This window comes from Mesoplodon mirus, assembly GCF_964341445.2.
Source record: "Mesoplodon mirus genome assembly, chromosome: 1".
Taxonomy (NCBI): domain Eukaryota; kingdom Metazoa; phylum Chordata; class Mammalia; order Artiodactyla; family Ziphiidae; genus Mesoplodon; species Mesoplodon mirus.
The window spans coordinates 204769313-204841401 of NC_138976.1; the positions used below are offsets into that span (position 1 = coordinate 204769313).

Consider the following 72089-nt stretch of genomic DNA (forward strand, 5'->3'; position numbering starts at 1 on the left):
AAAAGACTACAAATAACAAATGTTGGCAAGGATGTGGAGAAAAGGGAACCCTAGTACACTGCTGGTAGGAATATGAATTGGTGCAGCCACTATTGAAAACAGTATGAAGGTTTCTCAAAAACTAAAATTAGAACTACCATAAGATCCAGCAATTCCACTCCTGGGTATATATCCAAAGAAAACGAAAATACTAATCCAAAAAGATGAATGCACCCAATGTTCACAGCAGCATTATGTACATTATTTACAATAGCCAAGATATGGAAGAAACCTAAGTGCCTGCTAACAGCCAAATGAATAAATAACATGTGGTATGATACACACACACGCACACACACACACACAGAGAGAAATATTACTCAGCCATGAAAAAGAAAGAAATACTGCCATTTGCAACAACATGGATGGACATGGAGGGTACTATGATTAGTGAAATAAGTCAGACAGAGAAAGACAAATACTGTATGTTATCATTTATATGTGGAATCTAAAAAATAAAATGAATGAATATAACAAAACTGAAATAGACTCACAGTTATAGAGAACAGACTAGTGGTTACCAGTGGGGAAAGAGAAGGAGGAAGGAGCAAGATAGGGGTAGGGGATAAAGAGGTATAAAATGTGTAAAATAAATCAGCTACAAAGATATATTTACAGTTCAGGAAATATGGCCAATATTTTATAATAACTTTAAATAGAGTATAATCTATAAAAATATTGAATCACTATGTTCTACATCTGAATGTAATATAATATTGTAAATCAACTATACTTCAATTAAAAAATGAAATAAACTCTTAAAAGCAAGAATAAAAAGGCAAATAACCCAATAGAAAAGTAGGCCAAAAATTCAATAGACCCTTCAAAAAACAGCAAATCCCAAAAGCCAATAACTATATTTAAAATTGTAAAATATTTATATTTTCACTAGTAATCATGAAAACTAAAATTCACACCATAATGAGGTACCACTACACACAGATTAGATAGGAAATATTAAAATAAATGATAACAACTAATGTCAAGGAATTTAAATATCAGTCACCACCACTGTTGGAAGTGTAAGTTGATTTGACCACTTGTCATTATCTTGCGGTTTAAGGACATATATTCTCTGTGACTCAGCATCTCATGCCTGAAACTTCCCTATAACTCAGTAGTTCACTCCCTAGAGAAATGTGTTCTCCTGTGTACTAGGATACATATATAAACATGTATCTTGTTCAGCATTGTTCATGACAGCCATAAATAGAAAACAACACAAATATCTATCAACAGTATTACAGGAATGTGCACATAAGTAATAAATCTACAAAGAAAAACAATGAATGGGTTAACATAAAAGTTAGGTAAGTGGTTATTGTTTGTGCTATGGGAGGGTTTTGTGATGATGCAAGGCATGGAGGAGATTCTTGGTTGTTGCCAATGTTCCATTTCTTGACCCGTGTGATTGTAACAATTGTTGCTGCTTCATAATTTTCATTAAATGTACATAAAGTCTATAGATTTTCCATCTAAACTCACAAAGAAAAACAGCTATTGTGCTTATTACCTAGGGAGTTAAGTACACAGGACTGATGCTACAGATGAATACTTATGTCTCCACAGCGATGCTTGCTGGCCACAAAAGCTAAAGCACCAGGATAACTGCCTTTCCTTATTTTCAAATTCCAAGTCTCACATAAATGCACTGAGTTTGTGGAATTTCTTTTATATAAAGATCCCAAGCTGAAAGAGGGTTTGGGATTTTTTTTTCTTAACTTCTATCCTCTGCCTTAGGAAGGTATACTAGAAAATGCAGTAGCCCCCTTATCCTCAGGGTATACATTCCAAGACCCCAGTGGTTGCATGAAACAGCAGATAGCACCGAATCCTATATATACTGTGTTTTTTCCTATACTTACATACCTATGATAAAATTTATAAGATAGGCACAGTAAGAGGTTAACAATAACTAATAATAAAATGTAAAAATTATAGCAATATGCTATAATAAAAGTTATGTGAATGTGGTCCCTTCCTCTCTCAAAATATCTTATTGTACAAACTTAATGCCTTTTCCATCTTAACTAAGCACTTATCATGCACTGTGGCCATAACTTTTGCAATTTGAGGTGTGACCGCAAAACTAGCATGAATTTATTTTTCCTTCTTCACAATTTCACATACAGAAGATTCATTCTTACCATAGATCTTAGCAACCTCAGCAAATGATTTTTTCTTTCCTTATTAAACCAAGAACTTTCACCTTTTCACCTAAAGAAAGTACTTTACAGCTTCTCTTTGGCATATCCAAATTGCCAGCATCACTCCTCTTTTGCTTTGGGGCCATTATTAAGTAAGATAAGGGTGACTTGGACACAAGCACTGTGATACTGAGACAGTCAGTTCTATAAGGAAGAGGGCTACTAAGTGACTAAGGGGTGAGATAGGCCAGACAAAGGGATGGTCCATACCCCGGTGGGTGGATGGATGATACAAGATTTCATCACACTACTCAGAAATTTATGAATTGTTTATTTCTGGGAGTTTCTATTTAATACTTTTGGACTTCGATTGACCGTGGGTAACTGAAACAGCAGAAAATGAAACCTCGAATAAAGGGAAATGACTATAGATCAAATAGATGCTGAATGCCAATCCACTTATTTCACTCTAGGAGTAATCTTGGATGAATCGATTATAATACCATCTGAACTCTCCAAATATCTTTAGTTCTTTCAGATTGGTAAGAAGTGGTCTTGTTAATGAGATAAGTAATTCTTTTTCCCCTTGTCAATAAACAACATGGTGCACATATTCACTGAAGTGTGTCAAAACTCACACCTTTTAAATGACATTTTCAAATTAACTTCCTTAAGGTGATCTTGCCCTTACAGAAGTAACTTTTCTTGCTTTTTCAGAGTCCTTAACTCCAAGAATCAAGTTTATTATTTAACTATACCTACACTTCCAAATACTCTCACCAATAGCCACTGTCCCCAGAGTTTAGACTCTAGTGTTGACCTGAAGCATTTTTTCAAAGGAAAAAAAATCTCCCTAGAAAAAAGTATTTATATTCTCTTTAGGTTTAGTCTTCTTATGGGTATCAAATAATATTCACTCCTTCCTTAAATCTAACACAGACAAAAAAATTCCTGAATCTATACCATGCCAACTTCTGAATTCTGAATTTGGGATATAGTAAATTAATGATTAATAGTTTCTTCTTCAACTCCCTTTAGTACAAACACACACACATCCTAATTTTCTTAGTCTTTTAAAATACCATCACAATTGAATAAGATTACTAACTTCGGTACTATGATATCATAATATAGGATTTCCTACTATGGTACCATAAAACATTGATCTCTGATGCTCAATCACACTGAAAAGCTCTACAAACTCTAGGGTTCTACAGCTGTAGTTCTCTTTTTGCACTGCTTATTGAGAAGAAAAATTTGTACTCATACCTTATAACTTCTCTTTAAACTTGCCTTCCATTCTTAGGTTACTTAAGATTTTGTATATTCAAATCTGTCCACAAATTGGAGTCAAATATTACTCCGATATTTGATTAGGTGCTAAAATCAGTGGAAAATATTGTTTAAGGGACTAAAGTCAAAATTACCCTTGAAAATCTCTTAAATCAATCATAATATACACTGTCCACTAAATAATTTATATCAGTTCCTCTAAAGCTTATTTAATCAATTTCCCTTACCCATCCTCTCAATTAATTATTCAATGAAATATTTGAGAATGGCAGAGAATCATGAATTCCTAAAGAATGCATTCTTCTTCTCACGTACTTACTGGCTGTCTTCTCACTAGTTTCAAGCCCTGTTTCAAATGTAGCTGGAGCCAAATACTGTATCAACTGCATTGCCCCCATCAATATTGCCATATCATTCAGGGACTTTTCCTCCGTCTTCATAAACAATCTAATTTCCCTTCTATCATCCATTTTGGATGATGCAGATACACAAATGACCTTCCCCAGACTTCTTCCCTCTCTTCATAGCCTGATAACAGCTTGTGACATTTTCCTATGGGAAACTAATAAACTCACTAGAAAGTATTAACCTAGGCATTCATGTTAAACCATGCATTCTCAAACTTGACACTCGGCCAGTGCTTCCAGGCCAAGATTACTACTTTTCTCAAGTTACTCCCCTGCTGAAAGAGTATTCATTACATCAATATACAAAAGCTGTCAGCACTCCCCTTCCTCAGCAACAATCTGGTAGTTGAGATAAACGGTGGAGTATTTCTTGGCTAATTTCTATGGTAGTCTTAGATGGAGGCACAGCCGTATGTTATGTCACAGTACAGTAATCTCAGACAAGACCACAAGTATATAAATCCTCATTTATGTCGACTTGAATATCTGGAAGAGCATGAAAGTGGGTCTGTTACTAGAAGAAAAGCCTACTTTACAATACAAAACACATAGAGAACAGTGGAGAGCATGGATAGTGTTTTCCTCTTCTCCATTTAAAGTCTATACAGGTTTCAGCTTAAAGCTGCATCTCTGTAGGTTCTCCCTAACTTTTCTCCTCTTCACCATGACCTTGGTTTTTTTTAGCTTTCTTCTTACTCTGAAAGACTTGATTAGCAGTCAATAGGCTCCTTTCATCTTCTCAGCAAGATAGGCTGTGGGAGAGGTCAGGTACCTTGAAGGTCCTACGGAAATATGTTTTAATCTTTCAGTTAAACATCTACAATCAAAATTTCTCTTTCAAATGTTGATAGCCTTTATTTGGTGTTATGATAATAGAAACTTTCTTTTCTCATCTAAGCTAAGGCTCTCTTCTAGGAGGGGGAAATGACCAAAAAAAGGGAGGGGGGACTTGGAGAAAACAAATGTTGTCTTACTGCGTAACACAGAAGACAGAGAACAGAATTATATGGCACTTTTTCTTGAGGAGATGATGACATTGCACTGTGGTATTCATTTTTCTTCTTTAATTAATTAATTTTTATTTATTTTTGGCTGCGTTGGATCTTCATTGCTGCACGTGGGCTTTCTCTAGTTGCGGCGAGTGGGGGATACTCCTCATTGCGGTGTGTGGGTTTCTCACTGCGGTGTCTTCGCTTGCTGCGGAGCATGGGCTCTAGGCACGTGGGCTTCAGTAGTTGTGCCATGCAGTCTCAGTAGTTATGGCACACGGGCTTAGTTGCTCTGGGCATGTGGGATCTTCCTGGACCAGGGCTCGAACCCATGTCCCCTGCCTTGGCATGCGGATTCTTAACCACTCTGCCACAACGGAAGTTCTGCACTGTGGTATTCTAATGAGAGAAGTGGAGTTTTTTAAAATTGTTTTGCATAGAGGGAATTTACCACCATAGTGGTGATATCTGACTTCTCTTGTGTCTTAACTTCTGAGACCTAAAGCCATTCAACAGTGGTTTCTTGGTAGCTCTTGCAATACCAGACTGTAGTAGAAGAAATTACAGACCTTTGTCCAATGTCTAAAGCCAGTTTATTAACCAGAGCCACAATTTAAGGACTCTGTATTTCAAATAAATCAAATCCTTATAGTCTCTAATTTATACATAATCTTTCAGTTCCATTATTTTTCATTTCCAAAGATAATTCTTTTTAAATCCACTAGACTATATTTTCTACCTAAACTATATGTTCCATTAAAATAAAAGTATGGGGGTTGCTAAATGGGCCAAGATCCTCTCATGTTCTATCATGTATGTCATTAAAAATAATTTAGAAAACAATGCCATGTTTATTATCAGATTATGTGTCTGTTATAAAAGATACATTGGAAAACCAGGTTAATCATATGTGGTTTGATTGAGAAATTCAATCTTGATGAAGTAAAAAAATTTAAATGTTTATTTTTTTTTCAGTAACTGCTACAAGGGAAATTTAATGCTTTTGCAGTCTAGAGCAAAAATTACATCCAATTTTAAAGAATTCGTGTAAGTAGCTATATGGACATTTCATGTACCACTATTATTATGTTATTATTTTTATTGGGGGGATATTTGTTCAAAGCAACAACTCCAAATAGCCAAAAAGCTTCCCACATGCTCTTCTCTAAATTCCTGTTTTGTTTAATTATAACCCTGAGTTTAGAATTAAAAAGAAAAAGGGGAAAAGAGGGAGACCCTCCTCTGACTACAAGCACAATTAGCTGCCCATTAGCAGTTATGATCCTGGTCTTCTGCCTCTGATATCAGTGGCCTCTAATAACATGGAATGGGTTCACTCTGTGGCTTCAGCATGGGAAGAGTTTAGGGTTCATCCTCATTCTTGCCTCTTTTACAACGGAAGAACCCCACCAAAGTGGAAGCCATGTCATACTTTTGTCACTTCCAGCAATAACCCCCTCCAACTTATTCTCTGGGCTACTGTTCGACCACACTGAGTTCTCTTTTAAGCTCTCTGAGAGTGACAGTGAACTAACCGGAGGACTGGTATTTTCATCATCTCTTACCCAGAAACACTGTTTCTTCTACCAGGTCTGACTGGTAGAACAAATGAAACAAATTTTCAAACAACAAAGTTTCAAACACACAAAACCTATCAAATGATTTGTTTGTTGCTTTGTTTTAATCTCAATAACTGTAGCTTTCATCTCTAGAAGTTAAATTTGGTTCTTTTATATATCTTCTATATTTCGACATAACTTTTTTTAACATGTGTGGTACAATTATAAAAGCTATTTTGACTTCCTTATCTTCTCATTCTAACATCTGTGCCAGTTTGGGGTCACTTTCAAGTGATTATTCTTATTATAGTTCATCTTTTCCTGTCCCTTTGTATGCCTGGTAATCTTTGGTTGGATGCCATACTTATTAATTTTGCCTTGTAGTAGTGATGAATATTTTTGTATTTCTATAAATATTATTGAGTTTTGCTCTGGAACATAGTCAAGTTACTTGGAAAGGTTTTCACCTTTTTGTGTCTTGCCTTTAAGATTTGTTCTGCTCTCAAAAACTTCATTAGTTAAATGTTTTATATCTATTGTTCAGATGATGAAAATGAAATTCCTAGAGAAAATGTAAAAGCCATGTACCTGGCTGTGGTAGGATCTCAAAAATTATCATTGAATAATTTGAATTCATATCCCTCTGATTCTTAAAACACCATGGTGCCACTCTTCACAACGTTCCTCTGTTTTTAATTAACTCACTTATTAGCTAGATGAAAAGTCCCTCAAAAGTTTCTTAAATATCAAATTTAAATACTGTGCTAAAAAAACAATATAATAATTTTCTTACCACTGGCTGTAACAATTTACTCATCTAATTCAGGCTTTTCACTTAACAGTAATTATATATGGTTATAATATGTGAGAACATGCAACGAGAACTTATGTTGGAAAAATATCTGTTCTTACATTTCATATTATAAAAATGTTTTCACTGTACAGGAAAAGCCAGACATATTCTAAAATATTTATTTGCAGGAATGTCTTGGATATATATTTTCCTTTAATAATTAATAAAACTAAGAACTGACAATAGCATTGATTGAGAAGGAGTATAATTTTGAGATTCCTGCCTCAGAGATGATGTTAATCTTCATGTTCACATTTCATGTAGTTTAGTTCAGAAAAAAGTTTTCATTTTCCTCTTTGTAACTAAAAGGATCCCCATTCTGCATTCAGAACAGTAACAGTAAAAAACCAAGGCCTACTTTATATAAAGTCAGAATTTATAAAGACACACACACCCATATATACATATATGGATGTGTGTGTGTGTGTGTGTGTGTGTGTATAAAACTTCCTTATTCTTGTTTCCAAAATATTATTGTAAAGAAAATTATGACTTCTGTGGTATTTATTCATGAATAAACTCTAATGGAGAGTTCTACTCCTCGTTCTTGTCCAGTGTGTGAACCCATATATAAATTATGGAAATCCCCATCTTATGAGGAAGAATCTGTCTCTCGTTATACAGACTGAAAATGCCACCTACTTAATCTCTGAGTATCCTTTAAAGCCATAGGCTAGCATATGACCTTAGCTCTGACAATCAGTTATGTCCATTCTGGAGACTGGACTAGAAGCTACTGACAAGAAGAAAAGACTGCTTAGAATATATTCTGAAAGTGGAAAGCACACACTGTTTTCAGTATCCAGAACAAATGTATCAGTGATTCATATTACTGTATTTAGCATCCCCTATCATTGATATTTGTAGTTCTAGCTGAAGTGTCTCTGCCCAGTGACTCTTGCACTAGGTTGTTCCCTGGACCAATTCTACAGCATGATTCCTAGACATAAGTTTAAACTTCCAAACACCAATCCTGGTTGTTGAATCTTTTATTTAGAGATTCCATAAACTGTCCAATATCTTTTTAATAGTTTATTTTCTACTTAATTAACCCAGAGTAAGTCACCGATTGCTCTAACATAAAAATTGATACCAGGAGAGATCAGAGACAACAGATCATTGAGGATATAGGGGAAATTGCCATCAGTTATCTAGCTTGGTTGGCACTGGAGACAGTAAATCTCTAGTTGGCAATAAGAAACAAATTGAGAAAAAATTATCCTTAGAGTGTCCTGCAACTTAAAACCTACTAGTGACCTGACTAGGGAAAATCAAGTAGTAACTCACATGTAAAAGTATGAAGGTCCTGGGACTTCCCTGGTGGTGCAGTGGTTAGGAATCCACCTGACAGTGTAAGGGACATGGGTTCGAGCCCTGGTCCGGGAAGCAACTAAGCCCACAAGCCACAACTACTGAGCCCGTGTGCCACAACTACTGAAGCCTATGAGCCTAGAGCCTGTGCTCCACAACAAGAGAAGCCACGGCAATGAGAAGCCCACACACTGCAATGAAGAGTAGCCCTCACTCGCCACAACTAGAGAAAGCCCGTGCACAGCAATGAAGACCCAATGGAGCCAAAAATAAATAAATAAATTTATCTTTTAGAAAAGTATGAAGGCCCTGGGTATTCCAAATCTGTAGGGTGTCATGGTTACTTCTAAGGGCACTGGGAGAGCCTCCTTTCCCAATTGTATTCTTAGCTCCCTTGTCAATGATCAGTTGGCTGTATATGCATATATTTATTTCTAGTCTCTTTATTCTGTTCCATTAGTCTGTCTTTTTGCCAGTACCATGCTGTTTTGAGTACTGTAGGTTTGTAATATATTTTTTGAAATCAGAAATTCTTATGCCTCCAACTTTGCTCTTTCTCAGAACTGACAAATGGTGTTGGTGAAATTGGATATCCACATGCAAAAGAATGAAACTGGACTCTTGTATCATACACAAAAATCAACTCTAAATGGATTAAAGACTTAAACATAAGATCTGAAACTGTAAAACTCCTAGAAGAAAACATAGGGGAAAAGATCCTTGACACTAATTTTGGCAATGATGTCCTATCTATATGACACCAAAAGCACAGGCAACAAAGCAAAAATGGGCAAGTAGAACTACATCAAACTAAAAACCCTCTGAACAGCAAAGGAAACAATCAACAAAATGAAAAGGCAGCCTATGGAATAGAAGAAAATATTTGCAAACCCTGTATCAGATAAGGGGTTCATATTCAAAATTTATAAGAAACTCCTATGACTTAATAGCAAAAAAACCCCCAAATAACCCAATTTAAAAATGGTCAATGGGCTTGAACAGACACTTTTCCAAAGAAGAAATATAAATGGTCAACAGATATATGAAAAGGTGCTCGACATCACTAATCATCAGGAAAATGTAAATCAAAACCACAATGAGGGAATTCCCTGGTGGTCCAGTGGTTAAGACTCTGTGCTTTCACTGCTGAGGATGCAGGTTCAATCCCTGGTCAGGGAACTAAGATCCCACATGCCACACAGTGCAGACCAAAAAATCCCCCAAAAAACAAACAAACAAAAACCACTCAATGAGATATCATCCCGAACCTGTTAGGATGGATATTATAAAATTAGAAAAATAAAGTATTGGTAAGGATGTGGAGAAATTGGAACTACAGTGTACTGTTGGTAAGAATGTAAAATGGTACAGTTGCTATGGAAAAGAGTATGGAGAGTCTTCAAAACCTTAAAAATAGAATTATCACATGACCCAGCAATGCCACTTCTGTGTATATAGTCTAAAGATTTGAAACCAAGATCTAGAAGATATTTCTGCACTACCATGCTCACTGCAGCATTATTCATGATAGCCAAGATATGGACAAAACCTAAATTTCCATTGATGGATGAATACATTTTTAAAATGTAATATATACATACAATAGAATATTGTCCAGCCTTAAAAAAGAAGGAAAATCTGCCATGTGCAGTAACATAGATATACCTGAAGACGTTATGCTAAGTGAAATATGCCAGTCACAGAAGAACAAGTACTGCATGATTCCACTTACATGAGATATCTAAAATAGTCAAACTCGTAGAAACAAAGAGTAGAATGATAGTTGCCAGAGGCTGTATTATACACTTAAAAATTTGAGAGTAGATCACATATTGTTTTCTTACAACAATAAAATTTCTTTTCATAAACTAATAAAATAAATTAAAAATAAAGACAACAGGATACACCAATGTAATAAGAATGTAATATTCCAGTCTTAAATTCCCAGCTCAAGGTAATGCCAAATATCATTAACTTTCTGTGAATGTGATAAAAGTCTTACTTCTTGCATCCACAGGTTGAGATAGAATAACTCTAAACATTTAATTCTGATGACTCTTTATTATGAGAGTTTAATTGGCATTTTGGAATGGGGCATTGACTGAAAAAGAACTGGACTTCTTTGTAGTGGGATGAGGATATAATGGTAGATTCCAATAAAGAAAGGACTCTCCAACCCTCACTTGCCATCTTTCTAAGGAGAAGTCAAGTTTACAATATATAGTAACATTTTTTTTGCCATGATTGGAGACATGTAATGACTTAGCCAAGAAGAGTTACCTAGAAAATGGAAGTCAATTTTTCCCATCCCAACCTCTTTAGCCTTCCCTGTATTGATTCTTGGTACTTGCAATACCACTATTCTCCACTAGTCAGGGTGGAGACATGAATATGAAATACTAAATGGCAGTTTGACTTAAGTCTGCCTCCCAGTAGGACTAGTAGGATGCCCCAAATGTCCATAAATATTTCATTAGTTTCTTAGTATATCATTAAAGTAGTACACTCAGCCACAAGCAGAATCACCATCTTGGCTGCATGTCTCAGGGAATAATATTTTTTTAGGAAGAGCCCACTAAAAGCCCCAAGAGCTTCCTCTATTTATTATAATAATATGTCAAAAGCATGATTAAATCCCTAAGAGAATCACAGTGATTAGTTTCACTACTAAAGATTTTACAAATTCAGGGTTGGTGATTTCTATCATATTCCCTTTTAAAATTTCAATTTGTCTAGTGTAGAAGTCAGAGTATTCAGGAGTAAAACAGAAGACTGTTATAAATTTGATCAGCTAGAGACAGCAAATTGAGACCGTTGTTCTATATGTGGTCTCTTCACTAGAACAAATCAACAAGGTTCTAAGGAACCTGCTTTGCTTTCTAAGTAATCGATAGCTATTGATTAGGCACATGCTTTTATTCCTTTACTCTGAAAAGCTGAGAACATCAGAACAATTTGCTTGCAAATCACAAGGCAGCAGTATTAATTTCACTGTATTGTCTCAACTTTTTCATTCTATATCACAGCTTAGCTCATAGGGACCTTGACCTTCTGGCATCACACTTATCCTCTATTTTAATGACATCATGCTCAGAGAACCTACAGATCAGTAAATAGACTATCCAAAGTGTCTTGGCAAGACCCATGTCTGCATGAAAGTCATAGATAAATTGCATGAACCTTGTCCATTCCCTATGTTTTAGGAATCTCCCTCTTTATGAGGCGAATCCACCTTTCACCATAGAAGCTAAACATCTCAAGTGCTTGTTTTCTCAGCCTCCTCTGAAACTAGGGCATTAGCACAAAAACGGAATTCTATCAGTTGGATGCATATGCCCCAGATTTGCAATTAAAAGCTGCCAGTGAGTGAATGGAAAACAGCAATTGTAGAATCTATTCTGGTCACACAAAAGAACCCTAGTGGAAGCAATATCCTCTTTCCAGCAGCGTCTGACGTTCTGTGTTTGTGAGCTCAGCATTATAATCTGCAGAGTAATCAAGTAATCCAGCAGTAGTGGCAATCTCATCTTCACCCCATCAGACCATGAAATAAGTTTAGACATTTCTCCTGGCTGATAGTTTAGACCCACGGTTCTCTGACTCTCTAAACCATTCTGTGAGCTACTCTATATCATTGTAATAAATTTCTTTTCTTAAAGTTATCTAAGTTATATCATGTTGCTTAAAACCAAGAGTTCTGCCAATACACCCAATTAGCATTTAGTAAGCATCTTCAATTGGCCTTATCAGACCCTAAAGGAAACTAGATAAATAGGATACAAACTCTGTTAGTGCATATGCTTGTGGGGGAAACTGTGATGGTGTTAGAGTACACACATATAAAATAAACCATGGGAGTATACCTAAAATTTTGCTTTTCTTATGCTAATTGTGATTTCTACTTTGTGGATTATTTTTTTTTAAACCCACATTTGTTTATTTATTTATTTTTGGCTCTGTTGGTTCTTCACTTCTGTGCGAGGGCTTTCTCTAGTTGTGGCAAGCGGGGGGTCACTCTTCATCGCGGTGCACGGGCCTCTCACTATTGAGGCCTCTTTTGTTGCTGGAGCACAGGCTCCAGATGCGCAGGCTCAGTAGCCGTGGCTCACGGGCCCAGTTGCTCCGCGGCATGTGGGATCCTCCCAGACCAGGACTCGAACCCGTGTCCCCTGCATTAGCAGGCAGATTCTCAAGCACTGCGCCACCAGGGAAGCCCCTTTGTGGATTATTTAAGTAAAATGTTTAATTCCTGAACATTTGGATCTATTTTTAAATAATTTTGGTTACTGATTTCTAATTCAACATCTCAATGGTCAGAAAGCATATTTTATTGTATTTCAGTCTTTGAAATATGTTGAGACTTGCTTTATGTACAACCATATAATTAATTTTGTAATATAGTCTATATATACTTGTTAAAAGTGTGATTTCCATCATTGTTGCATAGAGCGTTTTATATATTTCAAATTGATTGAGTTTGGTATTTGTATTAAAAATCTTCCATGGACTTTTGGCTGGTTGTTCTACCTACTACTGAGAGAGTTGTGTTAAAATCTCCCACAAAGGGCTTCCCTGGTGGCGCAGTGGTTGAGAGTCCGCCTGCCGATGCAGGGGACGCGGGTTCGTGCCCTGGTCCGGGTAGATCCCAGATGCCACGGAGCGGCTGGGCCCGTGAGCCATGGCCGCTGAGCCTGCGCGTCCAGAACCTATGCTCCACAATGGGAGAGGCCACAACAGTGAGAGGCACGCATACCGCAAAAAAAAAAAAAAAAAAAAAAAAAAATCTCCCACGATGATTGTGGATTTACATATTTATTCTTCTTTTCCTGTCAAGTTTTGCTGTATGACTTTTTAAAAACATTATTGTTTGGATGAAATCTTAGATTTATTACATTGTTTTAGAGAATTGATCTTTTAATCATTATGGTATTTGAAACAAATTCTACAGGTAAGCCATTTGAATAAGATAATTTAACAAGGTTGCTGAATCCAAGGTCAGTATTTTTAAAAATCAATTGTATTTGTACAGACCAACAACAAATAGGATATTCAGAAAACGATGCTCTTGATGGTAATATCTAAAAAGTGAAACACATAAAAATAAATCTAATGAGAGATATGGAGATTTCTATATGCAAAATTATGAAACACTACTGAGAAAAATTAAAGGATACCTAAATAAAGGGATATACCATGTTCATGGACTGAGGGACTCAACTTATTAGAGAAATCAATACTTCACATATTAATCTCAGTTTCAATATAGTCAAGTCCCGTTAACTTGGGTTTTTTTATTTTTGTTTTTGTGTTTGGCTGTTATATTTGTTGCATATTTGTTTGTTTGGTTTTTGTTTCTTTGTGGAGATTAACAATGGTTTTAAAATCACTGGGAAGTGTGTCCTCCTACAATTTAAAACTGCTACTCTCTTCCTCATTGATGCTTAAAATTTCATATTTAGATATATATTCTATAACTTTACCTTTCTTTGAACCTCTTAAATCTAACTCCTCACACTTCCCTGGGAGAGGCAGCACCTTAAAGCTTGTAAGCCATTTACATTTCAGTACAAGTTTGGTATAAGTTTCCTAGAAGAAGTTTTGGTAGGAGAAGGAGAGAACAGAGATAAGAGGCACCTAAAAGGGCAAAGAAAAAAGAAAATGAGTTCAATAAAGACAACCACATATTGGAGAAAGACCAGCCTTTTGCTATTTCTCAATCCTTCTTAGAACAGCTGTTTATTGACATCCAGAAAAACAGATGACTGCAGTATTTCTGCTTATTGATTTACTTTATATTCCAGTATAAGCCACTACCAATCAAGCAGTCATCATCTGCTTAATCCAAAGTTTTATTTTAAAATTGTTTTTTATGTTGCTTTTTAAGTTGATATGACATCTGGATTCTAAAACATGACATTCTGTTCTCTTTTGGATACAGGAAAAAAATATTTTGATGTTTGAGACTGTATGATTAATTTTCCAAATGGTGGAAAGAGTACTGGATTGAGAACAGAGATTTTAATACTTCTTAATATTTAATATGCAATCATCTATCTTTGGTAAATTGCTTAGCTAAGCAGGCTCATAGTTTTCTCATTTGTAAAATGAAGGGACTAAAATATCTCATGAACAACGTGTTCTCAACCCCTTTAAGGGTACATGACTCTTAGTCACATGTTCATTGGATTACTCCGGAAATTCTTTCTAAGAATAAGACACTGTAATTTTATTTTATTTATTTTATTTTATTAGTTTCTGCTTTATAACAAAGTGCATCAGTCATACATATACATCTGTTCCCACATCCCTTCCCTCATGCATCTCCCTCCCTCCCACCCTCCCCATCCCACCCCTCCAGGCGGTCACAAAGCACCGAGCTGATCTCCCCATGCTCTGCGGCTGCTTCCCACTATCTATCTACCTTACGTTTGGTAGTGTATATATGTCCATGCCTCTCTTTCGCTTTGTCACAGGTTACCCTACCCCCTCCCCATATCCTCAAGTCCATTCTCAAGTTGGTCTGTGTCTTTATTCCCGTTTTACCCCTAGGTTCTTCATGACATTTTTTTTTAATTCCATATATATGTGTTAGCACACGGTATTTGTCTTTCTCTTTCTGACTTACTTCACTCTGTATGACAGACTCTAGGTCTATCCACCTCATTACAAATAGCTCAGTTTCGTTTCTTTTTATGGCTGAGTATCCAGTGTATATATGTGCCACATCTTCTTTATCCATTCATCCGATGATGGACACTTAGGTTGTTTCCAGCTCCGGGCTATTGTGAATAGAGCTGCAATGAACATTTTGGTACATGTCTCTTTTTGAATTATGGTTTTCTCAGGGTATATGCCCAGTAGTGGGATTGCTGGGTCATATGGTAGTTCTATTTTTAGTTTTTTAAGGAACCTCCATACTGTTCTCCATAGCGGCTGTACCAATTCACATTCCCACCAGCAGTGCAAGACTGTTCCCTTTTCTCCACACCCTCTCCAGCATTTATTGTTTCTAGATTTCTTGATGATGGCCATTCTGACTGGTGTGAGATGATATCTCATTGTAGTTTTGATTTGCATTTCTCTAATGATTAATGATGTTGAGCATTCTTTCATGTGTTTGTTGGCAGTCTGTATATATTCTTTGGAAAAATGCCTATTTAAGTCTTCTGCCCATTTTTGGATTGGGTTGTTTGTTTTTTTGCTATTGAGCTGGATGAGCTGCTTATAAATTTCGGAGATTAATCCTTTGTCAGTTGCTTCATTTGCAAATATTTTCTCCCATTCTGAGGGTTGTCTTTTGGTCTTCTTTATGGTTTCCTTTGCTGTGCAAAAGCTTTGAAGTTTCATTAGGTCCCATTGGTTTATCTTTGTTTTTATTTCCATTTCTCTAGGAGGTGGGTCCAAAAGGATCTTGCTGTGATTTATGTCATAGAGTGTTCTACCTATGTTTTCCTCTAAGAGTTTGATAGTTTCTGGCCTTACATTTAAGTCTTTAATCCATTTTGAGCTTATTTTTGTGTATGGTGTTAGGGAATGATCTAATCTCAAACTTTTACATGTCCCTGTCCAGTTTTCCCAGCACCACTTATTGAAGAGGCTGTCCTTTCTCCACTGTACATTCCTGCCTCCTTTATCAAAGATAAGGTGACCATATGTCCGTGGGTTTATCTCTGGGCTTTGTATCCTGATCCACTGATCTATCTTTCTGTTTTTATGCCAGTACCACACTGTCTTAATTACTGTAGCTTTGTAGTCTAGTCTGAAGTCAGGGAGCCTGATTCCTCCAGCTCCATTTTTCGTTCTCAAGATTGCTTTGGCTATTTGGGGTCTTTTGTTTTTCCAAACAAATTTTGAAATTTTTTGTTCTAATTCTCTGAAAAATGCCAGTGGTAGTTTGATAGGGATTGCATTGAATCTGTAGATTGCTTTGGGTAGTAGAGTCATTTTCACAATATTGATTCTTCCAATCCAGGAGCATGGTATATCTCTCCATCTATTTGTATCATCTTTAATTTCTTTCATCAGTGTCTTATAATTTTCTGCATACAGGTCTTTTGTCTCCTTAGGTAGGTTTATTCCTAGATATTTTATTCTTTTTGTTGCAATGGTAAATGGGAGTGTTTTCTTGATTTCATTTTCAGATGTTTCATCATTAGTGTACAGGAATGCCAGAGATTTCTGTACATTAATTTTGTATCCTGCTACTTTACCAAATTCATTGATTAGCTCTAGTAGTTTTTCGGTAGCATCTTTAGGATTCTCTATGTATAGTATCATGTCATCTGCAAACAGTGACAGCTTTACTTCTTCTTTTCCAATTTGGATTCCTTTTATTTCCTTTTCTTCTCTGATTGCTGTGGCTAGAACTTCCAAAACTAGGTTGAATAAGAGTGGTGAGAGTGGGCAGCCTTGTCTTGTTCCTGATCTTAGTGGAAATGGTTTCAGTTTTTCACCATTGAGGACAATGTTGACTGTGGGTTTGTCATATATGGCCTTTATTATGTTGAGGAAAGTTCCCTCTATGCCTACTTTCTGCAGGGTTTTTATCATAAATGGGTGTTGAATTTTGTCGAAAGCTTTCTCTGCATCTATTGAGATGATCATATGGTTTTTCTCCTTCAACTTGTTAATATGGTGTATCACATTGATTGATTTGCGTATATTGAAGAATCCTTGCATTCCTGGAATAAACCCCACTTGATCGTGGTGTATGATCCTTTTAATGTGCTGTTGGATTCTGTTTGCTAGTATTTTGTTGAGGATTTTTGCATCTATGTTCATCAGTGATATTGGCCTGTACTTTTCTTTCTTTGTGACATCCTTGCCTGGTTTTGGTATCAAGGTGATGGTGGTCTCGTAGAATGAGTTTGGGAGTGTTCCTTCCTCTGATATTGTTTGGAAGAGTTTGAGAAGGATGGGTGTTAGCTCTTCTCTAAATGTTTGATAGAATTCGCCTGTGAAGCCATCTGGTCCTGGGCTTTTGTTTGTTGGAAGATTTTTAATCACAGTTTCAATTTCAGTGCTTGTGATTGTTCTATTCATATTTTCTATTTCTTCCTGAGTCAGTCTTGGCAGGTTGTGCATTTCTAAGAATGTGTCCATTTCTTCCAGGTTGTCCATTTTATTGGCATAGAGTTGCTTATAGTAATCTCTCATGATCTTTTGTATTTCTGCAGTGTCAGTTGTTACTTCTCCTTTTTCATTTCTAATTCTATTGATTTGTGTCTTCTCCTTTCTTTTCTTGATGAGTCTGGCTAATGGTTTGTCAATTTTGTTTATCTTCTCAAAGAACCAGCTTTTAGTTTGGTTGATCTTTGCTATCGTTTCCTTCATTTCTTTTTCATTTATTTCTGATCTGATCTTTATGATTTCTTTCCTTCTGCTAACTTTGGGGGTTTTTTGTTCTTCTTTCTCTAATTGCTTTAGGTGCAGGGTCAGGTTGTTTACTCGAAATGTTTCCTGTTTCTTAAGGTGGGATTGTATTGCTATAAACTTCCCCCTTAGAACTGCTTTTGCTGCGTCCCATAGGTTTTGGGTCGTCGTGTCTCCATTGTCATTTGTTTCTAGGTATTTTTTAATTTCCCCTTTGATTTCTTCAGTGATCACTTCGTTATTGAGTAGTGTATTGTTTAGCCTCCATGTGTTTGTATTTTTTACAGATCTTTTCCTGTAATTGATGTCTAGTCTCATAGCATTGTGGTCGGAAAAGATACTTGATATAATTTCAATTTTCTTAAATTTACCAAGGCTTGATTTGTGACCCAAGATATGATCTATCCTGGAGAATGTTCCATGAGCACTTGAGAAAAATGTGTATTCTGTTGTTTTTGGATGGAATGTCCTATAAATATCAACTAAATCCATCTTGTTTAATGTATCATTTAAAGCTTGTGTTTCCTTATATATTTTCATTTTGGATGATCTGTCCATTGGTGAAACTGGGGTGTTAAAGTCCCCTACTATGATGGTGTTACTGTCGATTTCCCCTTTTATGGCTGTTAGTATTTGCCTTATGTATTGAGGTGCTCCTATGTTGGGTGCATAAATATTTACAATTTTTATATCTTCTTCTTGGATCGATCCCTTTATCGTTATGTAGTGTCCTTCTTTGTCTCTTCTAATAGTCTTTATTTTAAAGTCTATTTTGTCTGATATAAGAATTGCTACTCCAGCTTTCTTTTGATTTCCATTTGCATGGAATATCTTTTTCCATCCCCTTACTTTCAATCTGTATGTGTCTCAAGGTCTGAAGTGGGTCTCCTGTAGCTCCATTCAGGGGCTCCATTCAGCCACTCTGTGTCTTTTGGTGGGAGCATTTAGTCCATTTACATTTAAGGTAATTATTGATATGTATGTTCCTATTCCCATTTCCTTAATTGCTTTGGGTTCGTTATTGTAGGTATATTCCTTCTGTTGTGTTTCTTGCCTAGAGAAGTTCCTTTAGCATTTGTTGTAAAGCTGGTTTGGTGGTGCTGAACTCTCTCAGCTTTTGCTGGTCTGTAAACGTTTTAATTTCTCCATCAAATCTGAATGAGATCCTTGCTGGGTAGAGTAATCTTGGTTGCAGGCTTCTCTCCTTCATCACTTTAATTATGTCCTGCCACTCCCTTCTGGCTTGTAGAGTTTCTGCTGAGAGATCAGCTGTTAACCTGATGGGGATTCCCTTGTGTGTTATTTGTTGTTTTTGCCTTGCTGCTTTTAATATGATTTCTTTGTTTTTAATTTTTGACAGTTTGATTAATATGTGTCTTGGTGTATTTCTCCTTGGATTTATTCTGTATGGGACTCTCTGTGTCTCCTGGACTTGATTAACTATTTCCTTTCCCATATTGGGGAAGTTTTCAACTATAATATCTTCAAATATTTTCTCAGTCCCTTTCATTTTCTCTTCTTCTTCTGGAACCCCTATAATTCAAATGTTGGTGCGTTTAAGGTTGTCCCAGAGGTCTCTGAGACTGTCCTCTGTTCTTTTCATTCTTTTTTCTTTATTTTGCTCTGCAGCAGTTATTTCCTCTATTTTATCTTCCACCTCACTTATCCGTTCTTCTGCCTCAGTTATTCTGCTATTGATCCCATCTAGAGTATTTTTCATTTCATTTATTGTGTTTTTAATCGATGCTTGATTCATCTTTAGTTCTTCTAGGTCCTTGTTAACTGTTTCTTGCATTTTGTCTATTCTATTTCCAAGATTATGGATCTTGGAAATAGAATCTTGGATCAGCTTTACTATCATTATTCTGAATTCTTTTTCAGGTAGACTGCCTATTACCTCTTCATTTGTTACGTCTGGTAGGTTTTTATCTTGCTCCTTCACCTGCTGTGTGTTTTTCTGTTTTCTCATTTTGCTTATGTTACTGTGTTTGGGGTCTCCTTTTTGCAGGCTGCAGATTCGTAGTTCCCGTGGTTTTTGGTGTCTGTCCCCAGTGGCTAAGGTTGTTTCAGTAGGTTGTGTAGGCTTCCTGGTGGGGGTGACTAATGCCTGTGTTCTGGTGGTTGAGGCTCGATCTTGTCTTTCTGTTGGACAGGTCCGCGTCTGGTGGTGTGTTTTGGGTTGCCTATGGCCTTATTATGTTTTTAGGTAGCCTCTCTGTTAATGGGTGGGGTTGTGTTCCTGCCTTGCTAGTTGCTTGGCATAGGGTGACCAGCACTGTAGCTTGCTGGTCGTTGACTGAAGCTGGGTGCTGGTGTTGGGATGGAGATCTCTGGGAGATTTTCGCTGCTTGATATTATGTGGAGCTGGGAGGTCTCTTGTGGACCCGTGTCCTGAAGTTGGCTCTCCCACTTCAGAGGCACAGCACTGACTCCTGGCTGCAGCACCAAGGACTTTAATCCACCCTGCTCAGAATAACAGGGAGAAAAAGTAGAAAGAAAAAATTAGTAGAACAAAGAAAGAGAGAGGGAAAGAAAGGAAGAAGGGAAGAAAGGAAGGAAGGAGGGAAGAAAGGAAGAAAGGAGGGAGGGAGGGAGGAAGGATGGAAAGAAAGAAGGAAAGAACGGAGGGATGGAGGGAGGAGTGAAAGCAAAAGGAAGAGTGAATGGAAGAAGGGAGAGAGGGAGGTAGGAAGGAAAGAAAGAAAGAAAGACAGGAGGGAGGGAGGGAGGAAGGAAATAAAAAGAAAGTGGAAATAAGAAGGGTGGCAGGGAGGGAGGGAGGAAAGAAAAAGAAAGAAGGAAAGGAGGAGCGGAGGGAGGGAGGGAGGAAGGGAAGGTAGGAAAAAAAGAAAAATCAGGTAAAGTAAAATAGAATAAAGTATGAAATATAGTAGTGTTATTAAAATTAGAAAGTAATTATTGAAAAAAAAATGGACCGATAGAACCCTGGGACATATGGTGGAAGCAAAGCTATACAGAGAGAATCTTACACAGAAGATTACACATACACATTCACAAAAAGAGAGCAGGGGGAAAAATCAAAAATCTTGCTCTCCAAGTCCACCTCCTCAATTTGGGATAATTCGTTGTAAAAAGAGGAAAAGGGCGAGAAGTCTGAAATCTTGCTCTCTAAGTCCACCTCCTTAATTTGGAATAATTCGTTGTAAAAAGAGGAAAAGGGGGGAAAGTCTTAAATCTTGTCCTCAAAGTCCACTTCCTCAATTTGGGATGATTCGCTGTCCATTCATGCACTCCAGAAATGCAGGGCACATCAAATGGACCATGGAGCTTTAATCCGCTGCCTCCGAGGCTGCACAGAGAGATTTCCCTGTCTCTTCTCTGCTCTCACAGCTCCTGGTTCTCAGCCTTGGACCTGGCCCCGCCTCTGCGCGTAGGTCGCTGGAGGGTGTCCGTTCTTCGCTCAGACAGGACGGATTTAAAGGAGCCGCTGATTCGGGGGCTCTGGCTCACTCAGGCAGAGGGGAGGAAGGGGCGCGCAGTGTGGGGCGGGCCTGCAGTGGCAGAGGCCGGCGTGACATTGCAGCAGCCCGTGACGCTTCGTGCGCTTTCCCGGGAAAGCCGTCCCAGGGTCTCGGGACCCCGGCAGTGGCGGGGTGCACAGGCCCCCCGGAAGGTGGGGCGGACAGTGACCCGCACTCGCACACAGGCCCCGCGGCGGCGGCGGCTGTGGCGGCGGCGGCGGCGGCGGCGGCGGCCCACTCCCGTCTCTGAGGTCCGCGCCTTACCCGCGGCTCGCTCCTGTCTCCGGCACTTCCCCAAGCAGCCCTCTTAATGCCCTCTCCTCGCGCACCAGGAAACAAAGGGAAAAAAGTCTCTTGCCTCTTCGGAAGCTCCAGACCCTTTCCCCGGACTCCCTCCTGGCTAGCCATGGTGCACTAACCCCTTCAGGCTCTCTTCCTGCCGCCAGCCCCAGTCCTCTCCCTGCGCTCTGACTGAAAGCTGATACCCGAGCCTCAGCTCCCAGCCCCGCCCGCCCCGGCGGCCAAGCAGACAAGCCTCTCGGGCTCTGTGTTCCTGAGGGCACCGGTCCTCTGTGCCAGAATCTCTCCACTTTGCCCTCCGCACCCCTGTTGCTGTGCTCTCCTCCGCTACTCCGAAGCTTTCCCCCTCCGCCACCTGCAGTCTCCGCCCGCGAAGGGGCTTGTAGTGTGTAGAAACCTTCCCTCCTTCACGGCTCCCTCCCACTGGTGCAGGTCCCGTCCCTATCCTATTGTCTCTGTTTATTCTTTTTTTTTCTTTTGCCCTACCCAGGTATGTGGGGAGTTTCTTGCCTTTTGGGGGGTCTGAGGTCTTCTGTCAGCGTTCAGTAGGTGTTCTGTAGGAGTTGTTCCACGTGTAGATGAATTTCTGATGTATCTGTGGGGAGGAAAGTGATCTCCGAGTCTTACTCTTCCGCCATCTTCCTCCGGGCCTCGATAATATTAGTCGACAGTGTAATTTTAGATGACACCTTTCTTTTAATAACATCAATTAATTTTTTCTCAAAAATTTCCAGTTAAGCAGTAGAGATAAATATCTTTTAGATATGGGTATATCAATAAAGTCTGAAGTTTTACTAAGCTTACAGAGTTGAAAGTAAAAGGATAAGTATTGTTAATATGAATATTATCATTTAGAAAATGGTTTTTACATCTTATAAGCTTAGTTCAGAAACAAATAATGTTTTAAGTCATCTCCAAATGCTCAAAGGGCAAATAATCTATTCTATATATGACAACTATAAAAACACAATACTTTGATTCCTTAAATATGATTTCTAATTCAAACTTACCCCTCATTTATTATAAAAAAGTTCATTCTTTTGATCTAAATTAATTTACTAAAATAGATATAAATTGTCTGTGCTAGATAATATTTTCAAATGTAACTTCCTTGTCTTACAATACCCTCATTTGAGACAGGAATATAATAGATGCATTATTAACATGCCTGCTCTTTCTACAATCTAATGGTTTTCAAAATGACTTAGTCAATCAATAAATACTTATATCAAAAGTTACTGAGACCAGGAACTTCCCTGGTGGTCCAGTGGGTAAGACTCTGTGCTCCCAATGCAGGGGGCCCGGGTTCAATACCTGGTCAGGGAACTAGATCCCACATGCATGCTGCAACTAAGAGTCCACATGCTGCAACTAAGATTCCGCATGCCATAACTAAGACCCAGTGCAGCCAAATAAATAAATATTAAAAAAAAAAGTTACTGAGACCAGTGGTTTTTAAATTGTAGTTCTTGGAGTTTGGGGATTTTGTCAAGGACACTTATGAGTTTATGAAAGAGTGGAGGATACAAATAATCAAAGCCACACTTATTGTGTATTTCATAAAGTTATTGGGATTACATGTAAAATTTTGTTTGAAAGATGGGATATGTTGTATTAAACATTTGGATGTCACTGACTGTACAGACGCTTTTCAAATGTAGATGTTAATAGTAATAGTAATAATGCATATTGAGCATTCATTAAATACCAGGCACTGTTTGAGTGCTTAAGAGGCACTAAGTTATTTCATCCTAACATCAATCCAATGATCATTATCTCAATTTTACAGATGTAGAAATCAAGGCACAGAAAAATTAAATATCTGTCCCAGTTAGTAAATGAAAGAACAATAATCAAACTCAGGCTGTTTAACTCCAGTATGTTCACTCTTACCCACAACATTAATTCACTTTCTTAGGACCTCCTTAGAATAGAAAAATGGACAATCTTAAAAGTCAGAAAAAAAGAGACAAAATAGACTAAATGAAGTTTCTGATCAGAAAAGTAGCAATACAAAAGTGGTATTAAAATATTTATCTGGTAATTAAAGTAAAATAAATAACACGAGAACCTAACAACTTTGGGTATTTGGGCTCATTCATTTATTAATGAATATTAATTGAGCTAGTTATCATCTTTTGTGATTAGGCTACATTAATGAATAAAGCATAAAGAAAATTCTGCCCCCTTGGACTTTCTAATGGATCCAGAGACTAGTTACCTTGGCCCAAAGACCTGGCCTAGGAGGATAGCAAGGAGCCTACAGAGTGTTAGTTGAAAAAACATTCAATTTTTTTTTCTATCTAAAGGCTATGGCAGAGATAGAAGAATGAGAAAATCAGAAAGTGGGACTAGGGTTGGAGAGAAAAAGGATTTTGAATAGCTATCTTTCAAGGAATAGCAAGAAATCCATTTATGAATATTTAGAAGACAATTAGCAATACAAAGTTGGGGCTTTAGTGAGAGTACATTACATGGATACCATAGCCATTTCCCACTGAGGTAATAGCCAATCCAATGACAAGTTTTAGCTGGAAACATAAAATTGAATCAATAGTCTGATAGAGGAGAACCAGCACACAAAATACAGAAGTATGGTGAATTCCCAAAATAATGGAATGGGAAAAATCAAAAAGAAGCACTCAAAGTAACAAACTGATTTGCTAAATATGTGAAAAGTGTAACAGGTAGTACATAGTCAACACAATTACAGCAAAAAGATGAGTCATCTGTGAGGAGCAAAAAAATCAAAAGCAATTGAGATTTTAAGGTAAATGAGACAGAAGAAGAACCTTTGAATTTGCAAATTATAAAGCATTACTGATGTGGAAAATAAAATCTTGGTGCAACGTGGAATGAAAGCAGGGTGAAAAGAGAACATAAAGTGTATATGTCATTTGTTTTGCACATACAATACAAGGAAGGGGAGGAGTAGACCATTAAGAAGAAGGGCATGCTTCATTTTGGTGGTAACTGCATCAAGAACACTACAGGATTTTGAAACCACAAACTAGCTGAGGATTAGAGAAAACTTTACTTACCTTTGGAAAAGCTGTGCTTCAAATAGCTTACGGATAGCCCAACTAATTCCTTAGTCTTTCCACTACTATATGCTGCTTCCAATAGAGTAATACAAACCTGTCACTTGTTTTTAATAATGCTTGCTCATTTCCCCAGCAGTTTTCTCTTAATCTACTATCTTTGACTTCCTTGCCTTAGCTTACAGTAACACTTTAATACAGGGACTATAACAATAATGCTGGACTCATTTATAATTCCGTCTCTTCAAACACATTTTCCCACATGAAATGTTGTTAGGATTAAGTAAAAAGAAAGTAAAGTGACAAATAAGAAAACCCTCTTTTAAGAAGATTTTTTAAAAAACCTTTGCTCTAAAAGGCAGATATGAATCACTGACAGCACACATTTGGGTATTAGCTAGGTGTAATAAAGTTCTCACACTCTTTCACTCAAGCTTTGTTTCAGTCCAATTGTGCCCTCTACAGTCTTATCAAGTGAATGAAGGTGATTTTAGCTTGAAAGAAATCTGATAAGTCTCTGATACTCAGTCGACACTTTTCAGACACGAAAGCAATATTTGATTCTTTATAAAAATTTCCGACCTATTTAATTTGGGGGAACTCTCTAAGATAAAAGGTAATTAAATTTAACAAGTGGATACATTTGCTTGGCTGTGTGATGACCACTGGAAAAGAAAATAAAGTTTTATACAATCTAATTGTGTCCTTCAACACTGAAAACTATTATTAGTGACAATGTTGAATATCACCTGACCCCTCGAATCCTGGAAAACAGCAAAAGTTAAGATATCTCTCTGCCCTTTGTGTTGTGGAAAACAGATTATTCCTAAAAACCACCCTTCCACAGATGCCTCCTCGTGTTTACCGATGGCAATGCCAGACAAAGATATTCCAAATTGCCATTTTTTGTCTCATAAATTATCAGCTGAAGTGTTTATTGCTACTAATCAATTGGAACAAACTGCTAATTAATTAAACTTTAAAGTTTCACTCCTTCCTCCAGGCTCCAGAACTCGGACTCACTGTCAGACTGAGTCAACATATAATCTCTCCTAAGAACAGGCTGACCTCAAGGTAAAATATTCTCTGATCTACCATCCACTCAAGCTACTCTTTTATCCCATTTTCCCACAGCCTACCCTTAATACCCTTGTTACTTACTCTCAAGAGAAGAAAAACCCCTTTTGATTAACCACTGAGAGGCTTGCAGATCGTAGGGTCACAGCATTCTCCCTAATGCAATAGTTCTCCTCCCCCAATTGCAATAGACCCCTCCTCGCACTTAACCTTTTCAGTAAAGTTTCTCCTTACTATGCTGGTATTGTTTGGTTTTTTTTTTAAGTTGACATTGGCAACTGATAGAAGAAGTAAATATTGCTGCATCTGGATATATGTGATAATGGGGGATTGAAAACTCTAAAATTTTTAATTAATTTTTATTGGAGTATAGTTCTTTTACAATGTTGTGTTAGTTTCTTGCTGTACAGCAAAGTGAATCAGTCATGCATATACATATATCTGCTCTTTTTTAGATTTCCTTCCCATTTAGGTCACCACAGAGCACTGAGTAGAGTTCCCTGTGATATACAGTAGGTTCTCATTAGTTACCTATTTTATACATAGTAGTTATATATGTCAGTCCCAATCTCCCAATTCATCCCACCCACCCCTTCCCCCCTTGGTAACCGTAAGGTTGTTCTCTACATCTGTGACTCTATTTCTGCTTTGCAAATAAGTTCATCTCTACCATTTTTCTAGATTCCACACATAAATGGTACTACACAATATTTGTTTTTCTCTGTCTGACTTACTTCACTCTGTATGACAATCTCTACCTCCAACCATATCTCTGCAAATGGCACTATTTCATTCCTTTTTATGGCTGAGTAATATTCCATTGTATTTATGTACCACGTCTTCTTTATCCATTCTTCTGTTGATGGACATTTAGGTTCCTTCCACGTGCTGGCTATTATAAATCGTGCTGCAGTGAACACTGGGGTGCATTCATCCTTTCGAATTATGGTTTTCTCTGGATATATGTCCAGGAGTGGGATTGCTAGGTCATATGGTAGCTCTATCTTTAGATTTTTAAGAAACCTCCATACTGTCCTCCATAGTGGCTGTACCAATTTACAGTTCCACCAACAGTGTTGGAGGGTACCCTTTTCTCCACACCCTCTGCAGCATTTATTGTCTGTGGATTTTTTGATGATGGCCATTCTGACTGGTATGAGGTGATACCTCACTGTCATTTTGATTTGCATTTCTCTAATGCTTAGTGATGTTGAGCATCTTTTCATGTGTTTGTTGGCCACCTGTATGTCTTCTTTGGAGAAATGTCTATTTAGGTCTCCCACCCATTTTTTGATTGGGTTGTTTGTCTTTTTGATATTGAGCTGAATGAGCTATTTGTATCTTTTGGAGATTAATCCCTTGTCAGTTGTGTTGTTTGCAAATATTTTCTCCCATTCTGAGGGTGTCTTTTCATTTTGTTTATGGTTTCCTTTGCTGTGCAAAAGCTTTTAAGTTTCATTAGGTCCCATTTATTTATTTTTGTTTTTATTTTCATTACTCTAGGCGGTGGGTCGAAAAAGATCTTGCTGTGGAAAACTGTAAATATTAAATGATTTGGTTCATTCAGTGAATTATGAGTGTTAATGAACACATTAAACAGTCCACAAAGAGAGAGTCCTTTAAGCATCTGCTGTGTGCTAGGGTTTCCTCTACTAGGCCACAATTAGAAAAATCTGTTTGCTCAAAAAGCACATAGGTCAGTACAGAAGACTAACATAAAACCATCATGAGATGCATTGATAGAAATGTACACAGAGTGCTATGTTTACATTTGATAAAGTCATTTACTATGAGTGCCTAAGGTCTATGGCAGGAAAATAATGTTACAAGAAAAGTTCTATAGTAAAGGTGATATCTGAGAAGACCATCAAAGAATAAACACGACTTTGTCAGATGAACAAACTGTGAAGAATCTGTATTTGGCATTGGGAACAAAGTGATCACAAAAAGCCCAAGTAATACCATGGTTCCTCTGGAGAGCAAAAGTAGTTGGAACTGACTCAACTGTAGCTCACATATGTAAGACAACTGAAGGGGAGCTGGAAAGATGAGCAGATACAAAGCAGCACAGCCTTTTACAACTATGAAAGTTGGGGACTGCACAACTCCAGGGGGTACCATTCATAACAATGTCAATGAGAATGACACATGCTGGAGTTGTGTACAGCCCTGAGCAAGACCTCTGAGCAGGTACCAAATTAGTAGAGTATTTTTATGCCAAGTGTATAAGTTAGGATGCTTTTGGTAGCAAAAAATGGAAACCGAATCTGTCTGTCCTCAACTTTAAGAGGATTTTGGAAAGAACATCAGGGCTCATGTAACAGAGGAGGACCCTATGGGGCCTTCCTAGGACAGACCCCTCCCCCATATCCTCTACTTTAGCTCCTCTCTGAAGTACATAGATCACAGTATTTGATGCACATTTCCTGCTTTACAGATGCTAAAACCCCCACCAAATGGAAGGTTAACTACTTAATGACCATAAGCACATAGCCCCCAGGCCTACTGGAGCCAAAGAATTGATGACCTTAACCCCTGGGACACTGTCCTGTAACCTCACCATCAACCAAACAGAGAGCTGTGCACAAACTGATCACATACCTTGGGACTCCCCTCCCTCACCTTGCCTTTAAAAACACTTTGCTGAAACCCATCAGGAAAATGAGGCTTTTTGAGTACTAGTTGTCCCGGACTCTTTGTATGGCACCTTACAATAAAAACGGCACTTTCTTTCACCATAACCCAGTGTCAGTAGATTGGGTTTACTGCATGTGGGTAAGTGGACTCAAGTTTGCTTCAGTGACACTCACACTACTGCTATGGGGCTTTTGCACAGCAATGGAGACCATAAACAAGACGAAAAGACAACCCTCAGAATGGGAGAAAATATTTGCAAATGAAGCAACTGACAAAGGATTCATCTCCAAAATTTATAAACAGCTCATGCAGCTCAATATCAGAAAAACAAACAACCCAATCCAAAAATGGGCAGAAGCCCTAAATAGACATTTCTCCAAAGAAGACATACAGATTGCCAACAAACACATGAAAGGATGCTCAGCATCACTAATCATTAGAGAAATGCAAATCAAAACCACAGTGAGGTATCACCTCACACCGGTCAGAATGGCCATCATCAAGAAATCTAGAAACAATAAATGCTGGAGGGGGTGTGGAGAAAAGGGAACCCTCCTACACTGTTGGTGGGACTGTAAATTGGTATAGCCACTATGGAGAACAGTATGGAGGTTCCTTAAAAAACTGAAAAAGAGAACTACCATACGACCCAGCAATCTCACTACTGGGCATATACACTGAGAAAGCCATAATTCAAAAAGAGTCATGGACCACAGTGTTCATTGCAGCTGTATTTACAATAGCCAGGACATGGAAGCAACCTAAATGTCCATCAACAGATGAATGGATAAAGAAGGTGTGGCACATATATACAATGAAATATTACTCAGCCATAAAAGGAAACGAAATTGAGTTATTTGTAGTGAGTTGGATGGACCTAGAGTCTGTCATACAGAGTGAAGTAAGTCAGAAAGAGAAAAACAAATACTGTATGCTAACACATATACATGGAATCTAAAAAAAACCCAAAAGGTTCTGAAGAACCTAGGAGCAGGACAGATATAAACACAAAGACATAGAGAATGGACTTGAGGACACAAGGAAGGGGGAAGGTTAGGCTGGGACGATGTGAGAGAGTAGCATGGACATATATACACTACCAACTATAAAAAAATAGAGAGCTAGTGGGATGCAGCCGCATAGCACAGGGAGATCAGCTGGGTGCTTTGTGACCACCTAGAGGGGTGGAATAGGGAGGGTGGGAGGGAGATGCAAGAGGGAGGGAATATGGGGATATATGCATACATATAGCTGATTCACTTTGCTATACAGCAGAAACTAACACACCATTGTAAAGCAATTATACTCCAGTAAAGATGTTTAAAAAAAAGAAAAAGAAAATAATGGCGGTTTTGTAAAGAAAAGGGAAAAGCCAAAAAGTGCTGGATATAATTGAGGATTTCTGTATTAGAGATTCTGCAGCACTGAAGTACAAGAAAATTGAGTAGGGGGATGAAGATTTAAGAATGTTCAACTTTTTATGAATTTAATTCCTTTCACCTTTTTTTTATGAGTAATGGTTAAAATTTGAATTGCTTTATAAATTACTTTTGGGTGATTAACTGTGTTTTTTTTAAAATGCATCTCTGTACAAAGACTCTCTCTGACATTTATTACGGTGGCCTAAATAAATAAATACATCTTGAATGTCTTAGTGGTAAATCACCACGTTTAATTCCAAGAGAATTTAAAAGGTAAAGAAAAATTAGTTTCAAAAATATTTTCAACAAGTTGACATTTATGAAAAAATTTGAAAGATGAGCAGCTATGGGCATACCACCTTATTTTATCTGATGAACTAATGAATATAGACTTCACACATTTTCAAAGTACTGAACTGCCTTTTCTTCTATAGCAATCCTCAACCTATACCAGGTTAAAAAAACTAATAATCTTAAATCATGATTTCTTCCCTAAAATCCCCTTTCTACTCATTTATAAATCCTCCTTAACATTAATTTTTTCCTATCATATTTCTTAGCCTTGATTATTTCATGTATTTGATGTACAAATATACTGAACACTTACAATATATACAAGATACTTTCTTTTAAAGCTACATGTTAGTTGACACTTTTGTGCTTGACACTGGAAGATACACTGTTGGAAGATTCAGCCCCTGCACTCAATTTTCTCACAGGTTAAAGAAGATTCAGACAAGTAAATCCACAATTCAACACTCTGCTATAAAAGATATGAGAAAGGGTTGCCCAGGGGGTTTTGATTGTAAAGAGCAGGAGAAACTATCTTTTCCTGGGTATGGGAGGATTCCTAGAGGAGATGTTACCTGAGAAAAGGAAGATGAAAAGAAATTGCCAGGTGAATAAGGGATATTTTTTTAGCTTTTATTTCTCTTCAATTCTCCCAAAAAAAGAAAAACTCAAAAAAATAAATGAAGGTATATGACTCTCAGAGCTCCTTAGGCTCTTTGGTATCTATATTTGTAGCTGGAGATACATGTGCCACAATTATGTTCTAAGTTAAGGGAGTCTGCGTGTGTCATACATCAAGCATGTAGTGCAAGCTCATGTTAATAAAAATAAATAAAAATTCAGGTATAATCAAGGTAGAAAAGCAACAACTCACTACATATTCACTGATACCTTTCCTCTAGTCCCCTCTCCTGTGTTCCTTTCACCCACCCAAATGTTTTGGTGTGTAAGCTTTCCTCTCAAGACAATGGAGTCCACAGCATGGCCATCACAAGTTTGAATGTTGAACAATAGGTGAGATCCCTAGTGAATAATTATACCCAGTTGGAGAAGACTGAACAGTGCTTGGAGCCAGGTGAGAGAAATAGCGTTTGGCTTATCTGCTCTGAAATAATATCTGAAAGACTCAATCCATAAAATTTCCATATGGTTGAAAGCAAGTTGAAGAGTGAACCCTGGGTCTTAACGTTATGTGTGTGTGTGTGTGTTTGTGTGTGTATGTTCTGATTCATCAAATGTTAGGGAGAAACATTTTGTGATAGAAAGAGCATTGGCCCCAGAGGCATGGGTTTAAAGTTCTATATCTGTCACTCTCTTGCCAGGAGGCTTTTTTAAAAGCTCATTTAATGACTCAGTTAATGCTTTTTTACATTTGAAAAAGCATGAGGCTTTTTCCAACTTTAAAGTTTGATGATTTTATGGTCACTTTTATTTGCAGCTTTTAAGACTCCCCATCTAAATAAACTCTTAGGCTCCGTGACGTGTGCCCAACCTAGACATGCCGAAGGGGCTTTGAAATCCTGGCCTGCTTTCAGCCAACTTTATGCATTTATATCAGCTGATTTGTTACTTGATAAAAATGTTCAGGATAATGCAGTCACTTTTTTAAATGCTGTAGAAAAGACCACTTCAGAAACAGATTAGAACAGCCATGATAATGGACCGGAGTCCTGAGGCATTGAGCTGAGAATTCCATCTCCCCCCTGCATGAGAGAGGCAGATCGTTACCCTCTACAGCATCTGAAGTTGGGGATTTGCTCCCTACCCCCCTAACTCTGGCTAACAGCTTCCCATCAGCCTACCATCTGTGAATGAATCTGGACCTGCAGATTTATAGTCTCAGTTGGTACCATGTCTTAGGATGTGGAGGACAGCTTGCTTTATTTTTCCCTAATGCTGCTTCTTCCCAATCTTAAGAGCTAACTCAAGATTTAGTGAATAATCTATACACACGTTACATGAGCTACTCAGATTCCCTCCCACTCCCACATCGTGTCTTCCAGACTGAGGAGTTCTTCCAACCGCCTATTCTCAAACGGAAGTTCCTCCTCTCTCTCGATGGTTTTTGCTTCCCTCTGTATTTTAAGGTGTACTTATCAAAACTTCCTAAGAACTTCTAGGTTCAAACAAATTTCTATTTTGTCCAAGGGTAAGACAATACCTTTCACTTTGTTTCCAATATCCTTTGTGATAATGTCCAACAAATTTGGTCAGTGTTGGTTTCCTGGTCATAATCTTAGACTGAACCTTCAGGCAACAGAGTCCTTAGGCTTTCTTCCGCAGTGATAATCAGTTCTCAGAGGCTTCCATCTCATAGAAGAGTTTCAATGATTTTACCTGAACTGTTTCTCCCTGCTCTCATTAGAGCTCCTCTGCTCATTTCAACTCCTGTTCATCCTACTTTGATGATCTTTTTATTACCTGGAAGAACTTAGTTCTGTGCACAAATTTGGAAATTCTCCCATGGTACTTCTAATCTTGATCCCTTGAAAAAAATGTTAAATAAGGCCAGTTCAATATGCCTTCTTAGGGGTTCCTATTATAAACCCTTTTCCTTCCAGAGAAAATGATCATTTATCCCAACTCTTCATTTACTCTCTAAGATAATTCTCTCTCCATCTCAAAACATTGTCTCTAATCCCAAGAAAACTCAATTATTTAGCTTTAGTGAGGTGTAATTGATATATAATAAACTGTACACATTTAAAGTAAAATAAATAAATAAACTCAACTATTTCTAAACTTCCAAGTATATATAGATAGCTGATTACTTGTGACCTCTCACCGATGGGCCTATTCCACTCAACTAAAGACAACTATGCCGCAGAAATGCACTCAGTCTGTGTAGAATACAGATCTAAATGTCTACCCACTTACGGTGTAATAATGTATACTTAATAAAATGCTCTGTAATATTGATGACTGTGGTCTTTAGTGTCCCATGAACCTAAACATGTTGATTAACGGAGTAAAATGTAGATTTCACTGTGTGTTATTTACAGGAGCTTTATTTTTATTAAGGTCATTGCTAGAAAAATATGTTTCTGCTAATAGTATTTATACTATACATCAAAAGTTAAAGTTATGATTTTGGCAAGATCAGACTCCTGATACTCACTTATTTAGTACTGCCCAATAAATTTTCAATATTGGAATTCTTTATCGATGAAGAATAAAGAATTTATGATACTTTTATTATTCACCTTTTACATTTGTATCCACTAAGAAGCATTTTCACAATACATGCATATGAATATTTGTGGATTATTTTAATGTATCTTTCACAATGTTAAAATCTCTTTCAAGACCCATTTGCTGTTAAGAGGTCTTACCTCTTTAATAATAGATGATAGATGATTTATTGTCATATTTGCCAATGAAAAGGAAAACCATGGCCAGAATTTGTGATGTCACTCTATGTAGACACATATGCATGGAAATAAACTGTAGGTGTTACACACACACATATATAGTCCTATATATATAAGTATATATTTTTATATGTATATATTGTGCATACATATGTATGTATATGTATATGTGTGTGTATGTACTCACTTATCTTTCCACCCACCCATACATGCATCCATTGATCTATCTAGCTATCTTCCAACACACAGTACCCCTACAATGATAAAATAGGATCAGAGTTTCATAGAAATATAGAGCCCAAAAGATCCTTAGACATAGTTTAAAAACAAAGAATGTTATTCTTAGAGGTGTAACTCTCCAAGATAGCACCAGGAGAAAGAACTCAGCTGGAACCTAATCCCCATATTCCAATTACAAGTTCAGTTTTCATTCCACCATACCACACTGTCTTTCGCACAGATATCTGTTATACAGATGGATAGATACTGATCCTTAGAAGACAGTGTCAGTGCTGAAACTATTTTCTGTACTGAACACCCTGCTGTCAACTAAATTCTCGTTTGAGTTTTGAAGTTTACTGATGGTTTCTGTCAGTCCCAAGCCCTCCTAGGCATTTTTACACATAATCAATATGAGGGGAGCTTCCTGTCTGGCATCAATCAGTTCTTTAAACCACAATTATCTATTAAAATATTGTTCTTAAGTCAGGAAAAATGGATGTTAGTGTCAAACACAGCTTTGCTCACTCTCACACACACACACACTCACGCAAATTACAAATAGTATTCGACTGCTCTATATTTCAGGCTATTCAATAACTAGATAAATGAAATATACTTTCTGTCTACATAATTTTTTTTTACTATGCCAAGGCATACACACTAGTTGTTCCCTGCAGTACCTGCCGAATGCAACTAAATTTGCAACAGAGTTAATCACTGGCGCAGCTGAATATTTTAAGAGATTTCTCCTCTAGTAGGAAATTCATCTTTTTTCCAAGAAAAGGGCATTTACCCACTCCTTCATCTCCAACTGAATTAGTTCCGTGATTTCCTTCCTTTCTCTGATTTCCACGCTCCAATTCCCAAAGACAAGCTCATCTCTGATGACCTTTCAGTCTATGAGTATTTGGGGTAGGAGTGGGGGTAGTCCACAGTTAAAATAAAGTTTGTATACAATCACTTTCTATGTTGTTATGAAATTATTCTAAGCTTCCCTAATAATAAACTTACAAAGAAACCATGCAAATGGTTCAGATGTGCATATGGAGATAGCTATTATCTAGAAAGCATCCAGATTTCTTAAAAAGCCAAAAAAAAAAAGAGACTGACTCACTCAGGATATATGGAAATATAAGTGAGGTAGGTGGGCTAGAGTGTATGTCATTATCAATAAAGCCCTAGGAGAAAATCATAATTTGAAAAGGTACATGCACCCCAAAGTTCACTGTAACACTATTTACAATAGCCAAGACATGGAAGCAACCTAAATGCCCACCAACAGATGAATGGATAAAGAAGATGTGTTCCATATATATATATATATATATATATATATATATATATATATATACACACACACACATACACACACACACACACACATACACACAATGGAATATTACTCAGCCATAAAGAAGAATGAAATAATGCCATTTGCAGCAACATGTATGGACCTATCATACTAAGTGAAGTAAGCCAGACACAGAAAGACAAATATAATATGATATCACTTATATGTGGAGTCTAAAAAAAATTATACAAATGAACATATATATGAAACAGGAAGACTCACAGACATAGAAAACAAACTTATGGTTAGCAAAGGGGAAGGGGGTGAGGGATAAATTAGGAGTTTGGGATTAACATATAAACATGACTACATATAAAATCGATAACCAACAAGGACTTCCTGTATAGCATAGGGAACTATATGCAATATTTTGTAATAACCTATAAGGGTAAAGAATCTGAAAAAGAATATATATGTATATATATGTGTATATATATATATATATATATATATATATATATATATATATATATATATATATATATATATATATATACATACATAACTGAATCACTTTGCTGTACACCAGAAACTTATACAATATTGTAAACAACTATACTTCAAGAAAAAAATTAAATTAAATAAAAAAAATAAAATAAACACCTAGATATATTTTTGCATAACTGAATTAAATTCTTAAAACCCCAAAAATGAATGTTTTAACTGAATTTGAGAAATGAAGACTAACTTAAATCTTGGGTTTAGAATTAATTTGATTCATAATAGAAGGAAGTTAGAAAATAACATTTATTAAGAACAACACTGTTTAGCAATCCTATATGAAGATATAACACACAAAATATCTCGTATTACTTCCCTGTTAGAAGAGCTCTTTGCTTTAATACTTACACTACAGAGAATTTAATTAGTTCTCAATCAAATATTCTTCAGCCAGTGATTATACAGCAATAAAACATATTTGCATCTGCAAACTCAAGGTAACTTTTATAAGAACACAGTGGTTGGAGAAAATCTTGAGTTACATTCCAAATACATTGGGTAAAACTTCAGACTCCTGTGTAGACATTTTGAAAAGCCTTCAAAGTGTCACAGAAGAGGATGTGCAACTCTGATGTTACTGGGGTTAAGAGAGGCCATGTTACTGCAAAGCAATGTTTGTTAAAACCATATTAATTATTAAGTGGTTAGGATATGATGATTTTAAATATCTATATTATAACAATTTTTTGTTTCTTTTGTTTCATTGCGTTTCAGGAAATTTGTTGGGGTTGTTGGGCTAACATATAAAACATATTAAAGGTTTCCATTAAAATAATAGGAAAATTTTTCCTGGTTACATTTGAACAAAAACGGCTTGATTTTTACAAATGGATTCCTGACCTCAAGCAGGAGACACCTTTACATATAGTATCACATTTACTTTATTTTACATAGAATGTCACTAAAGTTTACCACAACCCATTTAGTTATCATTGCCTTTTACAAATAATGAAACTAAAACTGAGAGATTAAATAACTTACCCAATGTCACACAGCTCATGAGCGGGGGAGATCAGAGTCCAATTCAATAGCCTTTGAATTTTTCACTATATAGTAGGACCATAGTTCAACTAATCAGGTATTTATTGAGTTTCTAACTGTGCATAACATTTGGTGTTAGGCATTAGAGGGGCACATAATGATGCCTACTTCTTGCATCACTACAGTTTACAACCTAGTAGAAGGCAAGTGCACACATTGTTCTATTTAAGAGTCTAAGAGGAAAGAGGAAGGTGAAAAATGGCAAATATTTATGCAAACAGGAGTTTTACAGGCCATCTTGAAGGGCAGTGTATTTAATACAGGACTAGAAGGGTACAGATATTACAGAGAGGTTTGATATGAACTAGGGCATAAAGGGTAGGGCATCGCAAGCACAGATTACAATGTGAACAAAGGCATGGAAAAAGTGACAGCACATGCAGAGAGATGTAGGTAAGGAAAGCCTTGAAGGTATTGAAGAAAACAAGTCTACATGATACTTGTTAAAGATAGCAAGGATAAGTTAGGGAGACTACCACAGAGGGGCTGTGTAGTAGGAGAGGGAGACGGGGCTCAACTCCTAATATAATAAGAACAAGTAGAGATATAAAGGCAAGGAGCAGGGTGGGGGTCAGTAGAAAATTACTAAAAGGAAACATCAGGGGTAAGGAGAATTCTGGCTAAATCAATTTGACAGAAGTTTTTTCTGTAGTCAGGCTAGGGTGATAAGACATGAAGGGTGAGGGGTAAAGAGTTTGATCATATATCAAGGGTAGAGGATTTTTGCTAAACTGACCCACCAGAATTCATGCTAATACTAGTCTAAATGGGCCAAGGACAGAGCCTAAGGTCAGGGACTAGTTAGAAAGAGGACTCAGAGAAGGCTGACTCACGTTTGGTCAAAGAAGAGTGCTATGGTCTGCATATTTATGTTCCCTCAAAATGTATATGTTGAAATCCTAACCCCCCAAATTGGTGGTATTAGGAGGTGGAGCCCTTGGAAGGTGATTAGGTCATGAGGGTGGCACCCTCATGAATGGGATTAATGCCTTTTATTTCAGATTTTTTGTGACTATTATTATTATTTTCTTTGAAATATAGTTGGTATACAATATAAGCTACAGCTGTACAATATAGTCATTTGCAAATTTTAAAGGTTATACTCCATTTATAGTTATCATAAAATATTAGCTATAGTCCCTGTGCTGTACAGTATATCCTTGTAGCTTATTTTATACATAATAGTTTGTACCTCTTAATCCCCTACCCTCTCCCCTTCCCTCTCCCCACAGGTAACCACCAGTTTGTTCACCACATCTGTAAGTCTGTTTCTTTCTCGTTATATTCACTTGTTGGTTGTATTTTTTAGATGCCACAAATTCCTTCATGAATGGGATCAATGTCTTTTAAAAGAGGCTCCAGAGAGCTCACTAGCCCCCTTCCACCATGTGAGGACACAGCAAGAAGGTTCTGGCTATGAATCAGGAAGAGGGCTTTCACCAGAATGAGACCATGCTGCTATCTTGATCTTGGACTTCAGGCCTCCATAACATTACAAAATAAAGTTCTGTTGTTTATAAGCTACCCAGTCTGTGGCATTTTGTTACAGCAGCCATAATGAAAAAAGACAGAGAGAGAATCTTTGTCCTTCCTTCCTCCCTTCCTCCCTCTGGCCTTTCTTCCTTACTTTACTTATTTCACTCTCCAACGCATATTCATTTAGTATCTACTTTAAGGAACTGAATAGATGGAAAACACAGGTTGAGCTATAAAGATCACTATTCTTATAGTATACAGTTTATTGGAGGAACAGATAAGCGTCTGTGACAGAGCATGACATGCACAATTTTATTTTAGATAAACTGGTCAGGAAGACCTTTCCATGGAAGTGACATTTAAACTGAAGTTTGAAAGATGAAAATGTAGTAATGTTGGCAAACCTAAAGTGATTTTTGTAAGGACTTACTACACAGTTTACTTTATTCTATATGCAATAAGTTGTCAAATGTGTTTGAAGATAGAGGATGCATTCTAATAGTGTGGATAAGAGCTTGCATTTAGCCTGAATATTAAAGAGGCCCCAGGAAATCCGACCATAAGGAAACCCGAACTCTGCTCCCAATACAAATGCTACTTTTTAAAGAACTTTCACCCTTTGGTCAACCTACTGTCCATTGAATTTGTTGAGGTTTGTGGATATTGAGACTTAAGCAAGAGAGGCAACTTGATTATAGTACAGTAGTTTGAATTTAAGCAAAATGGTATGCCTGAAATGTAGGGGCCTTTTTGTAATGTAATTTGAAAATGTGGTGAGTTTCTTTGAATAGGCAACCCAGACTGACCATTCAATAACTCTCCATAAGAGCGACTACAACACCCAACTAGCACCATAAAAGGGAGAGTCGACATGACAGAGATGTGAGGTGACCATTTTTACCCACACCACACGCTGCCATTGTGGTTACACCTACTGGTGTAAATACTTGGTGAAAGAGGCGGTGCACTTCCCTGTGTCTGCAGGCTACTGAACAAAATCACCAACCTCCCTTCAATAGGAGCATATAAAATTCTAGGCCTGGAGAAGAACAAGTAATAAAGTAACTATTTACTCTCCCTGAGTTCATTATCCTCTTCTCTTCTCCCTACTGGGTCGAAGGAAGGCAGAAGATAGCATTAAAGCTCATTTTCGGTGTCTGCATGTTCAGTTGTACAGGTGGTGCACTGCAAATTTATAGGAGTGTCATTCACTTTCTTCTTTACATGAATGGTGCCCCCTGGGAATTTTAGAGGGCACAACTTGTGAATCTGTATACAGCAGGCCTGCTTAATTTGGTTTTGCTCATATATTGTGAGCTTTTCTGTTGCTTATTCATTTTGTGTTCTCTGTGTTCATTTGTTTTGAGAAACAAACCTGATATCCGTTTCATCCTTGGAACTGTAAAATTCATCTTTAAATATATCTATATAGGTAACAAACAGAATATTATTTATGTATATGTAAGTTTATTTATCTATTACAATAATCTAGGAGGTAAGACTTTACAAATAAACAAATGTGCGGAAATATGAACTAACTTGCTTGTGAATAACAGACCTGGAGCATGCCTCAGAGAAAGTGTGTAAAATGGCTCAAAACTAGAGAAAGCATAGAAGCAAACTATCCACTGACACGGCACTAATAGAAAAGCTATCAAAAGTTTAAATCTGAGCAGAACCGGGAAGAAAGGAAATCATAAGAGGGATGAGACCTTGCTAAATAAATACATTTTTATTTCCATAATTAGAGGTAAGAATAAGGAAGAGATGAAACTAATTCCTAGTGTCAAGCCTATGTAAGTGGAAAGGGTGTGATTTCAATTAACAAGAATTTCGTGTTTAGATTCAAAACAAGTATTTGTGTCAAAGAACCAATTCCAGTAGATTCCATGAGACATGCATATTTAGATTCATTTTTCTGCATCAATGCTTTCAAGCTTTTAACCCATCCTTCTGGTGGGAAAGAAAAAAACATAAAAATATGAAATATCTTATCAACCTTTAATTATGTTTACTTCTTGATTTAAAATTACTCTTTATTAAGTTAAAACGAAGATATTCTAGACTAACCCCAAAGCAGAATTGAAATGGCACACGAAAATGATCAAACATGATTCAAGCATCTCATTTAACTGAGATTTTACTACGTTTGTGTAATGATGTCTAAAATTGTGTTTTCATTAAACATAGCAGAGTAGAGCGAAACAGGGAGAGTCATCCTATAGACCTTGTTTGAATCTAAACGTATTATCTATTACTGTAACTTTGAGAAAATCACTTAATTTGCATCAGCCTCAATGCCTTTATCTCTGAGAATAGTAATACCTATCTTGCATGGGGCTTGAGATCAAATAAGTTAAAACACAAGCAGAGTGTCTAGCAATTACAGTTGCTCAGTAAATAGCTCTTAATATTACCAATGGTCTGTGATGTGGGAAAACTATTACATAATAAAAAGATCCTTAATCGGGTATCTTTAAAATCAGGCTGAATGCAAAGAACTTCAGATTTTATGTCCTCTTTTTTTTTATTTTTACCCAGAGAATAATGCAATTCAGAAAACAGAGGGAGAGATTAATTTCCACATAAACTGAAAAGTCATCATTATAAGATTTTTTTCATCATGTGCTATAGTACATTAAATACAACCATAAAATCTTTGTTACCTCTCTATTGAAAGGTAGAATGTGGTGTCCCTCTTCTTGAATATGGGTTGATCCAGTGGCTTATTCAATCAACAGAATGCAAGAGAAAAGGTGTTCTTGCACTTGTGAGGTTAAGTCATAGGAAGACTTACAGATTCCAGCCAAGTCTCTTGAGATGTTTACTTTGGGTAAAGCCACTCACTATGTAAGAATTCAACTATTTTGAGATATCCAGGTGGCTAAGACTCCAAAACTACACCGAGAAATTTCATGGAGAAAGACAGAGACACAGGGAAATCCAGCCCCAAATTTTTCAGCCTGTGCAGCCCAACTCAAGCCCCAGATTTGTGAATGAAGATGCCATCTTGGTTGGACATTTCAGCACCAAAAGATGTGACTCAAAGAAAACTTAGCCAGAACCAAGGCCCCAGACATATGACACCAGTCAAGTTGTCTAATCTATCTCCAATCATTCAAGCCACCACAGCTGAGGCCCAGTCATGATGGAGCAGAGATGAGCCATCCCCAGTATTCTTTATCTTTATTCTTAGCTCACAAAGTCCTGACTATAACAGCATGGTTTCTATTGTATCTACCACTGCGTTTTGGAATGGTCTGTTATACTGCAATAGGTATCTGGAATATATGTCTTGATCATTTCTTACAGTTCTAAAGCCACGGAACTCCTTTTACCCATATTCAGGGAGAATGCTATCTCTTGCTTATTTTCAGTCTCCCTTTGAGTCATAGAATCTGTTCAGAAGCTTCCTTGGACAGAGTCAGCAAAAGAAAACTCTTGATTACAAAACTCCATTATTACAACCAGGATAAAAGAACAGCCAAATCTGCTCACACACACCCCATTTTTTCACCACATCATAAACAATGGATTGGCCAAATTTTTAAGTGCTTGACTCTGATTGAAAGTAAGCAGCTTTCCATCTTCAACCTCTTCCCCTCCAACTCAACTTAGAGTGATGCTCTAGTCAACCTCAGGACTTCCTGATGCATCTCCCATCTCTGAAATGAGAAGTGAAGAAAAAATATCTTCAGAAGACTTCTGATATCAAGACAAGGGATAGAACAAAGGCCAAAGCAGCAATATTGCCATCCAGAGGAAAAACTACTGAACCTACACTGCAATATTCAGAAGGAAAGTCAAGACATGAGAGAACTAAGTGTAAAGCACAGCTGTATTGGTGGCTTCTATTTAAATAATCAAGGTCAATAAGTAGGTCTCTGGGATGATGATCCCTATACCCTGTTACTTGCACCAGAATTGGGACATAACCAGGAACAAATAGTTCAAGAAGCTAGAGTCATTGACACTGAGAGACAACTACAGGGAACACCAAACGTCCGGGGCTATTAGTTCATGTGCTTCTGTACCTAAATTTGGAATGACTGTAAGACTTTCTGAATCTTCAGGTAACTTGCATACTATTCTAATCATAAGCAATCATGCTCCCTCTTAAGCTAAACCATACAACTTCAGAATCAGGTGTTACTTCTTATTGGTACCACTGTCCACTAAGCAAAGACAGAAATACAGAAGTAATCCTGACCCCTGCCTTTCCCTCATATATTCCCCCTCCCCACTTTTCCCTCTTTCCCATATATTACTAGGTTTAATCAGTTCTGCTGCCTAGAGATCTGTTAAAGTCCTTCATTTTAATCATATTCCTTTGCCCTGATTCAGATCCTTATCATCACTAGCCTAGGCTGCCCTCTATCTATTTCTGACCCTCCCATCTGAACTGTTGCCCTTCATATTCATCCTCAACACTACTATCAATATTATTTCTAAATTGCAAATTTGACCATCAACTGTCTAAAGACTTCAACATCTTTCCATTGCACTAATGATAAAGTCCAACTTCTAAACATGTCATAAAGGTCTCCATTTTTTGGCCTTGCTCGGCCAATTTAACTAATGTCTTTTTTTAGTAATTAAAATCTACTATCCTTGTTGTTTTATGAGTGTTAGCAGTTGCTGTTCTCACTTTTGAAAATATTTCCCCCTTTCATTCACTTAGAAAACTCCTGTTCATCCTTTAAACCCCAAATGCAGTGAAACCGATTTTCTCTCTCACTCAAATCACTTTCTCCTCAAAACTGTAATTTTACCTCTGTGTAGCTCAATTGTTTGTTATACTCTAATGACAACAGATTCTTAAATATACTCATCTTTGTATCTTAATATCCGATAATATGACTGACATTTAACAAACGCTAAACATACTTGACACTTGAATTGATTGAATTGAATTAAACTGAATCAATCACTCTCAAGAACACTGACGATTGTGAGGGTTTCCTGCATCAAGAGTACAAATCACGCTGAATTTTCATAATACTGCTAGTTTTGATTGAGGCACAGCAAACAAGTTTACAACAGAGTTCCCCTGTGAAAAGAATAACTTCAGTAAAAGATAACAAATACACTCAGAAGTCCATAAAGGAGGCAGGGTAGTCTAGGGGATTCTGTTCTCATCCAAAGTCTTGCTGAGATTTGATTCAGAGGGGAAAGATTGATTTTTCTAGCTTAAGTTAAACAAGGCATGGAACAAATGTCAAAAGCAGGACATAGACTTAGATTCTTCACTGTCACACCAGTAAAGTTACCATCCTTCCATCTCCTTGAGAACAAACAAGAAAGCCTGCTGTGGACCGTGAACAAAACAACAACTGTGAATTTACACAGCTCCTTCAACTTCTAAGCTGTGTACTGAGAGTGAATTAGAGGTCTCCTCCAGATAGCATTGCAAATGAGCGTTATTTTATTTTCACCAAGCCTTTCAGGTGATACATGCGACAAAATCAGCAAAGTCAGTACTCACTGTGGCAGACAAAGTAACTATTATGTATCTGTCCTAAAAGTTCCTGTGATGTTCTGGCTAGTTTTGCTTAAGTACTATTTATAATATTTATGAGAAAGGAGAACAAAAATGAACCTGATGCTTTTGTGGAGAAGGAATTCCCTGGCTGAGCAGAAAAGCCTGCCAAAGTTTTGGTGTTTCTTGTTTGTTTGAAACAAGACTAAAGGACCATATAATGCAAGATGAAGCCATTAACAGTTAAAAGGGAGAGGACACACTAAAGAGACTCAGCCAGGGCCCTGGTAAATTATCAAAAATTGTGGGCTTTCTTAGTGAGAGTCTAGGATTTGAGAAATTCATGAGAAAAGGCGGAGGTCCCTGGGCACCTGAAAATGAGAATTGCTGCATTGAACTAGGCTGACTTTGGCATGGCATTTTGAAGAAGGCAGTCATATGGAATGTAACGAATAAATAGAGCATATCAGAGCCTGAAAACCTGAGAATAGGCTCCTGTGGGTGAAACGAGGTGAAGCACGGTGCTTGGTACACTATAAACCCTCAGTAACATTGGCTGGTTTTGAATGAAATGAAACCTAACCTGAATCCAGTCCCTACTCGGTAACAGCGGGGAAGATAATGGGTGCCTAGGCAACGTCTAGCAAGTTCTGGGCTAGGGGCGGCTCCCAACTGTTGCGTCACCAGGGGCCACAGAACTGAGTCGGGAAGGGAGAAGGGAGGAATCTGTGCGGAGGGTCATCCGACTGAGTCGGAACCGGACACTCTGGCAGGAACTAGAAAGCGAAGAAAACGAAACGACCATTGGTGAATTTCAACACCACGTCGTGAATTTCAGATAATTTTCCACTTGTTTATTAAGGTGGAAAACTCGGATTCCAACGATGAAGGAGATGGAGTTTCGGCCCAACACATATGTCAAACGGACCGATTGGTTCGGGAAGAAGATTTCTCCAGGTTCGTAAATAATCTGAGTGAAGAAGATTACGAACTTATGAGAGACAACAATCTTCTAGGCATTCCAGGTGAAAGTACGGAAGAAGAGTTGCTGAGAAGACTTCAGCTAATTAAAGAAAACGCACCACAAGACTCAGATGAAAATACAGGTATATTTTGCTTTTGGAGGGAATCGGATGGGATGAATAAGGAACTTCATAATAGGAAATAGTAACTTCATAATAGTAAAGAGTAAATTATACAGAAGTGACTTACATTAATTTGGTAAGTAACTTCTCATAAAAAGAACTGGCATTTACTTGATTTTTGGTGAGCATGTCAAGGTCTGTTTGTTTGTTTTCCTGATTCACATCTGGGTTGTTTTAATTGGGAAACAGTGCAAAGTAGCCTATTTGTATTTTTCTTGGTTTTCGACCTCAACTGAAAGTCCCTCCTACTTCCTGAATTATTTTTTCTACATAGACATGTAAAAAAAGCAAACAGAAATATTCTCCACTGGGGACAATTGTGCTTTCTTCAACACCTGGGGACATTTGACAATGGCTAGAGATATTTTTGGTTGTCACAGGGGAGGCATGGGTGTTACTAGCATCTAGTGGGCAGAGGCCAGGGATGCTGCCAAAGATCCCACAATGCACAGGATAGCTCCCCAAAACAAAGAATTGTCCAGCACCAAAATGTCAATAGTGCTAATGCTGAGAATCCCTGCTCGGACCTCAGGTCTGGTGCCTTCCCTTCCAGTGTGAAGTAGAGGATTTTGCTGTCTAATGAAGAAGATACTATAATACTTTGGCTCTTGAATATGGTCTTATATGTACCATGCTAGGTTCAGTCTATTCATTTGATCTGACCTTCAATTTAATGTCAATTAAAAATCTTGTTAACATTAAGAAGTATTCAAAATGCAAACACTTTTAAACCTATAAAACTTGTTTATGTTTGGGCAATAACCTTATATTTTAAAACAGCTTATCTATTATCAAAAGCACATAAGTGAAGAGCCTACAAGTAGTCATGTTGGAGACTAATGAAAATTAGACAATAATGTAAATTGAACTAAACTACTAGCATTGTACCTTAACTGGTGTTTACCTTGTTTAATTGCATTAGTGTTTTGACAGTGTACAGAAAAAAAAGTCTCTTGACATTCCTCTGACAGTGGTACACAGGGCTGTGTATATGATGAAATACTGAAAAATAGACTTCCTCCGGATTCCCTTTTTAAAAAATTCTCTAAGTTTATCTAGGATTAGCTCACTCTTTTTGGATGGAATCGAAACTTTTCTACCTTTACTTATAAATCTACACAGTGCAGTTTATAAAATATTAACTCTATAAATGTGAAATCAGTTTAAAACATCTGAGTATTTAAGTTCTCATTTTTTGTTTTTGAAACAAAGTTTCAGAGTGCTATTTTATGATGGTTCTAATTTTGGTAGTTATTTTATGCACCCTCCCCATTTTTTTTGTTAACAGACAGAGGAGACTCTTCAGATGACGTGTCTAGTGGTGACTCTCTAATAGACTGGCTTAACTGTTCTGGACAAACTGAAAATATGACAAGTGGACAAAGAGAAAACCAATCTTGGAGAGAAGAGAGCCAAATTAATCCTAAATGTGATCAGTTCATATTCAGTTTAGAAATAAATGCTAACCTTGATAATGGGAGTCCAAATCCAGAGAATGAATATGTAGCATCTGCAAGACTTCCCAGAAGAGAAAATATGGAAGACAGCCAAAGGCAAGTGGAAAGTCCACAATCTGAATCAATATTTACAAGACCATCTATGCCTGAACAAGATACAACTGAAACATTAATGGAATTCCCACCTACCACAAGTCAGAGACGAGCAAGAAGTAGGAGTCCAGAGTATCGGAGAACCAGAGCAAGAATTGAAAGTTGGTCGCCTCCACGTTCACTTAGGGAAATTGTACAAAGACTTAATCATAGTATACCCTCTCAGAATTTTGAGCAGCCGCTGCTAAGTGAGAATGCGAGATTTTCTAGAACTGAGCACCAAGAAATATTGACACAGCAAATGACTGGATTTGAGTTGCAAAATAGCGGTCTTATTGAAACTTCTAGAACAAGGAATGCCGTTCATGGAGAAAATTCTCCAGATACAACCAGCAGTGGTGAATCTTGGGGAATGAGGGAAATATATCCAACCATACCCTTCAATCTTGAAGTAGGACAAGTTCATTCTGGAGCATATTCTCAGAGAGACAGCAGAGCTAGTAGAACTCAGTTAACATCTGAGACACCAAACAACACTGTCACTTCTGAAAGTGAACGAGGACTGAGGCATATGTATTCACATTCTGAGCAGGCAGGTGTGAGAGCTTATGTCAATACCATTAGAAATCCCGTTTGCAGAATGTTAAATACTAGCATAAATGATACAACATCTGTTCCAACTCAGAGCACGTTAAGGCAGACAATGACAGAATTTAGTAACTCAAATAACCTTATGGACAGTGACAGTAATTTAGAGCATAGTGTCTCACCTCCAAGTCAAAACATGGAATGGCTAGAGTCACCTAATGGTAGTAGTAGTGGTATATTTGGTTCTGATTCAAATGCTAGCTATGATACCCATTCAAGTTCCACACTGAGTTGGCATTCAAGCCCCAATTGTACGTCTAGTTCCAGTTCTAGTCCTATTTCTGGTTCCAGCTCAAGTGATGAGAATTCAGGAATTAGCTCACTGATGTTTGAAGGCATTGAAGAAACAAACTTATCATCAGAGACCAGCCAAGGGGTTAGACAAATTAGCCTAATAATATCTGATGAAAGTGACTCTGGGTCCTCCCATAATCTGCAAACTACAGGACTCACCAAAGCACAGATTGACAGCTTGGCTGTAAGATCTTTTGGTGAAAATGATGCACTAAAAGCCTGTAGCATTTGCCTTACAGAGTACACAGAAAACAGCAAGCTTCGCATACTACCTTGCTCCCATGAATATCACATTCACTGCATTGATCGCTGGCTGTCTGAGAACTCTACGTGTCCGATTTGTCGTAGGCAAGTAGTGGATTCCAATGAGAGTGAAAATCCTGATCGATGAATTCTCAGCTATATAAAGTGTTATAGGGCTTCCCTGGTGGCACAGGGCTTGAGAGTCGGCCTGCCGACTCAGGGGACTGACAATAAAAATTAATTTCACACCATAGCAGTTCACTGAATTTCAATAAAAACTTAGCATGTGCACTGGGTTGGGATGTTCCTGATTCCATGGGAGAAATGTCTTAATATGATATAATGAATCTAGATAGATCCTAGTAGTATTATCTCGTCATGTAAATCCCAGACATCTCTTAGCCCTGTTCAATCCTGGTTGTGCATGCAAAGAAACAGAAACCCAACCAAATATCAATAATTAAGAAGCCATTTAAGACTACATTAGAGTCATTCACATAAAGTAGTCATGTTACATTCCTAGAATGCCATAAAAAGCTTTGAAACCCTTCTCTTCCTATCTCTCTCCACAGCAGTTTATCCCACCTCCCTAACACTACCTTAACGTTTCGCCTATTCCCCACTACCAATGTATCAGTCAGTTCTAGCTAAAAACTGATGGCACACTTTAAAAGAGTGATGGAATAGCATTTAATGAAGAGACTAAAGTGTGTAACGAATGAAGGGAAACCAAGAGATGCTAGCCTGAGGCTAGCAGCTGTGAGAAGCCAGTATTATAACCACTAGGTTTGAAGGGGCATAGAGAGATAGCAGTTCCTGCAACCCAGAATGTCTTCGAGTTATAGGAGAAGCCCACCCAACAAGAGATGTAACCTTAGAAAATGGCATCCACTGCCAACCTAAAGTTTGGAAGGGGGCAGATCATGGAAATAAATACCCTTGCCTTCTTTCCTCCTGACTTCTAATCACTTATCAGTAGTTCATATTAACCAAACCCAACCTGAAGACACAGAGAGACTGGTCCATGAAGCTGATAAAGATCAGCCTCCTGGAATCACGAAGCAGGGTTAAGAAGGATGGCGAGTAGATCCGGTAAGCAAATCAGAGACCATCTACCACAACCAGCATTCCCAACTCTCTTCAAACCCAGCCTGTGTATGCTTTCTTGCCTCTTCCGCTTCCGCTTGTTCTCTATTCCACTCTATGACTCAGCTCTTTAACAACCCTCTCTATTTTCCTTTCATTTACTCAGATCTTGTATTTTTTAAAAGTGATAAGATGACAAAGCCTTAGAACTTAATTACCTTTCTCTTAAACATGTCACACTTTGATTTGCTGTGATTGTAAACAACTAAGGATAAAGGGCAGTTATAAGTATGTCTTTAATTTTTGCTTCTTCAATATATTCAAGCTTCAATTTCTTTCTATATATGTTTAGTTCATATAATTAATTTTTAAAACAGATTCTAATTTCTTATAAAGGGTTTTATGGTTTATATATGACTCAATCATATGATTAAGAGTGAATTCATGTGAATGACCCAAAGTAGCCAGTTGCTGCTTGGAGCCTCACAAGCTGCAATATGAAAGCCTTAAAGGTAAAACTTGGCTTCAGGAAACATGTCTACATAGTTCAATTCTAACTGTCCCCAGTAAAACCATCACCCAAAACCCCGAGTATTTGAAATCAAAATTTAGGTCATGCTTCCTTCCAACCTAAACATAGTGAAGGATTTTTCTCCTAATTCAGCCTGAAGGCTATTTTTGGGGGGTTGTATTGGCCAGTCCAGAAAATTTTGCTTAAATTTTTCAATCCTGGTATAGGTGAGAGTACATTGTATTATAACCTAAAGCAATAATCAGAAATTTTGTGCAATGTGCAGCCTATACAAATGTAGGCAGTGTTAAGTATACACCTTCTCTAAAAAGTTAAAGTCAGAAACATCACTGACCTTTCTTTTCTATGTGAATTGCTGGCAGCCACAGTATTTGCACATAACTACAAAATATAAATGGGGAGTGGTGGTGAAGTTTTTGAAAACATCTTTGAGGTAGCATATTTTTCACACAGAAGATATCTTCATGGCCAGAAATGAAGGCTTGGCTCAAACCTCTGAAATTTACATTAACTTCTGAAAGTTGTTTGAATAGTCTGATTTTTAGGAAGTATTTTTGATATCAGATATACTTCATTTAAAGTGAGTAGAATAATTATAACAGTACTTGGCTTTCATACTATCCTAACAGATTAAAACCTTCCAAAGGATGATAATTGCTTAATTAATGCTTCAGTACATTCACATGCACCTTCTGTGGTCGACAGAATTCTAAGATGATGCCCAATGATCTTTGTAGGAGCCCCTCCCCTTGAGTATGAGACCTGTGAATGTGATGGAATATCATTCCCATTATTAGATTATGTTATATAGCACAGTTGATTGGGAGCTTATCCAGAGTGAGCCTGACCTAATCAGGTGAGCACTTCAAAGGCACAGAGAGGACTTCTAATCCAGATAAGATGGGTTATACTTCCCTCTCCCTGCTCCCCCTTTATACGCACAACTATATATCCTGGAAATAATATGAGACAACCAAAGGAGATCTCTGAAAGGTCTAGAGAAGGTGAATTGCCTAGGGACCCTCAGAATGGATGAACAGCCTCATGGCAGGGCACCTTATGACCCTCTACCAACAAAAAAATGTGATCCAGGCCAAGCATTTCCTAACTCCCAACTTAGTAACAGGAAGTGGCTCAAAGAGGCTCTTCCTCCATCACATCAAATGGGAATCCCCCAAACACCAGGCGAGCCTTGCAGAACCTGCAAGGACGAACAATTGGAAGCCCTGATGACACTAAGTGACCAGGGAAAGTGCTTTCCTTCCCCACTGGGCCTGAGATCCCCCTTCACCACCCAGACACATCAGTGGCTAAGGGTCCCAGCAAAAGTGCTCCTACCACAAAAAGCTCCCACCTGGACAATGCTCTCCTCAGATGGGCCTGAGACTCCTCTCCCCTCCCCAGAAACATCAGGCAACTTGCTGGTACCGGCAACGGAGATACCTCCACAGAAAGCTCTCAACCTGGTAAGCACCCTCCACTCCTTACAGTCCAGGGAGACCCTGTCACAAGTGCCTGGCCTAGGAAGGACTCTTCATCACGTGTTCCAGAGATTCCCTTCCCTCACCAGAAGCACCAAGTGCCGTATCCTGGGGAAGATACTTCAGACCCCATAAGCAGCATGAGAAGGGACCAGAGGTAACCCCTCCTGCACAAGAGAAACAGACCAAAAGAGTACCACAAAGGGTCAGAAAATTAGGTTATCATGGAACCATCGTCCATAAAAGTACAGGAAATGTGTGCCAAACCTATAAAGAGTGAATGCCTGCTAAAAATTAAAAAAAACAAAACACTTTAAATAGGGACCAAAGAATCCTAACATAATAGCCAAAATGTCCAAAAGACAATAAAATATCACTACTTATACCAAGAACCAGATACATGACAGCTTGAATAAGATGTGACAGATGATGCCAACAGAGATGAATTAGATGTTAGAATTATCTGACAAGGGTTTAAAAATGCTGATTTCAGACCTTTAAGACCTTGAACACAGAACCTAGTCACTCCATGCCAGTATCCCCACCTATAGAACTGTGAGCTAATAAAGGGTTGCTGTTTTAAGCCATTACATTTGTACTAATTTCTTATGCAGCAACAGACAACTAATACAACTTCTCATCTAGGATCCATCCTGTACCTAGAAAATGATTATAATGAGTCCTAGACAAGTAAATGGCTTAATGTCTTGGTTCTAGGCCCACTATAACGTTATATTCTACCATTTTTCCCAAAAATGGAATCCCTAATTCCTGCTACTGAAGCTGCTAGAAGACAGTATCCTTCCTGTTTGAACAACCACCAATATCGTATCGCTATAACTTTACTTCACATCACCCTATCTCATTCTACCAGTATATGCTGCTTATATCATAAACCCAATTTAACACTCTGACTTTGAAACTATAGAGCCACTTATTTTGCTCTCAAAGCGATTGCTGAGTATTATATTGCTCTTCCAAATCATATTCCTCTCTGTCTGCCCTGACAAATCAGAAATGGAGAAGATTTGTACCTGAATCTTCTGAGCTCAACCTGATACGTTTTTTACATTACAGTATATCAGTTTAAATACACAGCATCACTGTGGTTGTGAGCATAAATATTTCCATCTTAAGAATTTTCTCTGTATTTTCTTGGTAGTTTTTAAAACATTTGTTTATTTTGGCCTAATTCCAAAAAAAAACCCTTGTCTGAATAACAAATTCTTTTTGAAAGTAGTTATAGCCTGTGGATAAGTTTTTGATAGCAATATAAAGTCTATCTTTTTTGGCTAACCATGAAAATAAGTTGTGCTCTCAATATTCCATGAAGAATTAAGTATAAAGATTCTTTTGTAAATGCAAACAAGCCTGAGCATCGAACAACATGAACATCAAAACACTGCATGTACTGGAAAGTTCACAAAGAAATGTGACGTTTCTGTTAAGTAATATTACTTGTTATCCATATGCAATACTTTGAGATCTTCAGTATCTTCTTTACTACAATTAACCAAACATTTCATGTCTTTTCATTATTTGAGAGGTGAATGTATACTCCCTTCAATGAGAAGTTCCTGGTATGAGAATTTCGAATGGAAACTGAACTGCATTTCTTTTCTGTCACTTCATTTAAGATTTGAAAATTCTTTACCATCCTAACTCAGGCTTTCTCCCTATGAAATAAGAGGCTCTCCTTTGTGTGATATTCAAAACTCTCCATTTTTAAGCATCAAGCCAGCATCTTTAACATCACTGCAAAAATGTGGAGATTTGGAAAAGCATGTTGGGGAAAATCCTTTTTCTCTCATCCACCATTCGTAGAGGACAGACACTAATTATAAGCCAACTCTGGGCTCTGGGTTCTCCATTCTCACATCACTATTCACAACACAGTTATCTACCACCCCTGGCCTTGTCATCTTCTATTCTGGAAGTGTATTTTTTTTTTTTCTTTAGTAGCACTTGTGACTATCTAAAACATTTTTTATTTATCTTGTGCTTGTTTTCTTCCCCATTCCTATCCCAAAATAGAAGCTCCAAAAGATCTTTCTTTTTTTAAAAATTACTACTACATTTCTAAAAACTAGAACAGTTACTGGCATACACACACACACACACTCACACACACACACACACACTGCTTCAGAATTTTTGGCCACTGTGAGCATCCCAGACTTATTTTTCACCCTTTATTCTCCAAAGAAAACCTATTTTAATACTGTTACCTACCATCCAGGATTTGATGTATTTCAACCTAGATCTCTCTCACTTACTTAACATATTTGTATAGGGTTTCCTGCCTATTAAGTTATAATATCTGCCAACCATTTTCTAAATCACTATTTCAGGCATTCAACACTGACCAAGAATGTGCCATGCCCGATGCTGGATGCTATGGTTATAGTTACGAAGTACAGCAATTATCATGAAGAAATGTATTACATTTTAAAGAAGGCAGATGAATAAACTTACAGTAACACTCTATGTCAGGGATGCCCTGACACAGATTCAGATACAGGATAAAATGGAATAATCTAGGAGGAGAAATCTACACTAATAATTCAAACCTCCTTAAAGTTGGGTTATATCTGAGTTGTATCTTACAGGACTAGTAGCAATTAGCCAATGAAATGAAGTCATTAATTTTATTCTAAGCAAAATAAACACTGCATGCAACAGTAAAGATGCACTGAAAATTTAGGGCTCAGTAAACAGTAAGTATGAATCATCATGCTCTGGGGTAGAAGAGGAAGAGATGTAAGTACATTAGCAAGAAATGAAGAGATGAGGCCAAAGAGGTAACAAGTGGTATTGTGTATCAGGCTGAAGAGTTGAAATAGATCTTCTAAGCAATGCACAGTCAACACGATTTTTCTTTTCCTTTTTTTTTTAATTGTTTTTTTCAGTTTCTGCTTTATAACAAAGTGAATCAGTCATACATATACATCCGTTCCCATATCCCTTCCCTCATGCATCTCCCTCCCTCCCACCCTCCCCATCCCACCCCTCCAGGCAGTCACAAAGCACCGAGCTGATCTCCCCATGCTCTGCGGCTGCTTCCCACTATCTATCTACCTCACGTTTTGTAGTGTATATATGTCCATGCCTCTCTTTCGCTTTGTCACAGCTTACCCTTCCCCCTCCCCATATCCTCAAGTCCATTCTCAAGTTGGTCTGTGTCTTTATTCCCGTTTTACCCCTAGGTTCTTCATGACATTTTCTTTAAATTCCATATATATGTGTTAGCATACGGTATTTGTCTTTCTCTTACTGACTTACTTCACTCTGTATGACAGACTCTAGGTCTATCCACCTCATTACAAATAGCTCAGTTTCGTTTCTTTTTATGGCTGAGTAATATTCCATTGTATATATGTGCCACATCTTCTTTATCCATTCATCCGATGATGGACACTTAGGTTGTTTCCAGCTCCGGGCTATTGTGAATAGAGCTGCAATGAACATTTTGGTACATGTCTCTTTTTGAATTATGGTTTTCTCAGGGTATATGCCTAGTAGTGGGATTGCTGGGTCATATGGTAGTTCTATTTTTAGTTTTTTAAGGAACCTCCATACTGTTCTCCATAGTGGCTGTACCAAATCACATTCCCACCAGCAGTGCAAGAGTGTTCCCTTTTCTCCACACCCTCTCCAGCATTTATTGTTTCTAGATTTCTTGATGATGGCCATTCTGACTGGTGTGAGATGATATCTCATTGTAGTTTTGATTTGCATTTCTCTAATAATTAATGATGTTGAGCAGTCTTTCATGTGTTTGTTGGCAGTATGTATATCTTCTTTGGAGAAATGCCTATTTAAGTCTTCTGCCCATTTTTGGATTGGATTGTTTGTTTTTTTGCTATTGAGCTGCATGAGCTGCTTATAAATTTTGGAGATTAATCCTTTGTCAGTTGCTTCATTTGCAAATATTTTCTCCCATTCTGAGGGCTGTCTTTTGGTCTTCTTTATGGTTTCCTTTGCTGTGCAAAAGCTTTGAAGTTTCATTAGGTCCCATTTGTTTATCTTTGTTTTTATTTCCATTTCTCTAGGAGGTGGGTCCAAAAGGATCTTGCTGTGATTTATGTCATAGAGTGTTCTGCCTATGTTTTCCTCTAAGAGTTTGATAGTTTCTGGCCTTACATTTAAGTCTTTAATCCATTTTGAGCTTATTTTTGTGTATGGTGTTAGGGAATGATCTAATCTCATACTTTTACATGTCCCTGTCCAGTTTTCCCAGCACCACTTACTGAAGAGGCTGTCCTGTCTCCACTGTACATTCCTGCCTCCTTTATCAAAGATAAGGTGACCATATGTGCGTGGGTTTATCTCTGGGCTTTCTATCCTGTTCCATTGATCTATCTTTCTGTTTTTATGCCAGTACCACACTGTCTTGATTACTGTAGCTTTGTAGTCTAGTCTGAAGTCAGGGAGCCTGATTCCTCAGCTTCATTTTTCGTTCTCAAGATTGCTTTGGCTATTTGGGGTCTTTTGTTTTTCCAAACAAATTTTGAAATTTTTTGTTCTAATTCTCTGAAAAATGCCAGTGGTAGTTTGATAGGGATTGCATTGAATCTGTAGATTGCTTTGGGTAGTAGAGTCATTTTCACAATATTGATTCTTCCAATCCAGGAGCATGGTATATCTCTCCATCTATTTGTATTATCTTTAATTTCTTTCATCAGTGTCTTATGATTTTCTGCATACAGGTCTTTTGTCTCCTTAGGTAGGTTTATTCCTAGATATTTTATTCTTTTTGTTGCAATGGTAAATGGGAGTGTTTTCTTGATTTCATTTTCAGATGTTTCATCATTAGTGTACAGGAATGCCAGAGATTTCTGTGCATTAATTTTGTATCCTGCTACTTTACCAAATTCATTGATTAGCTCTAGTAGTTTTCTGGTAGCATCTTTAGGATTCTCTATGTATAGTATCATGTCATCTGCAAACAGTGACAGCTTTACTTCTTCTTTTCCAATTTTGATTCCTTTTATTTCCTTTTCTTCTCTGACTGCTGTGGCTAGAACTTCCAAAACTAGGTTGAATAAGAGTGGTGAGAGTGGGCAGCCTTGTCTTGTTCCTGATCTTAGTTGAAATGGTTTCAGTTTTTCACCATTGAGGACAATGTTGGCTGTGGGTTTGTCATATATGGCCTTTATTATGTTGAGGAAAGTTCCCTCTATTCCTACTTTCTGCAGGGTTTTTATCATAAATGGGTGTTGAATTTTGTCGAAAGCTTTCTCTGCATCTATTGAGATGATCATATGGTTTTTCTCCTTCAACTTGTTAATATGGTGTATCACATTGATTGATTTGCGTATATTGAAGAATCCTTGCATTCCTGGAATAAACCCCACTTGATCATGGTGTATGATCCTTTTAATGTGCTGTTGGATTCTGTTTGCTAGTATTTTGTTGAGGATTTTTGCATCTATGTTCATCAGTGATATTGGCCTGTACTTTTCTTCCTTTGTGACATCCTTGCCTGGTTTTGGTATCAAGGTGATGGTGGCCTCGTAGAATGAGTTTGGGAGTGTTCTTTCCTCTGTTATTGTTTGGAAGAGTTTTAGAAGGATGGGTGTTAGCTCTTCTCTAAATGTTTGATAGAATTCGCCTGTGAAGCCATCTGGTCCTGGGCTTTTGTTTGCTGGAAGATTTTTAATCACAGTTTCAATTTCAGTGCTTGTGATTGTTCTATTCATATTTTCTATTTCTTCCTGAGTCAGTCTTGGCAGGTTGTGCATTTCTAAGAATGTGTCCATTTCTTCCAGGTTGTCCATTTTATTGGCATAGAGTTGCTTGTAGTAATCTCTCATGATCTTTTGTATTTCTGCAGTGTCAGTTGTTACTTCTCCTTTTTCATTTCTAATTCTATTGATTTGAGTCTTCTCCCTTCTTTTCTTGATGAGTCTGGCTAATGGTTTGTCAATTTTGTTTATCTTCTCAAAGAACCAGCTTTTAGTTTGGTTGATCTTTGCTATCGTTTCCTTCATTTCTTTTTCATTTTTTTCTGATCTGATCTTTATGATTTCTTTCCTTCTGCTAACTTTGGGGGTTTTTTGTTCTTCTTTCTCTAATTGCTTTAGGTGCAGGGTCAGGTTGTTTACTCGAAATGTTTCCTGTTTCTTAAGGTGGGATTGTATTACTATAAACTTCCCCCTTAGAACTGCTTTTGCTGCGTCCCATAGGTTTTGGGCCGTTGTGTCTCCATTGTCATTTGTTTCTAGGTATTTTTTAATTTCCTCTTTGATTTCTTCAGTGATCACTTCGTTATTGAGTAGTGTATTGTTTAGCCTCCATGTGTTTGTATTTTTTACAGATCTTTTCCTGTAATTGATGTCTAGTCTCATAGCATTGTGGTCGGAAAAGATACTTGATACAATTTCAATTTTCTTAAATTTACCAAGGCTTGATTTGTGACCCAAGATATGATCTATCCTGGAGAATGTTCCATGAGCACTTGAGAAAAATGTGTATTCTGTTGTTTTGGGATGGAATGTCCTATAAATATCAACTAAGTCCATCTTGTTTAATGTATCATTTAAAGCTTGTGTTTCCTTATTTATTTTCATTTTGGATGATCTGTCCATTGGTGAAAGTGGGGTGTTAAAGTCTCCAATATGATTGTGTTACTGTCGATTTCCCCTTTTGTAGCTGTTAGTATTTGCCTTATGTATTGAGGTGCTCCTATGTTGGGTGCATAAATATTTACAATTGTTATATCTTCTTCTTGGATTGATCCCTTTATCGTTATGTAGCGTCCTTCTTTGTCTCTTCTAATAGTCTTTATTTTAAAGTCTATTTTGTCTGATATAAGAATTGCTACTCCAGCTTTCTTTTGATTTCCATTTGCATGGAATATCTTTTTCCATCCCCTTACTTTCAATCTGTATGTGTCTCTAGGTCTGAAGTGGGTCTCTTGTAGACAGCATATATATGGGTCTTGTTTTTGTATCCATTCAGCCACTCTGTGTCTTTTGGTGGGAGCATTTAGTCCATTTACATTTAAGGTAATTATTGATATGTATGTTCCTATTCCCATTTCCTTAATTGCTTTGGGTTCGTTATTGTAGGTATATTCCTTCTGTTGTGTTTCTTGCCTAGAGAAGTTCCTTTAGCATTTGTTGTAAAGCTGGTTTGGTGGTGCTGAACTCTCTCAGCTTTTGCTGGTCTGTAAACGTTTTAATTTCTCCATCAAATCTGAATGAGATCCTTGCTGGGTAGAGTAATCTTGGTTGCAGGCTTCTCTCCTTCATCACTTTAATTATGTCTTGCCACTCCCTTCTGGCTTGTAGAGTTTCTGCTGAGAGATCAGCTGTTAACCTTATGGGGATTCCCTTGTGTGTTATTTGTTGTTTTTCCCTTGCTGCTTTTAATATGATTTCTTTGTTTTTAATTTTTGACAGTTTGATTAATATGTGTCTTGGCATATTTCCCCTTGGATTTATTCTGTATGGGACTCTCTGTGCCTCCTGGACTTGATTAACTATTTCCTTTCCCATATTAGGGAAGTTTTCAACTATAATCTCTTCAAATATTTTCTCAGTCCCTTTCTTTTTCTCTTCTTCTTCTGGAACCCCTATAATTCAAATGTTGGTGCGTTTAAGGTTGTCCCAGAGGTCTCTGAGACTGTCCTCTGTTCTTTTCATTCTTTTTTCTTTATTTTGCTCTGCAGCAGTTATTTCCACTATTTTATCTTCCACCTCACTTATCCATTCTTCTGCCTCAGTTATTCTGCTATTGATCCCATCTAGAGTATTTTTCATTTCATTTATTGTGTTTTTAATCGATGCTTGATTCATCTTTAGTTCTTCTAGGTCCTTGTTAACTGTTTCTTGCATTTTGTCTATTCTATTTCCAAGATTATGGATCTTGGAAATAGAATCTTGGATCAGCTTTACTATCATTATTCTGAATTCTTTTTCAGGTAGACTGCCTATTACCTTTTCATTTGTTAGGTCTGGTAGGTTTTTATCTTGCTCCTTCACCTGCTGTGTGTTTTTCTGTTTTCTCATTTTGCTTATGTTACTGTGTTTGGGGTCTCCTTTTTGCAGGCTGCAGATTTGTAGTTCCCGTTGTTTTTGGTGTCTGTCCCCAGTGGCTAAGGTTGTTTCAGTAGGTTGTGTAGGCTTCCTGTTGGGGGTGACTAATGCCTGTGTTCTGGTGGTTGAGGCTCGATCTTGTCTTTCTGTTGGACAGGTCCACGTCTGGTTGTGTGTTTTGGGGTGCCTATGGCCTTATTATGTTTTTAGGTAGCCTCTCTGCTAATGGGTGGGGTTGTGTTCCTGCCTTGCTAGTTGCTTGGCATAGGGTGACCAGCACTGTAGCTTGCTGGTCATTGACTGAAGCTGGGTGCTGGTGTTGAGATGGAGATCTCTGGGAGATTTTCGCTGCTTGATATTATGTGGAGCTGGGAGGTCTCTTGTGGACCCGTGTCCTGAATTTGGCCCTCCCACTTCAGAGGCACAGCACTGACTCCTGTCTGCAGCACCAAGAGCCTTTCATCCACCCGGCTCAGAATAACAGGGAGAAAAAGCAGAAAGAATTAGTAGAAGAAAGAAAGACAGAGGGAAAGAAAGGAAGAAGGGAAGAAAGGAAGGAAGGAAGGAAGAAAGAAAGAAAGGGAGGAAGGAAGGAAGAAAGAATGAAAGGAGGGAAGGAGGGAGGAAGGATGGAAAGAAATAAAGAAAGAAAGGAGGGATGGAGGGAGGAGTGAAAGCAAAAGGAAGAGTGAATGGAAGAAGGGAGGGAGGGAGGGAGGGAGGAAGGAAAGAAAGAAAGAAAGACAGGAGGGAGGGAGGGAGGAAGGAAAGTAAAAGAAAGTGGAAAGAAGGGTGGGAGGCAGGGAGGGAGGAAAGAAAAAGAAAGAAGGAAAGGAGGAGCAGAAGGGGGAAGGGAGGTAGGGAAGGTAGGAAAAAAAGAAAGATCAGGTAAAGTAAAATAGAATAAAGTATGAAATATAGTAGTGTTATTAAAATTAAAAAGTAATTATTGAAAAAAAACGGACAGATAGAACCCTGGGACATATGGTGGAAGCAAAGCTATACAGAGAGAATCTTACACAGAAGATTACACATACACATTCACAAAAAGAGAGCAGGGGGAAAAATCAAAAATCTTGCTCTCCAAGTCCACCTCCTCAATTTGGGATAATTCGTTGTAAAAAGAGGAAAAGGGCAAGAAGTCTGAAATCTTGCTCTCTAAGTCCACCTCCTTAATTTGGGATAATTCGTTGTAAAAAGATGAAAAGGGGGGAAAGTCTTAAATCTTGTCCTCAAAGTCCACTTCCTCAATTTGGGATGATTCGCTGTCCATTCATGCACTCCACAGACACAGGGCACATCAAATGGACCATGAAGCTTTAATCTGCTGCCTCGGAGGCTGCACAGAGAGATTTCCCTTTCTCTTCTCTGCTCTCACAGCTCCCGGGTCTCAGCCTTGGACCTGGCCCCGCCTCTGCGTGTAGGTCGCCGGAGGGCGTCAGTTCTTCACTCAGACAGGACGGGTTTAAAGAAGCCGCTGATTCAGGGGCTCTGGCTCACTCAGGCAGAGGGGAGGGAGGGGCACGCAGTGTGGGGCGGGCCTGCGGCGGCAGAGGCCGGCGTGACATTGCAGCAGCCCGAGGCGCTCCGTGCGCTTTCCCAGAATAGCCGTCCCCGGGTCCCGGGACCCCGGCAGTGGCGGGGTGCAAGGCCCCCCGGAAGGCGGGGCGGACAGTGACCCGCGCTCGCACACAGGCCCTGCGGCGGCGGCAGCAGCAGCAGCCCCAGCGTCCCACGCCCATCTCCGAGGTCCGCGCCTGTCTCCGGCGCTTCCCCAAGCAGCCCTCTTAATGCCCTCTCCTCGCACACCAGGAAACAAAAGGGAAAAAAGTCTCTTGCCTCTTCAGCAGCTCCAAACCCTTTCCCCGGACTCCCTCCGGGCTAGCCGTGGTGCACTAACCCCTTCAGGCTCTCTTCCTGCCGCCAGCCCCAGTCCTCTCCCTGCGCTCTGACTGAAAGCCGATACCCGAGCCTCAGCTCCCAGCCCCCCCGCCAAGGCGGCCGAGCAGACAAGCCTCTCGGGCTGGTGAGTGCCTAAGGGCACTGATCCTCTGTGCCGGAATCTCTCCGCTTTGCCCTCCACACCCCTGTTGCTGTGCTCTTCTCCACTACTCTGAAGCTTTCCCCCTCCGCCACCTGCAGTCTCCGCCCGCGAAGGGGCTTGTAGTGTGTAGAAACCTTCCCTCCTTCACGGCTCCCTCCCACTGGTGCAGGTCCCGTCTCTATCCTTTTGTCTCTGTTTATTCTTTTTTCTTTTGCCCTACCCAGGTATGTGGGGAGTTTCTTGCCTTTTGGGGGGTCTGAGGTCTTCTGTCAGCGTTCAGTAGGTGTTCTGTAGGAGTTGTTCCACGTGTAGATGAATTTCTGATGTATCTGTGGGGAGGAAGGTGATCTCCGCATCTTACTCTTCCGCCATCTTCCTCCGGGGTCCGATTTTTCTAATAGGAATAAAATTTTTCAATTTTTAGAATGGTCATACTAGCAGGGATATGAACAGTTTGTCAAAATTTAGATTGTCCCACTTATGGTGTTATGGCATTAACTGGAAGAAAAAAGTATAAAGTCCTGATATAATGGTGAGACAGTTGAGATATGGATGCATATAGATTCAAGTAGTATTAAAGAAGCACAATAAAATTTGGTGGCAGCTTGGATAATTTAAAGATGACCTTAAGTTTCTGGTTTAGGTGACTGAGTAGATGGTGAGAAGTTCCACTGATATAAGAAATGCAATATAACTTGTTTGTCATAGTAGAAGAATAGATGACAATTCAGCTGGAATCTCTGAGATTTGAGATGTCAGAGTGATATTTTAGTGGCAATGTTCATCTAGCTATCACGGAATATCAAGTATGCTTCTAAAATTAGGATAAAGATGCCAGACTGAAGTCAAAGAAGTATGAGGTATTGCCTGTGAAAGTATGTTCCATGGTAGTAGTGGAGGGAGATGGATGGAATCCTTTGGAACAGGAGCAATTATAAAGTAGACAGACATAAAGAAGCTAGCAAAGATAATCAAGACAGAAAAATGAGAGGTGTAAAGATAATCATAAACACAGAGCTCATGGTCTTCATTCGTAAATATGAAGAGAAAACAAAATATCTCTAGATGTTAAGAAGAATGTAAACTCCTAGGAAAGCAAGGGTTTTGTAATTTTCACTACAATAGTCATAGCACCCAAAAAATACTGCCTTGCCCAAAGTCGATGTTCCATAAATATTTGTTGAGATATTTGAGATAGGCATGACATAAGAGAGAATAAGATAAATATTAAAAATAGCAAAATAAATCCTGGGAGAAATAAGAATAATTCATGGACTAGGAAAGAACCTGAAAGGCTTAGTTTTACCATGAACAGATGGAGACCTGCCACTATTCTAAACACATACAAATGTTGAAAGAATAAGTCTTTGGCAGGAACTGTAACAAACACACTGGCCATTATAGATCACCTGGAAACAGTCTTTACATATCTTTTTTAAAAGGCTCCTTTTTAAAAGAAAGAATTGGTAAGAGGGTGGTTAAATGCCTTTCTGTCAGGCTTTTTGTTTGGAGAAAAAGGTGAAGGTGAAGTAACTCTGCCCCACATAGACTTTCAGTCTACGTCTCCCTCTTGCCATCCTGAGTTACTCAGGAGTTCTGCTGAGCACATATATATCTCAGAAGCTGAAGTCCCCTCCTTGCATATTATAGTAGTGGACTTCCCTTTCTTTCAGATTTCACTGTTATTATGATAGGTTTTTGAGAGGCAAAGGTAATGGCTACGTATGCTTACATTCACAAACATCTTGAAGCAGAGCCCATTTTCTTTTGTATTTTGGAATCCAATATAAAGGAATTTAAAAATTCAGCAAGAGGGAAAGGGTTTCAGAGTATTTGGACTTGAAAGAGTATATACCCATAACTTCATTTTTGCAAGAAAATTAGCTTCTTGAAATCTTATGCAATTGCTGCCATGGTCATTGTATTAATTTTAAGTTTTAATTCTAGAGAACACTTACAAATTTGTTTAAAGGCTAGAAAGGAATTTATTGACTCACAATACAACAAAGTTTGAAAGTGCTGATACTTTCAGACACAGGTAAGTGTGGGGTCCCAAAGGATATAAATAGAAAATGTTTCTCTGACTTGGATATTCTTCCCTCTCCAGTTTGTTTTGTTTGTTTTGTTTTGTTTTGTTTTGTATTATTTTGGGGAAGCCTTTCTCCAAGGGGTGGCAAGAAAAATGACCAAACACAACTCTATTTTTGTATATTACCAATTTACTGAACCCAGGCAAAGAGACAGCCTTTGTACAAAAGACTGACTCAGCTTGGGATTTCTGTTAAAACCTCAAGATCAGGGCTTCCCTGGTGGCGCAGTGGTTGAGAGTCCGCCTGCCGATGCAGGGGACATGGGTTCGTGCCCCCGTCCGGGAAGATCCCACATGCTGCGGAGTGGCTGGGCCCATGAGCTATGGCTGCTGAGCCTGCGTGTCCAGAGCCTGTGCTCCACAACAGGAGAGGCCACAACAGTGAGAGGCCCGCGTACGGCAAAAAAAAAAAAAAAAAAAAAAAAAAAAAAACCTCAAGATCAGGGAATTCTAACTGGCCATGTCTTGGTCACATGCCCAGCACGAGAATATGGAGGTGGGATCTCCAAGCCAAACCAGATGGAAATGTGGACAAATTCACCAAAAGTAGCAATGAAGGTCTTCTAAGGGTTCTCTTTTGTTTTTCACACTCTTCTGGAATCAATTCTGGTGGTATATATTTTACTAGGAAATAATCAAATTCATCCAGTTTTTAGATTTTTACAGCATATTTATGTTCCATGCATCATCCTAAATTTAATATATTTCCCTTTGTGTTATTTTTCTTTCTGTTCCTATACTTTATACCTTGGCTTTCTCCCTTTTTCCTTGATCAGAATATCAAATGACATTCGATAAACTCTATATTAATGTTTGGTTGGACAAGTAGAACCACTAGAAGGACTTTATTATAGAGATTAAACCTTACATGATAGTGGGGCTTTGTTAAGCAGTCTATGTAAATCCACTGCCCCTGCCTCTTGGTGCCAGTCCTGAAGTCAGTAGGGCTGGCAGTCAGGAATGAGAGATGATCTGAAGTTAGGAGATCAAGGATAAGCTGGAACCTTCAAAGATAAGCTATAATCCAACTAGAAAAAATGAACTGAACACCATATTAAAAGGATTATACATCATGGCCAAGTGGGATTTATGTGTAAAATGGTTCAACACACAAAAATCAATCAATGTGATACACCACATTAACAGAATGAAGGACAGAAAAACCACATGATCATCTCAATTGATGCAGAAAAAGGCAGAAAAAGTATGTTCATTGGAGTTCAAAACTCCATAGAAAGTTTAAATAACATATTTGATAAAACTGAATTTGAATTTTATAAGTTGAAAATAAGCAAGAAAAAAATGATGAGATTAAATGAAAATGTGAATGATAAAGGAATAAAGGATAAAACGGAGGACCCACATTCATCTAATAATATTTTTAGAAGGTGAGATTAGAGTGAATTTAACAAGTATTTGAAGAAATAGTACTTCTCAGAGATTAAGTTAGAAATAAATCCTCAGATAAAAGAAGTGCATGGAGTCACCAGTAAAAGAAATGAAAACAAATATATGACTATATCCTGTATCGTATACCTCACCTCAGCCTGATCCTTCCTTTGTTCCACATTAAAAGAATGTGCAACACTGGCAGACTACTTATATATACAATCTGACAGTGTCTCACTGTGTTCATGATTCCAACAAATCTATCCTCCAGCTCTCTCCTTACTCCAGCAGGTGAGAATATTCCTAAAGCAACCGTTTCAGTTCTCCCACAGGCTAAAGCCATGGATGAATTCTTTCTCCTTTCTTCACATTCCCTCCCCATAATTTTGAGATCCAGTTTACAGAACTTCCAGAGGTCAAATCCCAGCTTGATCATGCATTCTCATATTGAATCGCCAGCCTTCCCTGCTTCACTGCTTTTGCCCTGCAATCCGGTTCACTTGCATTGTACTCTCTAATTAAATAACAGCACATAAACTCTTGGCCTGAGGCTCTGCTTTCTGGGGAACCAAGGCTAAAAAACAGCTGGTAAACCACATCACATAATGGCAAAGAGGAAAGTCTACAAAGCAACTTGGAAGAAAGAAAGAATATCACATAAAAAGAGCAAGTAGACTAGTAGCAATCTTCTCATCAGTAACAATAGATGCCAGAAGATAACTGAAAGCACTATCCTTAAAGTACTAATGGAAAAATCACTCTTAACCTAGAATAGAACATTTAACTATCCATATTAAAAAATGAAAGAGATGACATTTTCGGACAAAGACAGAAATTTCTACCTATAGATCTTCAATACTAAAACTTCCAAGGAATAGGTTTCTTACTGAAGGGAATTAAACTCACTGTGAAGAAGTGGGATTAAGGAACAAACTGAGCAAAGAAAGTGATATACAGGTAGATAAATCCAAGAAGTTTAACTGTTAAACACTGTGTAATTGTGTGACTAATTTGGGGGCCAAGTCAAAAATAAAGTGCAGGGGCTTCCCTGGTGGCGCAGTGGTTGAGAGTATGCCTGCCGATGCAGGGGACACGGGTTCGTGCCCCGGTCTGGGAAGATCCCACATGCCACGGAGCAGCTGGGCCCATGAGCCAAAATTACTGAGCCTGCGCGTCTGGAGCCTGTGCTCCGCAACAAGAGAGGCCGCGATAGTGAGAGGCCCGCGCACCGCGATGAAGAGTGGCCCCCGCTCTACAACTGGAGAAAGCCCTCGCACAGAAACGAAGACCCAACAGAGCCAAAAAATAAATAAATAAATAAAGCAAAACTGTCAACAAGTAAAAATAAACACTAAAAAATAAAAAAAATAAAAAAATAAAATAAAATAAAGTGCAATTCAATGGAATATTACTCAGCCATAAAAAGAAACGAAATTGAGTTATTTGTAGTGAGGTGGATGGACCTAGAGTCTGTCATACAGAGTGAAGTAAGTCGAAAGAGAAAAACAAATACCGTATGCTAACACATGTATATGGAATCTAAGAAAAAATAAAGGTCATGAAGAACCTAGTGGTAAGATGGGAATAAAGACACAGACCTACTAGAGCATGGACTTGAGGATATTGGGAGGGGGAAGGGTAAGCTGTGACAAAGTGAGAGAGTGGCATGGACATATATACACTACCAAACGTAACATAGATAGCTAGTGGGAAGTAGCCGCATAGCACAGGGAGATCAGCTAGGTGGTTTGTGACCACCTAGAGGGGTGGGATAGGGAGGGTGGGAGGGAGGGAGATGCAAGAGGGAAGAGATATGGGAACATATGTATATGTATAACTGATTCACTTTGTTATAAAGCAGAAATTAACACACCATTGTAAAGCAATTATACTCCAATATAGATATTTTTTTAAAAAAGAAATTAGAAACTAAAATAATAATAATAATAAATAAGTACAGTTAAAATAGAGATGATAATTACATGGAGATGATATAAAATACAATCAGAACCAATGCTTTGAAACTCATCAATTTTGTTTTCTGTAAGGGTTAGAGCTATTAAATATAAGACTGTGATCACTCAAGTAGGAATGTTCGACCTTTAATTACTAAAAATCTAGAATTAGAATAGATAAACTCCAAATCTGTTGAGGGGAAAAACATAACATTGAATGAAAAATGCAAGTTACAAAAGGAAATATATTATTTATGCAAGTTCAAAATATAAAAGAGTAGAATAGGATTTCTAACTATAAACAAATTCTTGATTTACAAAAATATGGATGCTAGAGTATAGTCAAACTTTAGACAGTGTGTAACTAAGCAGCAAGGAAAATGCCATGGACTTTGAGAGCTCTCATGTGTATCACTAATATTTTATTCTAAAACAAGGTACCAATCAAATAGGGAAAAATCACATCTTGACTCTGAGTTTTGGATATACTAGTGATTCTGTGCTGTTTTATTAAGTTTAAATAGTTGTATACAGTAAAAGTTAAAAAAAAAACTGTAATGGATCAATGTCCTTTACTAAGTCCTGAGTCTTAGATCATGCTTTCTCCTCCTCCTTGGGCCAGTCCTTCTCTCTTCCTCCTTTTCCTTTTATCTCTAGTACATAACCTTGTATATGGAACATAGTAAGTACACATTAAACATGTGTTGACATGAATAATTCACATGAATGAGCTTTGCAAACTAAAGCCATTATCCTAAACATAAACTCCTCACAAAATAGCACAATTGTCTTCCAAGAAGTGAACCACTATAATAAACTCTGTTATGTGCTACAGAGTACCTCAACATTAGTAAATGTGAAAATATGTACCATAATTAGAAAGCTATCTTAAAGAGCATTAAAAACAAAAGAAACAATTAACTAGCATTAGTATATTAGGTAAAAATTGCTTTGTTAGATGTCTTTCCAGAAAACTGCTAGACTACAGAAAATTGTAGACTGAGGAATTTTCTAAATATGATTCTGATGTGATTCCTGTAGACCTATTTTTGCAAATAAAAGTTTCTGTAGAGAAAGTGGCATCATATAACACTGGTGGAACCAAAGCTTTTAAGACTAAAGTGCACAATTAGTGGTGCACAATTATATATAACTTTGGTGGGAGACTATTAAATATCTAGCATGCGAAGGTAATCTATTAATCTAAGAGTATAATTTTTAAGAGAGGTGAGAGTAGAAAGCCAATTTTTATGACAGCATAAATGCTATCAGAATTGCACTTGCGTTACTATTATAAAGTAGGACACTCGCTGGTACAGAAAAATAGGTTTCTCAAGTGTGGAAGGTGAAAGAAAGAATAATGGAAATTTTAGCTTTTTGAACATAAAAATGTGAAATATATGCTTTAGCAATGAAAATGAAACTACAAAATAATCGTTTTTATTAAAAATATTTTCTTTCCAGTTACTAGGTCTTGCTAGAATACTTTTAACCAGATCATTTAATTCCCATTTCAATCCATTCTATATACCCGATTTCGTTATGATTTCTAAAAGTAATATGTATTCCCCCCCCAAACCACAATATTTCACACAATATGAAAAGAGAATATTAAGCTTACCGTGAGATTGAGTAAAACCTATCATTATGCAGTGTCCTCATAATGAGATTGCATAGTATAAAAAGAACAAAACAGAATTGAAATAATGTATGAACATCCATATGTTATAGTTAGTTCTACTTGGGTGACACATTATACAATAATTCCGTGAAATGAATTGGAGAGAAATACCTCAAGACTTGAAAAAAAATCCAAATTCACAGACATTAATCTACTCTAGCATTAATTTTACTACTGTTCTTTAAAAATACTGTGAGCCTTTCTTGAAAATCTATTCTAAGTCAAACTCTCTTTCATAGTCAACTATGATTTTTGTACATTTATTCTATGGACTCAAGGAGAGAACTGAATGCTGATATCAAAATGTCCCTTGAGTCCACAGATAGATTCATTGACAATCATCTATATACATAACAAAAAAAACATGAGCTGATACTCACTACACGCAACACTTTTGGTATTCGTACTTATAGTGTTTCCTTCAAATTGATGTTCCATAGATTTTTGGTATACAATTATTTATGGAAAAAAAGATGAAATATTAATATCTATAAAATCGCATAAATACACATACAGTTGATAATGTCTATAAGCAGTTAAACCAAATTTTTAATTCATATTTTATTTTTTGCATTTTTGTGAGAAAAGTATCAAACTCAAAGAAAAGTTGAAAGACCAGTATAATGAATAAATATACCAACTATTAATGTACCACAGTGCCAGTTTTCTCTCTCTCTCTCACTCTCCAAACACAGACACACACACACACACACACACACACACTCAGACACACCTATGTCTCTTTTATCAAACAATCTGATATTAGCCTGAGGATATTATACTTCACCTCTAAATACTTCATTATGCCTGTAATGAGGATACAAACCCATATCACCACTACCACACTTATGAAAATTAACATTAATTCAATTCTATCATCCATTATACAAAAGTGGAGGAAAATTTGGGACCCCAAAATATGCCTCTTTGGCATAAGAATTATTTTAGACTGGTTATTTTTCAAAAAAGAGCAGACTCAGGAGAAACTCAGAAAACCAAGTAGAAGTTACCCTTTTGTAAAGGACATTTACAAGGGGAAATCTCCATTTGTAAGGGTGTCTCCCCCTCTATATCAGAACAGGAAGGATGACTCTAAATCTCTAGAAACTCTTATCAGTAGAGAGGAAAATGACTTAAATCTGCATAACAAACATATCTTTATTTACTGTGCTTTGCCGGGTAACCTCCCATAACTGCCCCCCCACACTAAACATCTTCTTTGTCTTTAGCTGTAGATGGTATCTCAGGTGGTGGCTTGGGCCATTTTGGGGAGATACTCAGTTTTCCTGGGTACCTCCCATGTATATAGGAGGTATACCTGTTATTAAAATTCTGTTTGGGGACTTCTCTGGTGGCACAGTGGTTAAGAATCCACCTGCCAATGCAGGGCACATGGGTTCGAGCCCTGGTCCAGGAAGATGCCACATGCTGCGGGGCAACAAAGCCCGTGCACCACAACTACTGAACCTGCACTCTAGAGCCTGCGAGCCACAACTACTGAAGACCGCATGCCTAGAGCCCGTGCTCTGCCACAAGAGAAGCCACCGCAATGAGAACCCGCGCACTGCAACGAAGAGTATCCCCAACTCACCACAACTAGAGAAAGCCCGCATGCAGCAACAAAGACCCAATGTGGCCAAAAATAAATAAAATAAAATAAATAAATTTATTTTAAAAATTCTCTTTTTATTCCTGTTACTCTGTATTTTATTATAGGAGGATTAAAGGGGAACACATTTTTCTACCCCAAAAGATGTCTCTTTGGCATAAGGATTATTTTGAGTGAAAGATAATCAAAATACATCACATTCAGGAAAAGCCCTTTAGCTCCCCCTTAACAGCTTAAATTTACATTGGAAAGGGAGCCTGTACCAGGAAAAAAGCTATTACCAGAGAGAACTTTTTACCTAAGAGACTTACTTGCGTAACAGGGCAAACCTTGTTTTCTAAACATCTCTTCCTTCCTGTGAATGGCCTTCTTTCCCTTTGTACCCCCAGACCCCTACCCCTTTCCTTAGCTCAGAATGTTATATAAGCTTCAATTCCCTGGCTGCCTTTTGGGGCTCTTATTTTTATGGGACTCCCATACATATAAAATTAAATTTGTTTTTCTCCTGTTAATGTCTTAGGTCAATTTGATTATTAGACCAGCCAAAGAACCTAGAAGGGTAGTAGGAAAATGTTTCCACTCGAGTTGGCAACCATGAAGCGACCTTCACTGGCTGGACACTGCTCACTCTGGCTGCTGCAGCTGAGAGAACCTGGGACCTCTGACAAAAGCCAAAAGAAGAAATCTCATGTCAGTCTCCCAGATCTCTGCCTGCAGGGTCTGATGGAAGTGAAGGTGTTGAGAGTCCTTTGCTTTTTCTAAATTTAGATTAGCAGGAGAAAATATTTGGGTGAATTCGTTCCTTAGGAACACCTACTCTGGTAAAAATTTGATATGAGTACTCTTGTTTTCTATTGATTCTTTTCCTACTGTTTCTTTTCTTTGTTTATGTCTTTTGTGTCATTTGCCATAAGGATGAAAACCACAGTGTATAACAGAGGCAAAAGTCCTATAAGCTTGTCATTTGAGCCTGCCTCACAGACTGGTGAGTTCCCAGTTCTCACCAGACAGGCACTGTGAGTTAATGTGCACATGAGGTAAAGACTATGACTAATGGAATTTCAGAAGCAAGCCACAGAATTGGTGGGCACAATCGAGCACTTAAAAGCTGTTAGAGCACTTGCAACCTAACTCCAAGAACCCCAGGTTAGGATAAGTTGGCCATGAATGGGTTAAATTGACTAGGTCACCACCAACCTCAAGAAAATTTCCATGTCATGAGGTACATGGTAAAATACCACAATCCCCAATCCAGTGGCACATGCCTCTTAGCTATCAGTTTGGCTCCAAGAGACCCAAGGCTTAGCTGAAGCCATTCATGTGTACATGAAAAAAAAAAAAGAGGTGCAGGAAATTTTCCTTTTGTGTTGTTCTATGCTTAAGAGCTTAGCTTTATGACCAGTGAGAATATCAAGTCTAGTCTCCACCACCTGGAAGGTACCTATACTTATGTGCATTTCCAGTTGAAAAGACTGGGATTCCAAGTGCGGTAGCCAGTTGATCAGAATCACTGGTAACAATCTGGGCTTTCAACTGGCATCTCTTTGTCTGACTATGCCAGCTCTCAGGGGAGTCTGTCACAAGGGGCCCTGCGCCATAAGGGGCCTTTGTCATCTCAACCTTCATTGTCTCATTCTAGATATTGTTAGGGCTGCATGTTTGCAGTCTCCTTTGGGACATTTCTTGCATCCATGGTTAAGCCATAAAAAGTCTTATTGGTTTGATTTGATATTGAGATTAAGATAAGATCCTACCTGTCAATTGCCAGACAATGGGAGCTTCGAATTGGCTATATTTAAGTGTAATGGCTATTGTTAGGGACTCCCTTAATAAGACGAGAGAACAGAAATTAGATTCAGAACAAAAATAACATCTACACCTGACATAAATTCCCCTTTTTCATCCTCTTATACATTCCTTTACCCCCAACTCCCTGTCCCTGACCCTCCAGATCTTTTGGCTCTCTGGGCCTCTGGTCTAAACCCTACCTCTCAAAATCCAACTCCATTACCTCAGTGAACTCCCTTAGGTCCCCAGAATCCTCCAACTTCCCCCCAAATCCATTAAACATCAAGTTGCCTGTTTTGACTTCCCTTTCTTTACAAGATTTACAGAGAGCACTCTGCCCTAACCTCTAGGCCTGGGGTATACAGATTAGGCATTAAAATACTAAAAGCAAGGAACTGAATTTAGAACAAGTACCAGAGACAGATGGTAGGGATCATTTTTCCATCCCTTATGACCCTTGCCACTTTCCAGGGCTCTGTAAACAGGCTCTGCCAGCTTTAGGCCTTCCTATGCAATGCCTCTGTGGTTGTTTCCAGGACCCACACCACAAAAAATTCATGGCCCCCAGACAGCAGCAGATCTTCTAAGTTATAAAGCCTTTTACCTCAACTTTCAGAACCTCTTACCAAATTTAGAGAGGAATGGAAAGCTTAGTGGCCATTCACAACCACACTCACAGCAACCTAGATTGGCTGTTAAGGGATGTTCTTCCCACCCTTGATTATACTACAGCTATCAGACAAGCCAGGCAGTCCCCTGAGGAACACCTCCCCGCTGCAGAGGAAACAGATGGCCAGAAGTTCTCCCAGGCCCTCCTACAAATGATCGGGAAATGGGTCACCTGGAGGCGAAT

At 38.0% G+C, this 72089-nt stretch overlaps 1 protein-coding gene across 1 annotated transcript; it reads left to right on the plus strand.

Moving 5' to 3' along the window:
* Positions 1-28570: 28570 nt before the first annotated feature.
* On the plus strand, positions 28571-47688 carry LOC309801890 (E3 ubiquitin-protein ligase RLIM-like; the record flags this gene model as incomplete). Its single annotated transcript, XM_082616995.1, has 3 exons — positions 28571-28645; positions 44523-44766; positions 46094-47688. The coding sequence occupies 3 exons, from the start codon at positions 28571-28573 to the stop codon at positions 47686-47688; spliced, it is 1914 nt and encodes a 637-aa protein (XP_082473121.1).
* Positions 47689-72089: the final 24401 nt, after the last annotated feature.